The sequence below is a fragment of the Diadema antillarum genome, unplaced genomic scaffold, assembly GCF_040938485.1.
Source record: "Diadema antillarum isolate AM-2024a unplaced genomic scaffold, OU_Dant_1.0 seq00000635_RagTag, whole genome shotgun sequence".
Classification (NCBI taxonomy): domain Eukaryota; kingdom Metazoa; phylum Echinodermata; class Echinoidea; order Diadematoida; family Diadematidae; genus Diadema; species Diadema antillarum.
In genome coordinates this window covers 114,129-186,217 of record NW_027271552.1, presented here as the reverse complement: position 1 = coordinate 186,217, position 72,089 = coordinate 114,129, and the positions used below count along the sequence as shown (strand labels likewise).

The following is a 72,089-nucleotide window of genomic DNA, read 5'->3' as shown; positions in this document are numbered from 1 at the left end:
TTCTTAAGTGCATACTACTGCCTAAAACATCTACACAAACTGATAACCATTTGATATTCAGTTCAAGCATTTTGATTATCCCACAAATTGGTAGCCATTATCTTCACAGTTGTAATCAATCACGACATATAAAATGTATTATACTAAATTATAAATTCTAATAAAGTTGTTGTTTATGTACTTACTCTTTGCTTGGTTTCCTTGTTGTTCAGGTGTTCGCTTTTTGGATGCTTTTGGAAGAGTCCGGTGTTGATGGGAATCCAGATGTTTCATAAATTTCTCACGTTGGTAATATGTCCGTCCACATGTATGACACAAATAGCTATCTCTCTGGCGATGTGTTTTCACGTGTTCATCAAGATGCTTCTGTTCTATGAATTGTGCATCACACTGTGAGCAAGTTAGACGCCCGTCTTCACCATCCGTTTTCACGTTATTCGGATTTTGGTGGGTTTTCATGTGTCGTTTGAGACTATCGGGCCGACTGAAAGCTTTTCCACACAAATCACACACATGCAATACTCTCTGTTCTTGATGAAATACACGATGGTGGCGCAACAAATTCTTTTTCTCCGTGAAATTTGCGCTGCAAAACTCGCAGCTAAATTTCCGACAGACGTCTTCCATGGTGGCTTTAGTATTTTGTCTCTGTAAGAATACAGGCAAGTGTAATCAACAAAGATGGCACAAAATGGGTATATAAACACGTTTCTTTCTTGAACTCTTAGAGGTCCGTGCTCCACAAATGCCAAAGGCTGAATGAACCTGAACCCGAGTAAAGGAGGGTTTTAACTCCCGCCCCATATCAGGCGAAGCGGTCATTTCCTACGGTTACGTAATAATATTATCACGCTCGAATGATTCCTGGCAACTGCACACAGATCTGCCATAGCACATAGCATATAGTTTAACATGCAATTCCAGACACTCACCTCCATTACTGCACAAGCTTGTACATGGCCAAACAAGATACGGTGTAGACAGTATAAAAAGTACTGGTAGTCTTGCTCACGTATGATATTCATGTCCACTTTACTTGATAGCATCATGCACACTCAAGTATACCGTAAGATGTGAATGCACTAAACTTTTCCACAACATACGAGCTTCAACAGTCCTGCGTTTTAAGACTATCAAATTAATGTAAAGCTTAATGTACAAAAATTATTAAAGTGAAGCACTAATAAATGCTAAATTAAAAGCAGGTTCGAAAAAAAAATGTTGGTCGGTCAACAAAGAAGCCTTTTCTAAATCGTTAAGGCCTTATTTCTTATGTATACATGTAACAGAAGTGTAGTTAAGGTGATTTTTTTTGTTTATGTCATTGATCTGTAATTGTGTGAATCATGTTACTACAAATGCATTTGTTGTTTTATTTTGTGTATATACAGGGGCGCCATTGTAAAGCAGTTAGCAAACTGAATGTGTCTACCCTGTCTTATTCTTAAAAGAAAACATGAATAACAATAATAAAAAATGATAATAACAAGCTCAGACGTGCTGAGCAAAAAAACAAGAACAACGAAAAAAAAAAGTTTGCGAAATTCAAAAGAAAAAAAAAACAATTCAAGGATAAATGACCACAACACCACACATTTTATAACGATTTCAATAACTAAAAACAACAAAATACGAATGAATGCGAGAAATATAAATTAATTCTAATTCGACTCGTGAACAAGATTATACTCATCAATATTACGATGTCTATAGGATATCCGTTAGATCAAACTAAGAAAAAAAAAGCTATCGGATATCTTACTCTCTTTTTATTGTTGTTTGTTTATTGGTATTTATTTGTTCGTTACTTTAAATTGTCTCGAAACAGCATACTGCGCCAAAGATTCTACAAACATCGACCAACATCATCACTCAGCAACTATCGCAGCAACAAAAATGCGCCAATCCAATATGCTTTATAGGGAAACAGGATGAGACCGACCTATCCAGTGTCGTGATATATATTATTTAAACCTACTCCAAAGTAGAAAGTAGCGGTCATCTGTCATCTATTCACTACAAATTCAGCGTGCTACGATACAATGAACAATTTTTTCTTTAGCTGGGATTTCTTTCTTTTTGATATTCAAATTCATTGGAAAATTCAATTTCATCTTCGTGTTGAAATTGCTCACCTAGAATGTCTGAGGGTAATGCAGGCGATACGCTCCACAACCACAAAAGGCCGAACTCGAGTAAGGGGAGTTAAAATTCACCGCCCCACTTCAAGGAAAGCGGTCATTCTACGGTTACGTAATACCATAACGCGTAAATGATTTCTGGCCCCGGCTTCCTGTGAATATCTGCGGGTAATGCAAGCGAATATGCTCAAAAACAATGTAAAGGCCGAATGAACCTGAACTGGAGGGAAGGAAGGATAAATTTCCCTCACCACTCCATAGAGACCAGTCATTCCCTACTGGTTACATAATACCATCGACTTTTCTGGCCACTGTACCAAAGATACACTGTACCACTGCGTTTATTATGCACATGCACTTTCAAACCTTCGCCTCCATGGTTGCACAAGCTCGCACGATCAAAGGTTGATCAAAACACGCATCATTATCAAAAAATACTGGTAGTCTAGTTCACGTATGGTGGTCGCGTTCAATTTAGTTAATATGTGATTGTCACGCATAATCGAGTGAAATACTCAATAAAGCATGGATTCATATTCAACAGCATATTATATACGAACTATGGTTGAAATAGTGTACGATTCAAGTGATGCATTGACGTATTGTGAAGAAGAAAGAAACTCTGGGTCCATTTGTATAGATACTTGATTTGTAAGTTGAATAGCTATACATATTGCGTATACATAATAAATTAATTGATGCTGTTAATTTTGTTTTTCTTTCTTCCTTTTTTTTCTTTCTTTCTTCATGTGTATTATGTAGGTCGAATCTAACGCAATAGATTCGAGTCATTTAAAATTTCCTAGTATTTTGCTATTCATTGAGGCTATACATCATGATCCGTTACGCCCTCAAAATGTTGTTAGGTATGTAGTATATCCTATCCGTTGTGCCATATGAACGATCGATAATAAAGATCACTTTGCTTCATGATACTTCATACGAGGCTCCAGGCAAAAACTTCATGGATTGCAGGTTACATGTACTTTCACGAAAAAATAAAAACAAAAACAAAAACAAAAACAAAAAACAAAACAAGAAAAAAAAAAGAAAAAAAATAATAAAAAGATTGTCACTACAGCACATACATGTATATTCATGCACACAGCTCCACATACGCCCACCCTTTCTCAAAAACAACAGTAGCAACAACGACAAAATGTAAGGCTCCACATCTCATAGTCAAAGCGCTTGCAAAGGCCCCACCCTCATCTTCCTGAAAAGAAAAAAGACAACAGCAAATGTACTGCTCCACATATCTGGTAGCTTAATTGTAGAGGCTCCATCCACCCTCACCTTTCTACATTTAATACAGTAACAAACGTGGCGCTCCACATCTCCCATAGCTTGTAAAGGCTCTACCCTCACCTTCCTAATAAAAGACAATAACAACAAATATAGCGCTCCACATTTATCAGAGCTTGTAAAGACACTTACCCTCCTAAATTAAAAAAAAAAAAAATGACAACACTAATAACGATAATATAGTGCTCACATCTCATGTGATAGCCGCAGCGCTTGTTATGGCTCCACGCTCACCTTTCTAATATCAAAGGAAAGATAACAACAACAACAACAACAACCACAGATGTAACCCTCCACATCTTATGGTCGCATCGCTCGCCAAGGCTCCATGCCACAAGTATTCAGATTCGTGATACGCTAATTTGCATATTATTTACGAATACAGCATCGGCGATACTACGGTTTCATGCATATTCGTAAGGCTCCACAGCTATTAAGAACTCTCATCCTTCCTTTTAGAACAAAATAATCGTAACGCTCCACAGCGCATTGTGACAGCGCTAAAGGCTCCGCACATACCTTCCTAAAACAAGCAAAGAAACAAACAAACTAAAAGTAAGTGCAGCGCTGAGTCCACATCTGATAGTCACATCGCTTGTCAAGGATTGATGTTCATGGAAAGCTAATTTGCATATTCACTGATAAATCATCACTACGACCTAATGCATACACATCAGGCTCCACAGCTAGAACTCTCACCTTTCCTCTAAGAAACGAAAATAAATGTAGCGCTCCACATGTCATAGTCACAACACTCAAGGCTCTACGCCAAACTTTCTAAACAAGCAAATAAATAAACACACAAACAAAAAGTAAGTGTAGTGCTCCACATCGTCACCGCGCTTGTCAAGGCTCCACGAACGATAGATTTGCGTTCATGGAAAGCTAATTTGCATATTCACTGACAATCATCGGCGATATTACGGCCTCATGCATATGCATCAGGCTCCACAGCTAGAACTCTCACCCTCCCTCTAAGAAACGAAATAGATGTTACGCTCCACATGTCATATGTCACAACCCTGAAGGCTCCACACTCACTTTCCTTTAAAAAGTCAACAATAACAATAATAACAGCAAAGGTAGCGCTCCACATATCATGGTCGTATCGCTTGCCGAGACTCCACACAACCAACCTTCACGCTGATTTACATATTCGCAAATAAATCGAGACTTAACCTCAAGCACATTCTTTAGGCTCCTCACAACGCTCGCCTTTCCTCAAAAAAACAAACGAACAAAACATAGCTTGCCATACGCAAGGCTCCACGCTTACATTTACGTTCGTGGCAAGCTGATTTACATCGTCCAGAATTCATCGTCGCGACATCAGCAACCTCGTACATATTCACAGTCCTGACAGCTCCACAACACCGTCAAGCTTTCATAATCTTATCTAAAGGATGGGCTCATTTCCCCCTTATTAACGCTATCTAATCCTACCAGCAAATAATGACATCATACATATTCATGTATGATTGTATCTCATGCATATCTATCGTATGACGTCATCATCTCATGCATATTTATCATGTGGAGCCAAGGTGGAGCTCCACCGGCTCCACCGGCTCCACCGGCTCCACCGGCTCCACCGGCTCCACCGGCTCCACCGGCTCCACCGTGGTGCTGAGGGGAACATATATATACTACTCTCACCCATCCCCCACCCCCATTCCCCGATTTTTGATGTTGATTATATTATATTGTTTCTAATTTCTTAGTATGTAGGGTTTTTTTTTCCTAGTTAAATTGTATAGCTTATGCCATTCTGGCTTTTTAATGTAATTTCAGTTGTATATTATTGATTGATTTGTTGTTTGTACTGATGGCATGTTTTGTATTTTGGTTGGACCCCTGTGAAAACCAGCTTTTAGCTGACCAGGGCAATCCAACCCATGAGTGGAGAATGAATAAATAAATGAATAAATAAATAAAAATAAATAAATCACATGTTCACCTAAAATGTGTAAGTGTCCATGTCAGTTCATGTTGTTTTCAAAGACGAAGGGCTCTAGGAGCAAACCGTTTCCACAAAGTCCATCCCAGACTTTCAGCTTTCCACAAAAAAAAAGGAGAATTGAAAAGGATTTTTGCTGGTCTTATATGAAACTTTGTCCCAAGTCCAATTTGACCCATTTTCCAAAAAGAATGATTACTCAGCCATCCATGACCGTGTAAGAATAAAAAAGATATCACTGGAAAGAGGAGATATGTGGCTTTAAGATGTTGCTATTTATTTACTTTGGTGTAACGTCAACACAATCTTCACAAATTCGAAATTTATTCTTGTTGCGTTTTTGTTTTGATACGCACTGGATATACCATTGGTGGATCAAAAGTGGTTTTCGAAACAACTGACATACGCATAGACTTTCAAAGTGAAAAAGAAAGTAAGTACAGACTAATGACGGCGTTTAAAATAATTAGACGCAATGCCGAAGATCCGTACAGGCCTACGTAAAAAAAAAAGATCGCAGCAGTGTACCATTACACCAACACATTCCAAACGCTATACAGTACTCGATTGCATTAATTTAGGCTTATGTCAGCTTGTCAGATTTACCATTTACATATAAAAAAAAACTTCACGGCATAGTTGCTAGTGTTGCCAGAGAAATAAGTCTCAGTCATTGTTTAAATGATATTGAAACTAAATTATGGGATCATTGATGCATAATTTACACCCGGTCCATTGACACACCTCGTTGATTTTTTTTTTTTTTTTGTTCTAAACTCGCATAGAATTTCACGTATGTGTGTGTGTGTGTGTGTGTGTGTGCGTGTGTGTGTGTGTGTGTGTGTGTGTAAACGTGTGTGTGTACTTTTGTGTAATACTTGTGATTGTAGATGATCACCAGAATCCCAACATGCTATCGATCTTCTGTATGCCTGACTTACGATGAGGAAAAGCATCGACAAGTATTCTTCACGTCCGTTTACTGTAATCACTGTCAACCCAATTGATTTCGTTGTTAAACTACTTTGTATGATAAGGTCACTGTTAGCGCGTTCCTACTTGATGGTAAAGCAGCTAGTACCTCCTTGGTAAAACATAATCCTGTACCACACTGATTTGCACTGCAAAATCGGGCAAAACTGTCCAGTTGTCAAAAACATCCCTATTGTGTGTGTTGTTTTTTTCTTTTTAGATTTCAGCCCGACAGAACATCGAACATGGTGATGATAATTAATATCACTGTTTTACAAGATCATGTGGCGACATTCGAAACAATTACAGAACATGAACTACCACACTTTATCGCTTTCTTCCTTTTTTTTTTACAATAAACATCCGTATTAAGATGAAACGGACGGTTAAGACGGTTAAAATGAACTCTGCTTTGAGAAGATATTGTAAAGACATTTCTTTGCAACGATATTATGATGAAAATACACTGTATAACCTTTTTGTGACGATTACCGGAATGCCAAGCGCGCCAAGAGATGACCAAAAACCACGGTTGTACCCTTATCAGAGCTGTTTGTAATGCTGATGAGGGCCTTCATTTTATAGTGATTAGTGATTATTCGTTGAGTAATCCAGGGAATTGCGGCGGTGACATTATCTTTTGATATATATATATATGTATATTTTTGTTTCAAAACAATATTTTATTTCGATTTCATCATCCATCATTGATTACAATTCAGTATTTAGTTGTGTTGCTTGCTGCGTGACACTTCAGACATATATCAAAATATTACAAATTTCTGATTGTTCTACTATACAATACACAGTAACTACTTCACAAATATAATCATACCCGCAAAAATTATAAGATCAATTTTTGATAATGCCGAATGGGTCAGCACAACCAAAATGTATGTACAGTACACACTACAAAATATACCCATTGACTTCGTCCGTATACTCGTCACAGCAGTTATTATGAGATAATGAAATCAATATTGTTAAGGGGTCAAACAAAAAGTCTGCTTACCTATGTATCAGGGGTCAACAAAAAGCCTACATAGTCATTACCTATGTACACACATACATATACAAAAAACTTTACAAATCATGATCAATGTCTGTACATATTTAACCCTATAAACATTACCCCATCATTGCTCACCCGTATACCTCATCAACACGTCCCCCTCGAAATTATAGGCATACTCCAGGTATACCTCACTCCAGCACAGATATACACACATATTTGCGCGCGCCCACACACACACACACACACGCCCACAAACACCAAAACTGTTCACCAAACACTCTACAACAAAAGCACAAAAGGTAGCAAAAGATGTGGAGTCAGTATCACCGTGTCATTAATTGATGCCATTTCCTGCTGTGCAAGGCCAGCGTACCTCGTTTCATTGCTAATTTCCTTTCTTCTTCTCGACTTTCTAACATTCTTTCTCAAATTTCTCTTATCAAAGGGGGCCTGCTCTTTTCCTTCGAAAATACAAATATCATCCATTTTATCAATAATATCAAATGGTTTATAAGTTGTCCTTTTCCAATATCCTGAGTTTTAATACCAACATGAGCAGATTGCCAATCTAACTTTTGCATCTGGGGTAAAGCAAAAACTTCACTACACAATTTCCAAATCTGATTAACTTTCCTACAATTAAAAAAAAAATGTTCATAAGTCTCAACCTCAGAATAACAAAATGTACATTGGTTATCTCCTACAAAACCAAAAGAAAATAACTTAGCTTTTGTACATATTAAACCATACAACATTTTATATTGAAATTCACGCAGCTTACAATCAAGAGTAGACTTCCGAGGCCTTAGAAAAATCGATCTAATATCTATTTCCTCGAAATTATATAAACCAACTAAATTATTATATGCTGATGATGTTTCAATTCCATCCCTCATCAATGCTTTATAAACAAGTTTTGACGTTATATCCTGTATATGATATATTTTATTCTGCAAATATAATTCAATTTTCAGTTGAGTTCGTCCATATTCATTTCTCGTTTTAATGTACCCTTCCATGATGACGGTAAAGCTAAAAATATTTCAAACATTTTTCCAATCATTTCTTCACTAAATCCTAATCTTAAAAACTCCCTTCTCTCTTTAAAGTCCCCATTTACATCTACCAATTTATAATGATGAACTTTATATACATTCCTAAGAAATAACTCTTTATCAAATGTGACCGTGCACCTCAAAACGAACATAAAGTCGCACACACTGATTTTTCGTGAGGACTGAAAATAAGTGAAATGGGTCAACCTAGCCGAACTTGACTACTTCATATTTTCTGAAAGAGCGGGTCTTCTTTTACTTTAAGCTAAAATTTGGTATCATAAAACGGGCAGGAAAGTGTGTGTTTTTTAGCAGTTTATCTCGAACATTTTGGTAGAATAGTGTGATTAGGTGTGTCTTTAGAATCCCTTTTTCATTTCTGAAAAACCTTGTCCGCACTCTTCACTTTCAACTCTAATAACTCTTGAAAGGATAGTGCTACTGCTTTGAAAGTTGGCATTAATTATGGACAGAATATGTTAATGAGGCATATTTAATTTCAGTTTAATCTGATAATCTCTTCATTGTTGTTACTCTGGTGGTTTACTTCCTGTTTTTTGTCCCATTCATCGAACAGCCAGCACGGTTTGGTAAAGATTAAGCGCTCGAATAGACACTGTACTTCAGAGCCTCTTTTCTCTGTTCACAGTTTTCCTGAGTTTGTGCTTTCTTTCCAATATTTAGATAGGTTAGGAGAGTCCATTTGATTTGAGTTATACACCATTCTAAAGCTTAAAGTCTGCTCTTTCAGAATATGGTCTTAACTAAAAATTCATGTCTGGCGACATTTTGTTTGTTTTGAGGTGCAGGGTCACAAATATTGTATGTCCATCAATCAAAATAAATTTATTATCAACTAGATATATCGCTACGGCGACTGATATGCCTCCGCCATAATGCATGGTTCTCCTAATAGGTCTATAGTACAATGTCTTGACAACGTGTGATGACAGTTTCAAACAATTGGCAAAATATTAAAATGACAGGTTTGACACAAATGTGCTGAATGTTCACTTTCCTAGAACTAGGTTCAATTGGATGAATGATTAAAATGTCAGAGTGCAGGTATTTGGGGAACTGATGATTTTTACTTGACATTTGACCCTTTTATAAGTTTAAGCATTGAGTTATTTTTCAAGGTATTGAGAAAAAGTATGATTTCAGTATCAAATGGGAAAATAGCATTATCTAAACCTGGCCTTTGACCTTTGACCTCACAGTTCCAAAGAGAATCACTGTTAGGTTGAACATGTATAGATATGTAAGTTTCATGATGATACCATGAGTTACTTTTGATATATGGAGGAAAAAGTGCAATTCAGCACTTTCACTTGACCTTTGACCTTTTGACCTTTGACCTTTTGGCAAGAAACTTCCCACAGAATATATATTGGGTAATACATGTATACATCAAGTTAAAAAAAAAACCTTCATTCATTGCATAAATATAAGGAAAGTAGTGATATTTTGAGGAGTTGACCTTGACCTTTGACCCCCCTGACCTTTGACCCATGACCACCAATTTCCCTAGATAATCACTGCCCATCGGTACAAGCATATATACTAAGTTCCATGAAGATACCTTGAACCATTTGTGAGATATGGAGAAAAACATGAAATTTCAATTTTTTTCACAAAATATTCTGTGACCTTTGACCTTTGACCCTGTGACCCTAAAATCCACACAAAGTATTATCCCCCAAGGATATACCCTCATACCAAGTTTGATGTAAAACCACCGCACGGTTCTTGAGATATCGACAAAAACAAAACGGGACGGACGGACGTACGGACGGACGGACGGACGGACGGACGGACGGACGGACGGACGGACGGACGGACGGACGGACGGACGACGGACGACCCGAAAACATAATGCCTCCGGCCACTTCGTTGCGGAGGCATAAAAATTACCTCATTCCTTTTTTAATCCTCTTTCAGAATCAAACTTCTACTTCCCATCCAAACCTGCAACATAATAATTATTATCATTATAAGATTCTGGTAAAGTTAGCCTCAACAACCCTAAGATCGCCTTACTATAAAAAATCAAAATACCTCCCACCGATTTAGTGAAAAACTTACAGCATAACTCCCACTTCTTATTATGATCCCCAGAAATCAAACGCTTAATCCACATAATTCTTTTTGCTTTAACAAACACTCGAAAATTAATGAACTTTAATCATCCCCTATCATAATCCAAATACAAAATATTCCTTTTGATTTTATCTCTACCCCTCCAAATAAAATCAAACACCACCTTATCTAACTCCTCGAATACCCAATCAGGTGTTACCATGAGTGAAGAGATATAAATCAACTTTGGTAAAACAAAAATCTTTACTAATTGAACTTTCCCCATCAGCGTTAAATCTCTCTGTTTCCACCATGATAATAATCTCTTTATCTTACTCAAAATCTCCTTATAATAATAACTTCTTCAACATCAGGGTTCAAAGAAATATATATTCCTAACATTTTTACCACATGTTCTACTCTACCAAAAGGCAACACACAATCCTCCCTCGGAATACCTAATAACAACACATACGTTTTATCATTATTATTAACTTTTAAACCCGAAATTTGATAAAATACATCAAATAATATTTTAACCTCCTCAACAGAATATCGATCCTGAAGAAATAAAGTAACATCATCAGCATACAGAATTTGTTTAATTTCAACATTATCAACCATTAACGCATGAATATTAGAATTCTTCCTCATTGCCTGTGCCAAAATTTCAATACACATAATGAATAAATACGGAGATAAAGGATCTCCATGCCTTACCCCCTTCTGTATTGGGAAATAACCAGTAGACTCCTTACCATTTATAACACAACTACAGCTATTCAAATACAGTATTTCAACCCAATTACATAACATTGATCCAAAACCAAATATATTCAAAACTTTCTGCAAAAATGTATGACAAATCGAATCAAAAGCTTTCTCAAAATCAATAGCAAACATATAACCAGGTAAACCACAGCTGGATGTATAAAAGATCATATCATCAATCAATCGAATAGCCTCTCCAATATTTCTTCCTTCTATATATCCAACTTCATCAACATTAATTACAGTGTATTTCATGCAAAACATGCTTAATACGGTTTGACAAAACTTTCGCAAGTATCTTATAATCTACATTCAATAATGAAATAGGTCTGTAATTCTTTATATATAAAGGATCTTTTCCTTCCTTATGAATCAAAGTAATTACACCTTGTTTTTGAGAAGCAGACAATTCTCTTCTGTTATATGCCTCATTAAAACTGTCCAACACCATATCCCCTATCACTGACCAGAATGTAATATAAATTTCTACACTTAATCCATCATTTCCTGGAGATTTATTTAACTTCATCTGATTCAAAATAATTTCACATTCTCTTTTAGAAATATACCCCTCACAAGATTGAATAGAATCTCTCCTTAATGTTGGCAAATCTTGAAAAAAATATCTACTCTCACCAGATATAAAATCAAAATTCTCAGAATAAAGGTTACTATAAAACCTTTTTATTTCTCTAATTATTTCCTTAGAATCACAAACTACCTCATCATTAACCCATACACTTTTAACAATCATTTTCCTCTTGTTCAATTCCATTAACTGTTTAAAATAAGATGAGTCACCTTCTCCACCTTCATACCACGAAGCCCTTGAACGAAATTTTATCCCTTCATTCACGTAATCATAACATTTTTTCAACTCTTTCTTTTTATCTTCCAACAACGTAATTCTATCACTATCTAATCTCAAAAATACATCATTTTCTAATAACTCAATTTCTTCCTCAATTCTCTGAATTTTTTTCTTACGTTGTTTGGCCAAATTTATAGAATATTTGCTAGTAAAATTACGAATTTTCATTTTCAAAAAATCCCACAAAACGCTTTTATCTTCTATTTCATTCCGAAGTTCTCCCAATATCTTTATTATTTCATCTTTCATTTTACTGACATATTCACTATCTTTACACAAACTGTTATTAAATTTCCAAAATGACGCCTTAAAACACCTATCATTTTCCTTATCATCATTAGGTTTATTCAAAAGTTGCAAAAAAAAATTGCTGAATGATCTGGCGCGATAGAAGTTAATATCTTGCATTCCTTTACAATGTCATGCAACTCACTCGAAATAAACCAATAATCAAGTCTACTTTGCATAAACGGAAATATCTGTCGATAAGTATATTGTCCATCTAAATTATGGGTGACCCTCCATATGTCTATCATTCCTCTAGAAAATTATCAAAACACTGATCAAAATTTGTATGCTTCTTTACCATTGCTCTCCCTTTATAATCTAATTCAAAATTTCGTATCAAATTAAAATCTCCACCAATAATAATCAAATTTCCTTTATCAACAAAAGGATGCAAAATCTTTTCAACTTCAGACAGAAAGTCTCTCCTCTCTGTTTCTTTACCCCTCACTGGAAAATATACATTTACAATAACAATTTCCATACCTTGTAAAACACATTTCATCAAAATATATCTACCTTCTTGATCTGTATCCACATATAAAACATTCAATTTTAAATTTGCATTAACCAACAACCAAACACCTTTACTATGTGGTGTACCATGACTAAAATAGGACACTCCATCCCACTCCTCTCTCCACTTTTTTTCAACTTCAGGAGAGCTATACGTCTCTTGTAATAACACAACCTCTGCTTGTTTATACGTACACCAGTTAATAATGTTCTTTCTTTTCCTTGCATCCCTAATAACTTTCACATTCAACGAAAGGAAATTACAACGAATATCTAAATCATCCTAAGCCATAGTTACAGACGAGTACCGCCAGAACAAGCACAGTTAATTCACCTGACTCCGAGATACATCCACAGTTACCATCTGCACACATACAAACACACTGCTTATACACACACTCACTCACACCGATTACACTCACAATTACACTTACACTCGTGGAGTCCTGAAGGACGTCCATGTACACTTCCATAACCAACGAAACGAGTCCCCCCCCCCCCCCCACCTCCCACTGCATTGCACTAACAAAGAATGGACGCAGGCAATGATTCCCCTATACCTATACAACTGCATAACACTTGATCAGCATCTGAAGGAAGAAGAAAGAAGTAAGATGACGAAGAATAATCAAGAAGAAGAAAAAATAAAACTAACACCCGACCTATACGGCTTGACCTTGTATTGTTCCTCTCTTTGGTGCCCCTGGGATATGGCTAACGAAGTTGTAATACCTCCGAGACCAAATCGGACTGTGCATAGCTGTGACAAAGAAGACAGCTTGAGAGGGATACGCCCTGTTTAATATACAATCTACTAAAAAACACCACAGTTTTTAGGGGAAAAGAATTGTAATCTAGTATCTTCTGTTCTCTTAAACGAAGGAACATTTCTGTCGACCAGACAGGAGTCATTATCAGACTACCAAACAAATTAAACTAGGACATGACAAAAAGAAAAGAAGGAAGAGAGAAAAAAAATCGGGACATAACAAAAAGAAACAAAAGGTACGAAAAAGAACTGAGAAGCCATAAATTGACCACCTGTCATCCCATTTACTGCACTATGCAGAACGATCTATCTGTGTCTATACTCATTATCGGCGCTTGAGGGCGACAAACATGCTAAACTGATTACCAATAAGAGGGGTCACTGACTAACATATGATACAAAAGGGTTTTCAGCGGTATTACAAGAGAGTTGCAATACAAAAGAGCTTCGAACATGCACTCATGATTGACAAATAACTAAACACCTGGCTTCTTAAGCAAATCAGTACATCAGCTTTATATTGCTCTTGAAAGACCCATGGCCATAATTATAAAAACGATTCGCACCACTCCCGAAACCAGATCGGTCCACGGGCATGACAAAACAAAAACGAAACAAAACTAAGCAAAAGGAATCTTTAGAAGGACACGCCTTACGTAATTGTACTTTACCACAAATAGCAAGTACGTCCCCGCACCAAAGGAGGTTCTAGCTGTAATGGCAGTGAAAATTCCACTGCTGTAAGTTTTGTTTTCCATTCAAACTTTTAGTGGGCCAGACAGAAGACGTTAATACTGCCATCATAATAACGTGCCTTAGCCCAGTTTCCTATTTTCCATCACGGCCAGAAAAGAAAAGAAAGAGAGGGCAACGCCTTGGGAGGTCGTGATTATGAAAACCTACCCAAACAATCAACTTACAAAAATGAAACAGTGCAGCTATTTTTGAAGGACACACCCATAGAGACAGATACTTGCATTGCTTCCATCTGCATGCAATCTGCATGCAATCATTACACACCAAAATGGGTTATGTAACAATGTCTTCCTATAGAACAAACAAAAAACGACAAGCGCAGATTGTTCTAACTCGCTTTTATTAACAAGAATCTAGTTCTTTTCCATTTAGAACAGATTGTAGTCAAAATTAGGTATTCTACGGTGAACCTAATTAACGCATATGCTGTTACCTGATAACGAGGAATAATGATGTCTTTAAAGAAAAAAAAAATGATATCCCAACCTCTGTTGTCCAAAAACATTGGTTAGAGGAAGAAGGAAAGAAGAAAAAAATGAATGAGTTACTGCATCCAACAAAGTATTCCTATCTCGGTTACGAGGAATTGCTGCGATTGCTTGGATAGGTTTTGACGAGGAAATTGACAATTAGATCACAAGAGAGAGAGGGGAAAAAAAAAACCTATGTAACTCAGAAACCTCTTTCAAAATCATGTTCATATTACTGCTGTCAAAACAAATAAAGCAGCTCCATATTATCCAGTTATAATCACAAATATTTGATGTGCATATTATATATCGTGTCACTTATTACGCAGGCTCAACGCCATCATGATTACAAAACACACACAATGACAGTCCATATCTTCCGATCTCAAACTAACTCTGATCAACGGAGAAACGAGCATATAAATGACATCCTTGCAAGTTTCCCGCATTCAATCTTATATACCTGATTTGCTTTAACGGAAGAGAGAAATAAAGAATTGTATGAGTTGCTGCCATGAAGCAACCAACCCGAATGTTCCTATCTCGGTTACAAGGAATTGCTGTGATTGTTGACAATGAAAATGACAAATAGATCAAAAGAAAAAAAAAAGAAAAGAAAAAGAAAAGAAAACCTCTGTAACTCTGAAATCTATTACTTCTGTCAACACCCTCAAAACAACTCCATCTTATAGTCACAAACAGTTGATGTGCATATTATACATCGTGTCACATTCCCCCATACTTATTATAATAGGCTCAACGCCATCATGATTACAAAACACCCACAATGACAGTCTATATCGTCCGATCTCAAACTAAGTCTGATCAACGGAGAAACGAGCATATAAATGACATCATTGCACGTTTCCTGCATTCAATCTTATAATACATAATATCTGATTTGCTTTAACGGAAGAAAGAAAAAAAAATTGTATGAGTTGCTGCCATGAAGCAACCAACCAGAATGTTCCTATCTCGGTTCCGACGAATTGCTGTGATTGTTGACGAGGAAAATGACAAATAGATCAAAAGAAAACCTCTGTAAATCTGAAACCTATCTGTCAACACCAACAAAACGACTCCATCTTATAGTCACAAACAGTTGATGTGCATAAATTATTATACATCGTGTCACATTCCCCCTTACTTATTACTATAGGCTCAACGCCATCATGATTACAAAACACACACAATGACAGTCCATATCGTCCGATCTCAAGCTAACGCTGAACATCACAGTAGAAAACAAACAAACTGGATCAACGGAGAAATGAGTTTTCCTCATTCAATCTTATGATACATTAATATATGATTTGCTTTAGTGGAAGAAAAAAAAATGTGCATGAGTTGCTGCCATTAAGCAACCAATCAGAATATTCCTATCTCAGTTACGAGGAATTGCAGTGATAGTTAACGAGGAAAATGACAAATAGATCAAAGGAAAACCTCTGTAACTCTGAAACCTGTTGTTCATTTTCCATCTGTGAAGATGGCTGGATAGCCCAGGGAGGTGGAAGAGAGAATACCTCCCTGGATAGCCCATATTCAGCTACACTAAGCTGGTCTTCCATGGGGTCCAGTTGGTTGTAGGGTGGGACCACTTCACCGGGTTAGACACCCTGCTCTTTTCGATGAATGAATGAAGCGGGATCTTTTACGTGCATGAGCTGTGACTCTCTCATACACGGGACCTCCATTTTATGTCCTATCCGAGGGACAGAGTGCTTTGCCTCTTGCTAGAGGGGACGGTATGTTTACACACAACATTGCTCAGTCCAGACTCGGGTTCGAACCCGGGCCGCGTGATCGTGAGGATTACTTCTGTCAACACCAACAAAACAAACTCCATGTTATAATCACAGACAGTTGGTGTACACATTGTACATCGTGTCACATTTCTCCACACTTCTATTACAGGCTTAGTGCCATCATGATTACAAACACACATATGGCAGTCCATATCTTCCGATATCACACTAACTCTGAACATCACATTAGAAAACAAATGAACTGAATCAACGGAGGAATGAGTATATGACATCATTGCAGATTCATGCATTCAATCCTATGGTACATCTATATCTGATTTGCTTTAAACAAATTTGATTTCCTCGCCAATACCATAAGCCACCTTCAACCACTTTCAATGACAGCGTTAGTGTCTCCCAAAAGGCGTATATTCCAAAAACTATTTTAAACGAAATTTCATTTTTTTTACGTTTCTTTTTATGAGGTTCTTTCTTATATATTGTTTTCCAAACTCGTAAAACAAATCCTCACCATCAAATATGTATATATATATATTTCGCGCCGAACATCAAAAAAAATCTACCTAAATGTGTGAAATTATGTTTCAATAAACATGTTGTTAAACCAAGCAAAGTCCAAACATCCAAATAAAGTTTCTGTCCCTGTTGCGTTCATTATAATGATAATGACACTCAAATATGCGTTTCATATCCCCAGCACAAACATAATACTATTCGGATGTCACACCCCCCCCCCCCCGAAAAAACACACATTTTACTTATCGTTTAGAGTACCAACTTTCTGCTTTCCATATTCATTCCCAATTTGGCGATGAAATCTCTTCTCCCATCTAATATACCAGATAGTAAATGAACTAAATCCATAGTCTCAATACTGATATCATATTCATTTTCTTTATATTACCCCCCCCCCCAGTCTTTTCCTCCATGAGAAGGAATATGAGAGTATAAACCCTTTACTGACTAGACATCAAAAACCTCTCCACCTGGTGTCAATGAACACACAATATATCACATTATTTTCTGTGAATAAATATCTTTAAATCTACATCTCAGATTTCGCTTCTGACCATGTATGCAACAAACATAATAAATTCCATATGCCATAACTAGATCAGTGTTTAATACAGCTCTACTGCAACTCACGAGACCTCTTGTACCGTTGCTGTTGTCTCCATATCCATCATACGTGGGCTATTTGGGTTATTCCCTCCTCTTGTTGGGGTCCGCATCGCTGGCGAATGCAGTTCCCGGCTTTCTGGTGATGATTTTCTCTCATCGCGATCTCGATGCCGGGCCCGCGGCTCTCCTGTGATTTCCATGATGAAACTTTCCTGATGTTCTTTCCTTAGCAACACGCGATCTACATAGAGCTTGGTTGGTTCGCTACGTGAGAAATATGCCAATTTCCCCGCGCTTCTCGCCGCTTTCAGGGCTGGAATCTGGCTTTGTCGCTCCTCTCTTACATGTTTGAGTAGGTCATCTGTGATGAACATCTTGTCCCCGTTTCCTTTAAGATTCCGTGCATGCTTTTGAATTTGCACCTTGTCAGCAAATTTCACATATCTGGCTTTGATGGGGTTTGGTTGTTTCGCTGCGGGAACCCGATGAGCTCTCTGGTGTTAAATTCCCCTTGCTACGTCAGGAGGAATTTTCAGCTTCTGGACGTGAAAGTCATGAAAAACTTCATCCACATTCTCCACCTCCGATGTCCGTGGAATGCCAAGGAAAACTAAGTTTTCCCGTGCTACATATGTTGCTAGTCGGTCGATCTCCTCATGTATAATTCTGTCCTTCTCCTTTAACTCCTTCTGCATCCCCGCCACATTCTCCTTTAAAACTTCCGTTTCCTGACTTTGGTAGTTGAGCGAATCTCTGATTTCTTGCGGGCTCTCCGACATTTCTTTCCCGTGGTCTTCCAGCTTTTTCTCAAAGTCTTGTAACTTTCCGTCTATCTTCCGAATATGATTTTCAAGAAGGGCACGGATTGACGGCATAGACTCTTCCGGGCTATGGGGTGAACATGGTGAATTCGGTCTCGGCCTCTTCGTCACTGCCGTGGGTTTCGGCGCTGTGGTTTTGGGCACCACCGACCTTGCAGCAGACATCCGGGTACCTGTTGCCATGTCTACCGTAGCTTCCATCAAAGTCTGTGGGGAGGAGGAGAAGACTCGTTTGTACGTCCTTACTCATCGAATGTCATGTGTCGATCCTTATATATTGTAGCGAAATCGATCAATTCCGCTGTAGAGCTTGTATACAATAAGCTGGGTAGTGATTATTCACTATCGATTGTATTAGAGGTGTAATCGATCGTTGTTGGTAGAACGTTGCTATAAGCGAGGTCCAAAAGTTACGATTTTGGTAAGTTTTATGGTTGTTACGTAAGATATTGGCATAAGGGGGGTAAGTTGACTACAAATTTGGTTAGAAGTAAGAGATACCAGTAATTTGAGACCAATTATAATGTAGGATTTTGGTCAGAATTGCTCCCCTAATTGGTGTTTTAGTGGTGGAAATTAACTGGAATATAACCGGGTAGATAGCTGTATACAAGGAAAACGTTGATTTCCCTAGGAAAAGAACCAAGGTAAGCGCACATTCGTGGGCGTTTTCCTTTCTTCATATCAGACCACCACTAACCCATCATACGTAAAGAGCACGCTAATCCGTTCATTTAAAGTTCCCGCCATATGGCGCTCAAGCTGCCTCCGTTTTCTGCGCCGGAATTCAACCCTGATTCCGATGCGGATGCATCTTGAAATATGGAAGATGACAACTTCAAAACAGTAGACCACTTTAGACGTAGAGGTAAACGCCGCAGACAAGGCAGCGTAAACTTTAATGAAACCCCAACAGGTTATTATACCACCGCCAGTGACATGTCTTAAACTGAAAACCCACCCCCACGGACTCCACCAAACCTAACTATCCATTTCACCCCAATATAAAGGAACACTCTCCACACCTTGAAACACTCTTGTTGCAAAGGCCATCCAAAAACATAGAATACGTAAAGAGAACCAGAACTGGTGTTCTTATCAAATGTGCCAACCTCCATCAGCTACAGTCTCTTCACAAATGACCGAAATTGGCAGTGTAGCCATTAAAGTGCTCGAAGAACTTGCCCGAGTATAACTCGTCCTCAACACTCGAGCAAGCAAAGGTGTCATCAGTGGCATATCCACCGATCTCACTGAAACTGACTTATTAGATGCTTTGAGCAAACAGAAAGTCTCTAAAGAGGAGCGCATACTGAGAAGAGGGAAAACAGAAAGAACTCCCGCAAAATCACTCATATTAACATTCAAGACGCCCAACCTCCCAGCCGCCATATTTCTTGGTTACGAACAGTTCACGGTCAAACAATACATCCCTCCCATCGTTCGATGCTACAATTGCCAGTCACTTGGACATGTATCAACAAACTGTCGCTCGAAACAAAGCTGTGTCCGCTGTGGAGGGCCACATTCCTTTCAAGACTGTACACAGAAAGAAAACCCCAAGTTCATCAAAAACATTCCGCGGCACACAATGGGTGCATTAAATAAAAAAGGCCAAGCAAATCTAAATCATCCGGATTGAAAACAAAATAAGTTATGCACAGGCCACAAAAAGTCTTCAACGAAAGAAAAGACAACACTGCAGAGCCAACCAAGATCTCTGAAACCCAGCAAACCATGACCGCTCCCGCAGACAAAAGCGCAGACCCCCCAATAAATTTAGAACAGAATAGGAATAGAGAACAAACTCAAAACACTGAAAGAATGGCGACGACTCCAGAAACAACCCAAACTAGCAAAGTTGATCCGCCCAGGGAGTTGGGAAGAGATCCGCCAAATCCAGAAAGAAACTATCACGCCAGAAAGGCTAACCGCCCAAATTTTGTCCTGACTGCCACAACCGAGTCGTCGATATCTGAACTGATTGCCACAACAGCAGAAGCAGCAGAGCGAATACTAAACATCCCAAAAGTTGATATCATCCGTATCAATGCATATTATATTCGCACATAACATATACGTCCTTGATATGGCATTATTTTCTATACTTCAATGGAATGCACAACGCTTCCAGAACTGTGGAGATGAGTTAAAGAAATTTGTACAGTCGCGCGAAAAGAACCCTTTGCACATCATATGCATCCAAGAAACTTGGTTTTCGGAAGAAAACGTTATGCAAATACCAAACTATATATGTTTCCCACGAAATAGGAAGAGTGGCCCCTGAGGCGGGTGTGCCATCTACGTGCATAACACTATCCCTTTCAACTCGCCAACCTCTCATGTGGAACTTGAAATCCAAACAATAACTCTCCATATAAATTCTACCCCTTTGATTGTAATACATTTCTATAACCACTGTCAAAAGATTGATCAAAACACAATTGAGGCACTTTCACAGTCAATCAGAAGGCACCGAAATGATATTAAAAATTGTTATTATTGCTATAATTCTTGCTATAATTGCTTTAATTCTTGGTGACTTTAACAGTCACAACACCCTGTGGGGAAGAGAGCACACAAATCGCAATGGTCACCTCATTGAGGAATTTATCAACGACCAACACCTGGTCCTGCTAAATGACTGCGCAGGCACGAGGCATAGATCCATACTCCGGCAAACTGTCATGCCTTGACCTTACAATGGCAAGCCCAAACATAGCAAACAAAAGCAACTGGTCTGTCCTTACCGATCGTTTCAGTAGCGACCACTTTCCATTGGCAATAACAATTGTGACCCTGCACCTCAAAACAAACAAAAAGTCGCCAGACATGAATTTTAAGTTAAGACCATATTCAGAAAGAGCAGACTTTAAGCTTTAAAATGATGTATAACTCAAATCGAATGGACTCTCCTAACCTATCTAAATATTGGAAAGAAAGCACAAACTTAGGAAAAGTGTGAACTGAGAAAAGAGGCTCTGAAGTACAGTGTCTATTCAAGCGCTTAATTTTTACCAAATTGTGCTGGCTGTGCGATGAATGGGACAAAAAACAGGAAGTAAACCACCAGAGTAACAATAATGAAGGGATTATCAGATTAAACTGAAATTAAGCATGCCTCATTAACACATTCTGTTCATAATCAATGCCAACTTTCATAGCAGTAGCACTATCCTTTCAAAAGTTATTAGAGTTGAAAGTGGAGAGTGTGGACAAGGTTTTTCAGAAATGAAAAAGGGATTCTAAAGACACACCTAATCACACTACTAGTATTCTACCTAAAATGTTCGAGATAAACTGCTAAAAAACACACTTTCCTGCCCGTTTTATGATACCAAATTTTAGCATAATGTAAAAGAAGGCCCGCTCTTTCAGAAAATATGAAAAAGTCAAGTTGGGCTAGGTTGACCCATTTCACTTATTTTCAGTCCTCATGCAAAATCAGTGTGTGCGACTTTATGTTCGTTTTGAGGTGCACGGTCACAATTAAGAATTTCTCTTGCAGTGTTGAAGAAAATCAAGAAGATCGATTAAGTCGTTATCACTTTAAAAACGCAGATTGGAATACTTTAGCAGATTTATCTGAAACGTTGTTGTCCGCTGACATTCAGCAAGAGGACACGGAAACTTTTTATGAGAATTTTATTACAAATTTGACAAAAATTATCTCAAAATCGGTTCCTCAAAAGGAAAAAACCGTCCAGCTGTTCCCTGGTGGAACAAGCAATGCTCTGAAAAAGTGAGAGAAAGAAATAAAGAAAAAAAAAAACAGAGCAGCAAAATATATGTCACAGCAATACCTGAATGATTAAAAAATAAAGAAGGCACAAGCCCAAAAAGTTATTAGACAAGCCAAACGTCAGTACTGGGAAAACTACTGCACCAAACTGAACCGCTTTACCCCTGCCAGTGAAATATGGAAAACTATAAAAACAATAAATAATGTTTCCTTTAAGCTTACTAGGAATATACCTGCGTTATTTGTAAATAACTGAAGTAATAACAGATAAAGAGGAGGCTGAAGTTTTCGCGCAATTTTTTTTGCAAATAATAGAAAAAAGAAACCAAATACCGCCCTCTATGATACCGTTTTAGAGAGAAATCGACAAGACGATTAAGAAAGATATCCTTCAGCACTTAATGAAGAATTCTCCATGAACGAAATGTCGAAATCTTTGGATAATGGGGAAAAAAAATCCGCCCCAGGACTGGATCAAATCAATTATCTTGTCTATAGCAAATTGCCCCCTTCAGCACGAACAACCATGCTTTCACTCATAAACCAAATCTGGAATACCGGCCACGTCCCCAAAGCCTGCAAGCACTCTATACTCATCCCGATAACAAAACAAAACAAAGACCCCAAAATGTCTCCTCGTATCGACCAATTGCCTTAACTTCCTGCTTTATTAAAATCATGGAACGTATGATAAAATCTCGTCTCCAGTGGTACTCAGACAAACACAATCTAATTCCAGCGCTCCAAAGTGGCTTCAGGAAGGGACTTGCACAGAGACTCCAACTCTCTCGTTTTCGACGGGAGATCTCCCGCCGAAAGCCCATTTTTGCACAATCCCCCGTTCTCCCGTTTGAGATTTGATTTCTCCCGCCCTGGCTCTGTGTCTCCCGTGGAAAGAATTTCTTACTTTGCTTATTTCTATCGTATGTTGAAAAAATAAGCCTTAGATAGCACCAGAGAACATCTGGAATCCTAGGAACTTCGCGCTGGAACACACACATAAACGATGTTGTTGACCGGTGTAAACCCAAAATTAATATTTCAAAGAGTCTGGCGGAAACTACATGGGGTAACTTTTCTAAAACCCGTCTTATGGTGTACAGAGCACTGATCAGGTCTCTTTTCGACTATGGCTGTGAAGCTTACATGTATGAGTCCGCCTCAGAAAACTAAAAAAAAAAAAAACCCACTGGATTCCATCTAATATCAGGCTCTTCGAGTATGCGCTGATGCAGCACCCGCAACATCTCTAGAACCCCTTCAAGTGGAAATGGTAGAACTCCCCTTATACATCAGAAGACCCCCCCAATCCAAAAAGTGGGGGGGGCAAAACGCATTTTTGCCCCCCAAAAAGCCCCCCCCCCCCCCAAAAAAAAAAAAAAATAATAATAATAATAATAATAATAATAATAATAAATGAATAAACAAATAAAATAAAATAAATATGTATATAAAAATATGAATAAAAGGGAAAAAATATGGCTACAAACGGCAGCTTTTGGACTGTAAAATGTCTAAATTTTCAAGCTCGCTCGCTTCGCTCGCTCGCATCCAGCAGTTGAGCCCGGTGCGCCTCCCCCTTAATTTCTAAAGCGAAAAACATGGCTACGACGGCAGTTGTTGGACTCTAGAATGTCAAAATTTTCAAGCTCGCTCGCTTCGCTCGCTCGCATTGAATCGTTATGCCATTCTCCTAATGTTGCTGACAGTAATTGCCAGTAGTTGCGCCCGATGCCCCCCCCCCCTTAATTTCCAAAGCGAAAGATAAATATAGCTACAAACGGGAGTTTGGGGACTGTAAAATGTCAAAATTTTCAAGCTCGCTCGCATTGAATCGTTATGCCACTCTCCTAATGTTGCTGCCAGTAATTGCCAGCAGTTGCGCCCGATGCCCCCCCCCCCTTAATTTCCAAAGCGAAAGGTATAGTTACAAACGGGAGTTTTTGGACTGTAACATGTCAAAATTTTCAAGCTCGCTCGCATTGAATCGTTATGCCACTCTCCTAACGTTGCTGCCAGTAACTGCCAGCAGTTGCGCCCGATGCCCCCCTTAATACCCAAAGCGAAAGATATAGCTACTAAACGGGAGTTTTTGGACTGTAACATGTCAAAATTTTCAAGCTCGCTCGCATTGAATCGTTATGCCACTCTCCTAACGTTGCTGCCAGTAATTGCCAGCAGTTGCGCCCGATGCCCCCTTAATTTCCAAAGCGAAAGATATAACTACAAACGGGAGTTTTTGAACTGTAAAATGTTACAATTCTCAAGCTCGCTCGCTTTGCTCGCTCGCATTGAATCGTTATGCCATTCTCCTAATGTTGCTGCCAGTAATTGCCAGCAGTTGCGCCCGATGCGCCGCCCCATTAATTTCCAAAGTGAAAGATATAGCTACAAACCCCAGTTTTGGGACTGTAGAATGTCAAAATTTTCAAGCTTGCTCGCTTCGCTCGCTCGCATTGAATCGTTATGCCATTCTCCTAATGTTGCTGCCAATAATTGCCAGCAGTTGCGCCCGATGCGCCCCCATTTATTTCCAAAGCGAAATATATAGCTACAATTAAAACTCCAGTTTTGGAACTGTAGAATATCAAAATTTTCAAGCTCGCTCGCTTCGCTCGCTCGCATTTTATTGTTATGCCATTCACCATATGTTGCTGACAGTATATAATTTCTCGATCGTTTCACACCGTCATTCCATAATCCATGTAAGGAAAACTTACAATGTTCCTCAATGACTGTGTTGTTGAATGTATCACATTCCGTAATGTATTGTAGTCCCATTATTGCTCACGCACACACGCACTTGTAAGCATACAGACCGTCTAAAATTACTTTATGGTTCCCCCCATGTTTCGACCCACCGTACGCCACTTTACATATATATATATATATATATATATATATATATATATATATATATAAATATATATGTATATATATATATATATATATATATATATATATATATATATAATAGATGTGTGTGCGTGTGTGTGTGTGTGTGTGTGTGTGTGTGTGTGTATGTGTATATTGTGTAACGTATGCATGGTCTAATCTTGAGCCCCCTCCAATATTTGCCCCCCCCCCCCCCCCCCCCCAATCCAAAACTGCTTCCGGCGCGCCTGTCAGAAGAAATATGCTGACTACAAAATACAATGCGTCCTTGACGAGAATCGCAAACCACCCGGTATCCCAAAGCACAAATTACTGCTGGCAATACGAGTCACGTAAACCGTTCGGACTTACGTAGAATTCAAAACGCAAATATCAAAACAAAACTCGAACCTCTCACTCCCCTAGAAATCCCCTTCTGGCACTTAAGCGAAATCAAAATCTCGTTAGAGCTAACTGAGTGGCTCAATAAAGACGACAACCCCTTAATGAAAAAGCAACGAAGCCTAGAACTGATCAATTCCAAATCGAAACATCAACTTCACATATTTACTGATGGATCCAAATTGCCAAATAAAGGCAATTCAGCTGCCGCCTTCTACGTGCCATCACTTCGTTATCCCCAATGCAAAAGATTGCCTGATTACACATCATCATATCGAGCAGAACTAGGCCTATCTGCAATCATCCTCACCCTAACCTGGCTTGAGCAATTGGACCTCCACACAGGAGCTGTCATATTCAGCGATTCGCTGAGCTCACAAAGCCATCAAATCACAACCATACGACGACAACTTCATCACTGAAATCAGGACAATTTTCACTCGTCTAGAATATAAAGGCACGGACATCTCACTAGAATGGATTCCGTCACACTGTGGAATTCACGGCAATGAAGCCGCTGATTCCCGAGGTAAAGAAGCCTTGACGAAACCTATTGAAATCTACAACGACCTTAGTTTTTCAGAGATAAAGTCAGTTATCGTAACTAAGTATAAAACGGAATGGCAAAGTAAATGGAATAACTCAACTTCCTTTCTAAAAACCATCCAATCATATGTAAATTATCTGTCATTCACATGTCATCTTGCAGACAACATGAAATGATTATACACAGGTTGAGAATGGGCTGTCTCGGCCTTAACTCTGATTTCTGGGCACCTACACCACTCCAGATGCTCGATTTCAACATGTCCACATCGACATCGTTGGACCCCCCCCCCCCCCCCCCCCCATCGTGTGGATATCAATACCTCCTCACATGTTAGACCAGGAGCTGGCTGCTGGTCAATTTACCCCATCAAGCCCAAAAGGTTTGACCCCTCAAAGTTACTGGGGCCATCCCCCTCATTACAAAACTGGGCGTCAGCCTGATACCTGAGGGCGGGGTCGTCCCCCAGGGACCCCCCCCCCCCCCAAAAAAAAAAAAAAATGGCCCCCGGCGGGTGTAATTTACCCCATGGAGCCCATGGACCAAACCTGGTCTAAAAGAATGGCCTAGGGGTGTACATAATAAAAATATAAAAACTGACAAAATATCTGGTCGGGAAAGGGGTTGCCAGACCGTCCCCCCCCCCCCTGGGCCCCACCCCCCCCCCCCCACCACCACCACCGCCCATTACGCCCCTTCGTGGGTTTAATTTAGCCAACAGCACCCATGGATCAAATTTGGCTGGGGGAAAGTAGGCCCCACTATGGGTGTGCAAAAAATAAAGATAAAAGCTGACAAAATATCTCACTTACAAAGAGTAATCAAACATATCCCCTACCTTTGCTACCCCCCCCCCCCCATTTTTTAGTGTGAAGGGCCTACACGGTTTGGAGAGGTATGAATGAGCGTGTCATAAAAAGTAATAAATGGAACTTCTTGAATTAAGATGAAGTTATGACAACAGAAGCATTGTGTGTGTACATATATGCACATGCCCCATCCCACTCCCTCCCCAAAAGAATGGAGTTATCAATATCTACACTAGAAACATACTCAGACAGTGCAGACCTTTGCCAAGCAGCTCATTTCCACCCATCTACACATGCTAAAAACTGCCAAATTTCCCATATAAAAGCCTTTTGCTTTTAAATGCCATCAACTTCCAGCTGTGTGGTAGTGCATTATACCTTGAGCATATGCCTTTACCTTTAGTGCGCATGTATGCAAACCTCAAATTCATGCAGCTTGAACTCCCAATTCCATTGATCTCATCTGCCATAATATAAAACTCATCAAAATTTCATAAAGATTCCCGGATCACTACCAAAATTTATATTTATCATCTGTTTTTAAAATGTAATTCTGTTATTATTATCTTTTCATACAAGTTTCATCCAAATGTGTTCTCAACCTTTCAAGTTGTTTTGCATACAAACAATAATGCAGACAATACTATATACAAGTAACATAAAACCTCAAGTGGCAGAAATAATCACAACTGTATCCAACATCCTACAGTTCAACTGTGTTACCATGCATGTGGAGCAAGCTCATGTACAACAGTACAAGAAACTGTATACCTGTGATAAAGAATTGTACATGCAGTGGGTGCATAGGCCATACTGTGGTTAATTGCATGCATATATTTGTATGTTTATACGTTTTACTTGTTGCATGCAATTATACATTTCGAAGATCGGCAACACGTGTATCATCAGTCTGCAAACAATAAAAAGGCGGTGTTTTCCTGACCTTGGTAAGTGAACTGGGCTTTCCTATTGTAGGTACTATACTGGTAGGCCCCTATGACAGTAGTACATGTATTTCATCACTGGATGACAATTGGTGTCAGTAACAGAGCAAACGAAGAAAGGTCAAGAGTCTAGATCTTGGACTAGATCTAAGTCTCAAATATGCTATGATATGGCTAGATATCTAACGTTAGACCTATATTTCCTATACATGCTATAGCTTGCAGAGTACCTAGTACTATTTGGCGAAACCAAATGAACTGGAACAGGGGATGGATTATCAGCGAGATGTAGTGCATCGCGAGTCATAACTGAGAAACCAATAAATAGAACATCAATGTTCTCAGCCTATATAGGTTTAAGTGTCAAAGGTGTGCATTGCTTTAAATTTGCATGGAACACTTAAACCCTGAATTTGTTAAAGTCACTGCACTTCCTATCATTCAAAGCTAGAGTCAAAAAGGCAGAATTATACTACATTTCAATTTCTCTATCTAATAGACAACTTTGACTTTAGGATTAGAAATAGCCTTATTAATAGCTATATGTATCGTAAGTGTTGAAGATGCAGATGTTCCAGTGAATGAATACTTGCAGAATTGGGTATGAAGATTAGGCAAATAATCTGAAACTCTCTTTAAATATAGCAAAAGAAATAACAAACTGTCCCTGTGTTGTAGCCTCTCCCAGGAGAGGCTGCAGTGCCAGTGTGGTGCATGTAGTAGTCTTTGTGCAGACTCATTGACAACCAACAAAGGTTTGCCTGTAAACTATGAGAGCTGCACAAGGTATAGAAAACAAACAACTGAAGTGAAAACAAGCTTATGTGTACTTTCGCCTCATACATCAGTGTAAACAAACTCAGAGTTGAGCATAAATACTGTAGCAATGCACAATTATAGCTTTGGCTCTAACAGAGGTGTAAAGTGAATGACCTTTGGTACAGATTCCTATATTTTTGCAGGTATTTAAAATATTATCTTACTACCAATGGTTTTGATTTGCAATTTAGCAATTTAAGGCTTCATTTGGTCACAGCTCTTCAATCTTAAGGCTCTCTGTCTATGTTTCTGGCATGGTAGACATGCTGCATGTACTGTAGCTTGTTAAGACATCGATATCACAATATTTGCAACTTTAATCAGGCTGTTTGTTATTTCTTTTGCTATATTTAAAGAGAGTTTCAGATAATTTGCCTAATCTTCATACCCAATTCTGCAAGTATTCATTCACTGGAACATCTGCATCTTCAACACTTATAATACATAGAGCTATTAATAAGGCTATTTCTAATCCTAAAGTCAAAGTTGTCTATTAGACTATTTTTATTATTTTTTGCACACCAATAGTGGGGCCTACTTTCCCCCAGCCAAATTTGATCCATGGGTGCTGTTGGCTAAATTAGGCCCACGAAGGGGCGTAAAGGGCGGTGGTGGGGGGGGGGGGGGGCTGAGGGGATCTGGCAACCCCTTTCCCAACCAGATATCGTGTCAGTTTTTATATTTTCATTATGTACACCCATAGTACTTTCAGTGGAGCAAGTTTGGTGCATGGGCTGCGTGGGGTAAATTACACCCGCCAGGGGGGGGGGGGGGGCAGGGGGGGGGGGGGACGGTCTGGCAACCCCTTTCCCGACCAGATATTTTGTCAGTTTTTATATTTTTATTATGTACACCCCTAGGCCATTCTTTTAGACCAGGTTTGGTCCATGGGCTCCATGGGATAAATTACACCCGCCGGGGGCCATTTTTTTTTTTTTTTTTGGGGGGGGGGGGTCCCTGGGGGACGACCCCGCCCTCAGGTATCAGGCTGACGCCCAGTTTTGTAATGAGGGGGGTGGCCCCAGTAACTTTGAGGGGTCAAACCTTTTGGGCTTGATGGGGTAAATTGACCAGCAGCCAGCTCCTGGTCTATATGTTGTAGCTGAGACTTTGGGCTATCGTAATCGTGCCCTTTATTTTTTCATACGGAGTCGGCATCACGTCCAAAAACTTGGTTGAAATTAAAGCTTATCTTCGATGTATTGAAATATGTCTTTGTTTCTGCAACTTTATGTGCAATAACTCAAGAAAAACATACCCTATCACCACCATATTTTGCACATGTTTAATTCATGTCACGTTCATTATTTCACAAAATAACAACTACTTGATCAGACACCATCTTGGGTATGTAAATTAGGGTCAAATGTCATAAATGTTTTATCCTGTATCTTGGTGAATACATGTCCTATCTTTACCATATTTTGCACACGTAAAGACCATGTTACAAGGATCACTTCTCAAAATAACAACTTTTTGCTCAGATGCCATCTTGTCTGTGCAAAGTGGGGTCAAATGTCATATGTACTTCTTCCTGTATCTTCGTTATGACGTGTTATCTCTATGGGAGGGAATTTTTCTAGATGTGAAAATTGACATGATTATCTTTATCGACGACTAGCTCACTTACCCTTCGGTGAATTTCTTCCAGATTTTAGTATGTTGTAGCCAATTTAATACTCTTTAAGTTTTGTTCATCAAAGATTTAATCGGATGATGTCTTCACCTCGTGAAAATGGATATGATGTAACCTTGTCAAATTTAACCAGTTTACGTGTTATCTCTATGGGAGGGAATTTTTCTGGAAATGAAAATTGACATGACGGTCTTTTTCGAGCACTAGCTCACTTACTCTTCGGTGAATTTCTCCCAGATTGTAATATGTTGTAGCTGAGACTTTGGGCTATCGTCATTGTTCGCTCCATCTTTTCATACGACGCCGAGATCACGTCCAAAAACTTGGTTGAAATCAAACTTATCTTCGATGTATTGAGATATTTCTTTCTTTCTGCAACTTTCTTTGCAATAACTCAAGAAAAACAGCCCCTATCATCCCCATATTTTGCACATGTTTAGTTCATGTCACGTACATTATTTCATAAAGTAACAACCACTTGATCAGACACCATCTTGGGTATGTAAATTAGGGTCAAAGGTCATATATGTTTCAACCTGTATCTTGGTGAATACATGTCCTATCTTTCCCATATTTTGCACACGCAAAGACCATGTTACAAGAATCATTTCACAAAATAACCACTTTTTGCTCAGATGCCATCTTGGCTGTGCAAAGTTGGGTCTATGGTCAAATATACTTCATTTTGTATCTTCGTTATAGTGTATACTGAATTTGGTACCAAAGATGGCAGGTCTGACTCTCTTTTCTAAATGAGAATCCAAATATCACACGGCCAATGTCTCTAAACACAGATGAAACCTATTATGGTCATGCCTATTGCGATCAGGACTCGAATCACTGATTAAAAAAAAAATCGGATCACCTAATTTGTAAGTCTTGACAAATTCCGAGTCTAGTTACTTTTAGATACTTACGAAATATAAAGAGAACGAATAAAGTAATATTAATGAAAGAAATCCTACAAAATGAGAGGTATGAAAAACGACGTAAATAAAGCAGTGAACCGAAGTCCGCAGCACCGAACGCCACGCGAAAATGAATACAGTGAAACTCGGTATGACGCGATCCTTGTGACGAAGACAATTTGTTCTTTTTATTAGTAGGCAATAAACGGTACAATACAACGGAAATCAATTAATTGGGACCTGAGAAAATAGTTTGTTATGATTTATCAAGTATTTTGTTAAACAACGGTGTATCAGATCTCCTTAGGCCTAGATCTAGACCATCTATATTAAATTTCCACGATACACGGGATACAAAGTTCAAAAGCCTTTCACACGCAGTGCACATCGACACGTGAACATAAATCACGCAACAATAATAAAGACTTCCTTTATTTTTGCACCGACGCGTCTTCTTACTTATTTCATTGAATATTTTTCCGAATGTTCCACCAAAAATATGCACCAGATCGTTGATGAATTTCTACTTCATAGCGACGCATATTAGATTATGCAGCGTTGATAGTTGCAGATACCGCTTCGTTATAGTTGCACTATTTTTTTTTTACATGTAGGCCTACCTCTTCTTCCTTTTCTTCCCATGTTCTCCTAAATTGTGTGATCTTTGAAGTACACTATAATAAGGGAGAAAATAAACGAAAGGATGGAACGTGATTCAAACCTACACTTTATTACTGATAAGTACTAGCGATTATAAACGAAATGATAATTTTGAACTCTAATGCCACCTTTTTAGTGACATAAAGCGTTGATAGTGTGATGTCACTGACTCTGCGATCAGGGGGGCATTTCATGAAGCATTTTGTCAGATATTTCGTCTGACAAAATGTTAAAAGCTACTGAAATCCTTGCATCTGATTGGCTGAGAGCAAATTTGTCCGACAAGTTGTCGGACAAAAATGCTTCATGAAATGCCCCCCAGTTCGTTCCACTCATACTTTGTTGTTTTTAATCCTTTTCTTGCTCTTTCTTTTCTGTTAAATTTCGCGATTCTCGAATGATGGAATAAAATGAATTCTAAGTCACATTCTCAGCGACGCAAGGAAGCTAAAACTCAGCTTTCAAAGCGGGATGCCGGGCTTCTATTATGTTGTTGCACCGATATTTTCTTCTTTTTCCCTTTTCCTTCAAATCAGTGTAATCCTTGAAAGAGAGGTAGAGGGGGTAAGAGAGGTAGAGGGGGAGGGGTAGCCCTATATATATATATAACGAATTGCGAGTAAAAATAAGAACTGATATTGATATTGAAGGTTGTGAAAGCCTGTTTGTGGAAATCATTAATGATAAAATGAAAAATAAGATAATTGGTGTTATATACAGGCCACCAAATCATAAAACCGAAATGTTTTTAGAAAATTTTGATGAATGCCTCAACACGATTACACAAGAAAATAAGGAAATTTATATTATGGGCGACTATAATATTGACATGACGAAAATAGCTACTTTAGCGGTAAAATTAAAAACTATTCTTTTTTCATATGCTTTCCATTCCCATATTGATAACCCAACAAGAATATCCCAAACATCTAAAACCTTGCTGGATAATATTTTTTCTAATAACTTTTCTGTAAATAAATTCATTAATGGTATTTTATATTATGATATATCTGATCATTTACCGATATTCATTATTGTTCGTTATTCTGAAAACGTCAAAAGTATTTCAAAACCCAGGCCGATAATGTACAGAAAAGAATCAGACGAGAATATTGAATTACTTAATCTTGATTTAGTGAAGGAAGAATGGCAAGAAGTGTATCTTTAAAATAACGCCGATAAAGCTTATGATATTTTCCTAGATAAACTTTTATATTATTATCGAAAAAACATTCCTTTAGTTAAGAAAAAAACACGCAGAAAGAACAAACATCCCTGGATTACAAAGGGAATCATCAATTCAATAAAAACCCGTAATAAATTGTATAAACTGGCGATTACTACCCACAATACAAAACATTTTACAGATTACAAAAAGTATAGAAATATACTCAGTAATTTGATTCGTATATCTCGTAAAATGTATTATTCTGATAAGTTTGATAATCAAAAGGATAACGTAAATGGTTTATGGGAAACTATATATGAAATAACAGGTAAAAATAATAAGGAAACATCGTCCGTTTTTTATAATGACAACAAAGAACTCATAAACCCTGATGAAATATCTGATGCTTTTAACTCATACTTCGTAAATATTGGCCCCCAATTAGCTTCAAAAATAAAAAACAAACATGTTCATTCAAACTTTACTGAATTTCTTCCACCAAACTGCGACAAATCCCTTTTCTTTACCCCAACAGATGAGGAAGAAATACTGGAGATTGTTAACAGATTAAAGCCAAGTAGATCTAGTGGCCATGATGAAATAAGTGTTTATATACTGAAGAAAATCATCAAACAAATAACCACACCTTTATCTTACATTTTCAATCTTTCACTGTCTTCTGGAATATGCCCAAACTCATTAAAAATTGCGAAAGTAGTTCCAATTTCCAAAAGGAAAGACGACCCTTCTCTTTTAACAAATTATAGACCAATATCGTTATTACCTAGTATTTCTAAAATTCTGGAAAAAATTATTCATAAACGCCTGTACATTTTTCTTCATGTAAATGACCTACTTATACCTAATCAGTTTGGATTTAGAAAGGGCCATTCCACCGATTTAGCTATAATTCAATTGTTAGATAAGATTACTGAATCTTTTGCAAATAAAAAACATTTTATAGGAATTTTCATGGATTTATCAAAGGCTTTTGATACCATAGATCATGATATATTAATTTACAAATTAAAAAGATATGGTATTCGTGGTTTAGCACTTTCTTGGACTATTGATTATTTATCCAACAGAAAGCAATATGTACTATTTAAGTCATCTAAATCTCCGAATTCTAATATTGTATGTGGTGTTCCCCAGGGATCAATTCTTGGCCCCCTACTGTTCCTTGTATATATTAATGATATAATGAATACATCAAAACCTCTTAAATTTATACTTTTTGCGGATGATACTAATATTTTTTACTCCCATGAGAACCTTGAAACACTGTTTAATACTCTGAACACGGAAATAGACAAAGTCTCCCGATGGTTTATATGTAATAAATTATCCCTTAATGTCTCTAAAACAAATTTTATACGTTTCAAACCTACTGCTTCACAGAACATTAACAGCAGTTATAATATCAATATTGATGGATTATATTTAACTGAAGTAAGATTTACTAAATTCTTAGGAATCACAATTGACTCGAGTTTAACTTGGAACGATCACATTCATAATATCCACACGTCTGTCTCAAGAACTGTAGGAATTTTATATCGACTGAAAAACTTCATTTCTCAAAATTCCCTGACTATTCTATACAATGCATTGATCTTACCACATATCACATACTGCAATATCGCTTGGGGAAACTGTGGCTCAACTAAAATTAATCCAATTTTTACTCTCCAAAAACGTGCTGTACGTTTGATTACCAATTCCCGTTACTTATCCCCATCCAATCCCCTATTTCGTCAACTAAAAACATTGAAAATTGAGGATCTTCACACCTTTCAAACTGCTGTTTTTATGTATAAATATACATTTAATTGTCTTCCAAAAATTTTTGATGGCTTCTTCAATCCAAATTTCACCGTTCATTCATATCCAACACGTCAGTCGTCCGATTACCATCTCGAAAACCCCAAAATCATTTTAGCTCAAAAATCATTAAAGCATAATGGACCAGATATTTGGAATTCTTTACCCCCTAATTTAAAACAACGTACGTCGTTGAACATTTTCAAACGAGAACTAAAAAACACCCTCATAATCCAGTATACTTCTGACACATAAATATTCATACCACCTGGTCAACAAACACCCTAAACAATGAGTTCACGGCCATAACTGAAGTAACATTCACCTCATCACACTGATACACAAAATAACACTCAACGTACAAACCAAGATTCATCCCAACACAATGCACACCGCACTGCACCGCACGCCTTTCGCACAATTACTTCCCACTCAGTGAGTGGCAAGATTTTCTTTGTGTATCTCTTTACCTGGGGCCATCATCCTCGTCAAGCTTAGCTTATGATGATGGTCCCCTGCATTTCATTTTTATCATTTCCTATTGCTTCCTTTCATATATGATATTCGTTCTTGAAAAAAAAAAAGAAAATGTATGTAAGATCCAAACGTTACGAATATTAGCTGTGTAAATGACTGTGTAAGTATTTTGTTGATTTGTTGATTTGTATTGATTTTGAAATGCAGAAATAAAAACTGAACTGAACTGAACTGAACTGAAATACAAAAAAAAAGGAAACGCAAAAGAAAGGATATGAAAGCGATGCAAACCCTCACTTTTTAAGTCGAATATTAAGTGATAAGTATCCACAATATTGTCATAAAAGAATAGATAATTTCGGAGATATCTTTAAGTTCACATTTAGTGCGATGCCGCTGCCTCTGCGCTCAATTCGTTCCACTGATACTTTTTTCGTTTAATCTTTTTCTTGCTGTTATTTTGTCTTCTAAATCGCGCGACTCTTGATATTAAAAAAAACGCAAAAGAAATTATATAAATGCGATTGAAATATATGCTTTAGTTACGTGATAAATATCGACAATCATGTCATGAAAGAAAGATAATTTCGGACACTTACGTCACTTCACAGAGACGTTTAGTTGAACTAAATGCAGCGTTGATAGAGCATGGATTCTGCTTCGTTACGATAGTTGCACTATTTTTTTCTTCTTCTTCATCTTCGTTTTTCTTTTCACATTCATAGCGTGATTTTTGAGGAAGAGAAAAAAATGAAACGAAAGGAAATAGTGCAACGATGCAAACCTTCACTTTAGTTACATGATGAATAACAACAATTATGTCATTCCCCATGAAGAAAGAAAATATGATTTCGGACACTGGAAGTCACATTTTCAGCACCGCAACGTTAAGCTATAAACGCAGCTTTGATACCGCGATGCCGTTTTGTTATAGTTGCATCAATATTTTCTTCTTTTTCTTTTCTTTTTCTAGAACTTCTTCCATTGCTTATTTATTCTTCTTAATCGTGTGAGACTTGAAATAAAAAAAAGAAACGCACAAAAATAAAGGATGAAAGCGATGCAAACTTGCACTTTATTACGTGACTAGTATCAACAATATTACAGTATAGAAAAGATAATTACGAAGACTTTTAGTCACATTTTCAGCAACGCAAAGTTAACGTACACGCAGCTTCTATATGGCGGGTTGACGCTTCGCTATAGTTGCACCAATATTTTCCTCCTCTTTCTTTTCTATTTCTTCAAATCAGCGCAATCCTTGAAATAAAGAAAAGAAACGCAAAAGAAAGTGTAAAAAGTGATGCAAACCCATACTTTATCAAGTGATAGGTATCCAAAAGAAAAGATGATTTCGCAGACTATAATTTACATTTTCAGCGACGCAGAGCTAGGCTAAACGCAGCGTTGTATTTCATTTTTCATTTTCATTTTTTATTTCATTTCCGGTCAAACCATATAATATGACATTGCATATACACAAAGTCAGTACAAAGTAACTTTTACATGTCCAAATGAAATTTAAATACACGTCATTTGTTTACATGAAACAAAAAACATATTTTGGTAGAAGAAGTACAAGGACAAAATGTGACTGAATCATAACAAAGAAAAGGTCGGAAATGGAGGGGACTGCTAAAAAGCCAAGCTTGTAGAATGCAGTCCCCTCGGAGTCGCTTTATAATAGTAATACACGAGACATTTTAACATAATCCACGGGAACCAGAACACAAAACGAGTACGCACTCAAACGCACAAACATATAACACAGTAACAAAGCAGCTCTCTTACATACACGTGGAAAGGATAAAAAGGAGATAGAAAGGGACAGGAAGACAGAGGGAAGGGCAAAGGAGAAGAGTATTGGGGGTCGATGCAGGACACAGGAAGTTGTTTTCATATGAATGATATAACATGATGGTTATGAAATAAGGTAAACAAAATAAAGGCGTTAGCAGCAAGAGAAATCAGTTAGGAGCTTTCAGAATGCATACCGCTCCGTTAGTTCTACCTATATTTCCTTCCATTTTTCTTTGCTTATTTTTTTTTTCAAAATAATGTGACTCTTAAAATAAAAAGAAACACAAAAGAAAGTATAAGAAGCAATGCAGACTCACACTTTATTAAAAGTATCTACTATATTGTCATAAAAGAAAATATAATTTCGGAGATTTCAAGTCACGCTTTCATCGGCGCAAAGTTAAGTTAAACGCAGCGTTGTTTGGTTTTTTTTTGTACCTCAACATGCTGTTTTCTCTTCTAAATTGCTCGATTCTTGAAATTAGAACAGAAACGCAAGGATTAAATGGAACGGCAAACTTACACTTTCGTAACGTGATAAATATCGATAATTTTGTCGAAAAAAAAGAAAGATAATTCCTGACTCCCGAAGTCATTTCACAAATGCAGCGTTGATAGTGCAATGCCGCTTCGCGAGTTTCATTATTTTTCTTCTTTCTCTTCTTCATTTCCTCCCCTGTGTACGTCTTCAAAATGGCGTGATCTTGAAAAAAAACAACAGAGAAATAAACGAAAGGATAAAATGCGATGCAACCATTTACTTTAGTTACGTGATAAGTATCAAGAATACATATCTATTATAAACGGACGGATGATTTCGGACACTTTTAGTAACATTTTTTTAGATACGAAGTTGTAACGTTATAACGCAGCGTCGACAGCGCGATGTCGCACCAATGTTGTCCCTTTCCCTTGTTGTTTTTTTTTTTTGTGTGTGTGTGGCATGCTTCTCTCGCGCACGCGCATTTCGGTGTGTAAGCGCCGTTTCTTCCCTCGACGACCCGACCACGTGTTCAGTTTGAGCCACCACGCGTAAATATTTCAAACGACCTGACGGCACTTTTCCGCCACGGGTACTTCATTTTTTTGGCGAGGACGCTGTCAGGCCACGTATACGTGAACATACATTGTACAATATATTGCCAGCCGGGAATACGTCTTTCAAGTGACTGTGATGGCGCTATGCAACTTCAAATCAGCCGGGTTGGTTCAATCAATATACAGTTCAAAGATATATCGGGAATCGTTTAGTCCAGATTCCATTTTCAGTTTCAGTTTTAAGCTACAAAATTGTACACATGATGAGGATATTTGAAAAAATAAAATGCAGGATTTCTACACTCATTGTTTCAAGGTGTGATCAATAATAACAACGCGGAGGAAGTACGGAAGTGACAAATGATGGTGCGTGTCTGCGCTCCCGACATTGTAACAAAATCTCTAGCTCTGAACAAGTTCGACTGTGATGAAATCAACCTTGTGCAAGTTCTTCTGAACTGTATAGATTAAAGATTTTTGCAAAGGTGTGCATTAGTTATAAACCTATATTTCATTTTGTAACTTTTTGCCATGCATATGTGTACTTGTTATATCGCCACTGTCTGCCGCTTTTGAGACAAATTTTCTTGTGAGTAAGTGAATATGTGTGTGTGCATGTGTGTGTGTGTGTATTTACTGTAGATGGTATACTAGAATCCCGATATCCTCCCATGTCGATTCTTTGTATGCCTGCGTTTCAATGAGGAAAAGCAATGCCAAGTATTCTTCCCGTCTGTTATCTCTTTATCCACTGTTAAAACAATTGTATTATTTCACTGCAATTACATTCATTCACACTTTAAATCCGAGGTATTTTGCACGATTAGGTCACTGTTTGCGCGTTCCCGCTTGGTAAAGCTAATACCTCCTTGGTAAAGCATGAACTGAGTCACACTGATATGCGCTGTAAACTCTGGCAAAACTGCCTCCCGCCTTATCCAGTTGGCAAGGATCATTTGGTTTTCTTCGCAATTTCTAGTAGAACATGTAACTGTTTTACAAGGATCACGAGGCGCGCCTCCTGTCTTACCAAGGAGGTATTAGCTTTACCAAGCGGGAACGCGCAAACAGTGACCTTGTCGTGCAATATACCTCGGATATGGCATTCGTAACAACCCTAGTACACCAACCACCGCGCTTTCGCCCGTTCTTTTTTACCGTGAACATCTGTAAGATGAAACGAATGAATACATGAAACACAGTAAAGGTGAAGGCTGCTGTGAGAGGGTACTATAGAAACATTTCTTTACAACGCGATCATGATTAAAAAAAGAATATTTTAAACCTTTTTGTGACGATTGCCGGAATGCCAAGCGTGCCAAGAGTCGGGCAGACATAACGGTTGTACCCTTATCAGCTGTTCGTAAAGCTGATGAGGACCCTGATTTTAGTAATCATTCGTTGAGCAATCCAGGGAAGTGCAACTGGGACTTTATTTCTTTATGTATTCATGAATAAACGTAAAAATGTATATGTATGTTTATATATATATATATATATATATATATATATATATATATATATATATATATATAATAAATAAATAATAAATAATAAATCATTTATTAAGCGCAGAAACTATGTCTATATATTCTACTGCGCTTCAAGAGCTCTTATATTCCTATGTTGCACAATGCTGCATGGGAAGTACAAGAAGAAATAGGTCCATGCTAAAACAAGAAAATGTTCACTTTGGATTTAAAACTATCTAAAGTCTGACATTTCCGAATGTCTAATGGTAATCTATTCCATAACCTAGGGGCTGCACAAGAAAATGATCGGTCACCTAAGGTAACTTTTGTTTTGATTTGGGGTATCTGCAATATCAATCTATCATTTGTACTGTGGAGATTATGGCTATGAGTCTGAGATTTAAAGTCCAATAATTCACTGATAGGCTATAACTAGGGGCCTGACCATTCAGAGCTTTTTAAACCAGCATCAATATCTTAAAATCAATTCTTTGGCGAATGGGCAGCCAGTGCAATTCCTTTAAAAGTGGTGTAACATGAGCAAATCTTGGGAGATTACAAATCAATCTTACACATGTGTTTTGATCCCGCTGCAACTTAACTATCTGTGAATCCGGTAATCCGTACAACAGACTGTTACAATAATCTAATTTGCTAATAACACATACGTGGACAATAGTCTTCATGCTTTCCTGATCGAAATATTTACGGATGCGTCTCAAATGATATATCATATGATATGCTGATTTACATACACCAGTAACCTGAGATTCCATATTCAAATGGGTATCAAAACACACCCCAAAGTTTCTCACATTATTGGATGGTTTTATAATAGTATTGTTGGGACCGCCGAGTTGGTACCCAAGACAGTTAGAGTTAAACTCTAAAGGACGTACACAAGAAGAAACCAGGCAACCCCGCAGTCATTTCGATGGTTCATGTCTCAAAAGTAGTGTTTTATTCCAGCTCGCAAGATCACATAACTATCACACGCCAGTGCTCATTCCAAGACTGCTATTTACTCCAGTCAGCGTCCCAAGATATACTCCTCAACACTCACTCTTAATTTCTTACATTATCAAAGCATCACTCATCACCTTCTTGTATACAATGACTTTCTTCTACAGTGACCGTTACCAATGACCATTTGTGGTCTGGTCTGGGGAAAGGGAGTCTACTTGGGGGTGATAAACTCTAGGGGGCTCGTCCGTGGTAAGGGGAAAGGAAGAACCACAGATACAAACAATGTTCTCAGTTAATGTGTCCGCCCATAAGACTTGCCCTACCAACTTTCAAGTGGAGTCCCAATTTGCCTAACTCTGGGACCGTAACAGTATCAGCGAGTGATATACCATTTGATTCAAATTTAGAGACTTGCCGTGGAGTGCCAATGACTAACAATTCCGTTTTCTTATCATTTAACATCATTTTGTTTTGTAATGTCCAGGTTCTAATGTACTCGATACATGATTCTAACACAGTTATGCAGTAGTCTTCGTTTGGTGTGTTAGGGCAGAATGACAAATATATTTGTGTGTCATCTGCATAACAGTGACAGGTGATAGCAGGAAACTCCTTTTCAATATTTGTGAGGAGTCTACTTGTGTACAATGTAAACAGTAGGGGACCTAAACGTGACCCCTGTGGGACACCAAAAGGTACCGTGAACACATCAGAGACAATGTCTTCCATTTCAACTGTCTGTTTTCTACCAAGACAAATAAGAGTTAATCCATTCCAGAACTTTACCGTCAATCCAAAAATGAATTTTCAGAGTTTTCAATAGGCAGGAATGATCGATAGTGTCAATAGATATATATATATATATATATATATATATATATATATATATATATATATTATTATTATTATTATTATTATTATTATTATTATTATTATTATTATTATTATTATTATTATTACGGAATGAGGGAAATTCGTGACACGGAATCAAATCATCATCACACGAAAACTTAAAGTCATGAAAACTTTGTTCCTCCCTCTATATTCCTCGGACGGCATGGTCCCAGCCTCGCTCGAAATTGAGCCATCTTCCTTTCACATCGGCCCAACAGGCCACACCTCCTTTGTATAAATGCATATTCATGACATATCTCCCCCACAGAAGAAAGTTTGCCTATCTTTGATGGTCAACACTTTCTAACAAAAATAGAAATGCATATGCGCTACTGTATTTGATTTACTTACTTATAACACAACGTACAACGTATGCATGTGTACACTGGTACTTTCCAGTCGGATTATCAAACGAATAAAATCGTTAGCTAAACTACTAAGCTGTGCAGGCTTCATACGACCGATTAAACACATAGAATCGATCGTTTCTAAAAATCGATAAATTTCATTGATCGATCTATACTTAACATCGATTTTACATCAGCTGGCGCCTGCACCGGTTTATTGCCGCTTGGTCTATTCCCACTTGGTCTAATTACCAGCTGGGCTAACACCATTCGGGCTAAACCCAATTGGTCCACTTCTCACTTGGTCTACTTGCCACATGGTCTAATAACCAGTTGGTCTAATGACCACTAGGACTAATCGTCACTTTGTCTATTAAATTCCCATTTTAGTCTAATTGCCGGTTGGTCTAATTTATTATTTTGCCACTAGGTCTAATTGCTCTTGGTCTAATATCAGTTCGTCTAATGTTCAGTTGGTCTAACACCAGTTGGTCTATTGCCAGTTGGTCTTTTCCACTTGGTCTAATAACCAGTTGGTCTAATAACCACTTGGGCTAATTCTCACTTGGCCTAATTTACAATTAGTCTATTTTTATTTAGTCTAATAGCCACTTGGTATGATTGCCAGTTCGTCTAATCATCATTTGGTCTAATTCCCACTTTGGCTTATGACGAGTTGGTCTAATGACCTGTTGGGCTACCACAGACTCTAGGCTACTGAGTCTACGTGTCGATTAATATGGTAATTAAGTTGGCTCAAAAACAGATTTATGTTGTAACACCTTTATTTTGTAGTAATGTTCTTCGATGGCGTAATCGGTGTTACATTGGTATCAAACGTTTTCTCGACGCTCCAAAGAAAGAACCAAGAGACCAGTTCATGTACATGTGCAATCCAGGCTGTTTATTTATTCGAAGAAATGTCCACTTTGGAATATGACAGCAATTATGATAACGGTATTAATATCCCAGGCGACGATGGAATATGCCAGATTTAACAGATACAGTATTTGATGTAATAGGTGTAATAGGTGCTCCCTATCCGACGGCCATATATTGCCGCGTGTTTTATCGACTTGAAACAGTCCCACATGAATAAGGTCGCTCAACATGTCCACCATGCCTGTCCACGCACATCTGTACTCTACCCCTCATGGCTCCTACTAGGAAAACTCTTTGCTGTGTTGTTAGCTGCATGGGCAGACACGCAACTGAAAGCATGTACTTAAAACCGTATTCATTCTCATTGAGAAATTTGGTGAAAGAATTTCTAATGAGCCCTTCCTTTGTTAACAAACGTAGCAGCATCCTTTCAAATCTTGATGACCGTTTATACTGTGCAACTCAAATTTTAAACTCTCCTTGCTCGTCAATGCATACACTTTAAATGTCATAATAAAAGAGGAAGATATAAACTTTATGATGATATATATATATGACACGAATTGTTCTATTTTACTGGGAAAATAACAGACAATTCCAGTTTCCTTTTTATTGGGACGCACTGTATATTCACGCCTGTGGTTCCGTCGAAAACAATTAAAAAAGCGCAATTATATACCATTTTGGATGCTCTGAAATACAAGTCTTATAGACAATTTTTTTGAAAAAGTCCCTGGTGTGGGAGGGGTGTTGGAGTGGGTGTGGGAGGGGGATACCCCCCCCCCTCAACTCTGCAATGATCAGTTGTGTATTAGGTTGCTGTAAGATGGCTGTAAGATAAAAACACACGCATGTGTGTGTATCATAGGGTTGTATAATATATAACAGTCGTTAACACTTCCTCTTTTAAATCCATGGTTATGTTTCTTATCTAGACCAAATGGCATTAGACTAAGTGAGAATTAGACGAAATGGGAATTAGACCAAGTGACGATTAGCCCAAGTGGTAATTATACTAAGTGGTAGTTAGACCAAATGACAATTAGACGAAATGGAAGTTGGACTAGGTGATATGTAGACCAAGTGATAGTAGCCGAAATGGGTGTAGCCCAAATGAATATTAGACCAAGTGGCATGTAAACAAAGTGAATATTAGACCATGTGGAAATTAGACGGAGTGGAAATTAGACGTAGTGGCAATTAGCCGAAGTGGAAATTAGACCAAGTGGTGTTAGACTAACTGAGAATTAGACTAAGTGGTATTAGCCGAACTGGTCATTAGACGAACGGACATTACACCAAGTGAAAATTAGACGAAATGGTAAATAGACGAAGTGGATGTAGCCCAATTGGGTTTAGCCCGAATGGTGTTAGCCCACCTGGTGATTAGACCAAGTGGTAATAGCCCAACCGATAATTTACCGGTGCGTAGTGGCTGACCACCGACTACGGAGTGTGCAACTTAAAGGCACAATGCACTTAAAGGGTAATGCTAAATCATACATACATAATCATACCGTATACCACATAACGTACAGCTATTTAGTCACATATGCAATCTGTACAAGAACCTATGTGGCGGATCCTAGTACGACAATCCGACTGCGGTCTCCAGCATTTGTACTAAAATGAATATAATTCTTAATATATAATCTAATAAAGTCATAACATAATGCACTGGAGATTGATGGTCAAGTCTCCCCCAGTCGTTTTTCCCAACGGAAAAATATATTTCTTACATATTTTTCGGAGATTTTTTGAGTACAGTTAAACTCGCCTATCAAGTCGACGTCGCATATGTGGAATAATCGCGCAAGTCGATGATTTTAAAAAGTCCCGATTTTTCCCAATTGACTTACGTGTATTACTTCACGCACAAGTCGAATTTTGTAAGTCGAATACTCGCCTAAGTCGATGAAATTCCAAGAACACTTTCACGGAAAAACCATTGAATTCACTGTACCTAAGTCGAATAAGATTTTATTGTGTAATAAATCACTGTCAAAATCACGAGACGACAGATTTTGTTTACATACAGTGATATACCAAAAGAAACTTTGCGTTAATAAACATTAACGTTTCATTAACGCAAGCGGTTTCACCTGAATCGTTAGTAACGCAAACTAACGATCGGGAAAATTAACGTTTGTAGTAACGATGAGTAACGATCCCTAGCGCAAATCAACGATGTTTCGTTAACATTAACGATAGGTAACGCAAGAACTTACGCGAGATTTTGGGTTTGAAACGAGACCTGGTGAAAGGACGACGTAGCCCCTGCCGAGTGTAGCGATTTATGCCTTATATTTAGCGGAGTCTTTTCGCGAATCGAATCACGATTTCGCGAATGGTTAATTTGCGACCGGGGTCGCCAAAAACGCACGCCGGGCCACCAAAAAAGCCAAATATTTACCTTCAGTTTCGGAAATGAACAGCGGTAACAATCGGCTCCATAAGATGCTAGAATAAATGTCAGATGTTTGCTCTTAATTTTGGAAATGAATAACGGTAATATTCGACTCCGTATAATGCTAAAATAAATGTCGGATGTTTGCTTATACTTTTGGAAATGAATAATGGTAAGATTCAGTTCCGTACGGTGCTAAAATTAATGTCAGATATTTGATTTTGCGTTCGGAAATGAATAAGGATAAAACACGGCTCCGGAAGATGCTGAAATAAATGTCGAATGTTTGCTTTGACATTCGGATATGAATAATTATGATATTCAACTCCATACGATGATAAAATAAATGCCGGATGTGTATTTTTACGTTCGAAAGTAAAAAACAATAACATTCAGCTCCGGAAGATGCTAAAGAAAGTGTCGAATTATCCCTTTGACGTTCGGAAATGAATAACAATAATCAACTTCGTACGATGATAAAATAAATGCCGGATGTGTACTTTTACGTTCGAAAGTAAATAACAATAACGTTCAGCTCCGGAAGATGCTAAAGTAAATTTCGAATTATCCCTTTGACGTTCGGAAATGAATAACAATAATAATCAACTTCGTACGACGATGAGATGAATGTCGGATGTTTGCTTTTACTTTCGAGAGTAAATAGCAATAACATTCGGCTCCAGAAGATGCTAAAATAAATGTCAGATGATTGTTTTTACATTCGGAAGTGAATAGCAGTAATATTCTTCTCCATACGATGTTAGATAATTTCGAAATGAATAACAGTAACATTTAGCTGCGTTTGATGGTAATGTTAATGTTTGATAGTTGCTTTGACGTTCGGAAATGAATAACAATAGTACTCAACTCCGTCCGATGATAAAATAAATGTCTGATGTTTGCTTTTATGTTCGAAAGTAAATAGCAATAACATTCAGCTCCGGAAGATGCTAAAATAAATGTTGAATGTTTGCTTTGGCGTTCGGAAATGAATAACAATAGTATGCAACTCAGTACGATGATGAAGTAAATGCCGGATGTTAGCTTTTACGTTCGAAAGTAAATAGCAATAACATTCAGCTCCGGAAGATGCTAAAATATATGTCGAATGATCCCTTTGACGTTCGGAAATGAATAACAATAATATTCAACTCCGTACGATGATGAAATAAATGCCGAATGTTCGCTTTTACGTTCGAAGGTAAATAGCATGTAGAAGATGCCAAAGTAAATGTCAGATTATTGCTTTTACGTTCGGAAGTGAATAGCAGTAACATTCTGCTTCATAATTAAGATGTTAAAATAAATATCAGAAATTTGTTATTTAACATTTCGAAATGAACAACAATAATATTCAGCTGCGTTTTATGGTAAAGTAAATGTCGGATGTCTGCCTTGACGTTCGAATATGAAAAACAGTATAACATTCGGCTCATTACGATGCTGAAATAATTGTCAGATGATTCATTTCACTTTCGGAAGTGGACAGCAGTAACATTCGGCTCCTTACGATCACGAAATAAATGTCGGGTGTTTGCTTTTGAATATGGAGATCGAATAACGGTAACATTCTACTCCGTATAGATCCTAAAATAAGTAACAGATTGATTCTTTTACCTTTGGAAATGATTAACGGTATCAATCGGCTCAATTAGATGATAAAATAAAAAGCGGATATGTGCTTTCACGTTCGGAAATGAATAAGGATGATATTCAGCTCCGTAAGATCCTAGAATGAATGTCGGTTGCTTGTTTTTAAATTTGAAAATGATTAACGGTAACATTTGGCTCCAGAAGGTGTTAAAATACTTGTAAATGGTGGATGATTGCTTTCACAATCAGAAATAAATAACGGTAACTTTCGGACCGAACGTAAGATTTAGTTTTGCTTGTTTTTTGTTTTTTTCTTTCCCACCCAAAAAAAAAAATGAAATCAGTCATTTTGGTGGCCCAATCGGGCCACCAAAATAAAAATTAATGTGGAGCCCTGGCCTGCATCAATGTGGATAAAGTGTCTTGCTGAAGGGCAAATATCGGGCACACAGCTCCAGCTCTCGGCTCCAGAGTAGAAAGCACACATGTACATTATACATAAAATTATGTACGTGTGGTGTAACTGTAAGTCGATTTTTTTTTCGACTTACGCACAAGTCGAAAATCGCCTAAGTCGATGTGTTTTGCTCAGTCCCGAGAAGATATGCGAGTTTAACTGTATTTTCTTTAAAATTGCATATTTTTGTGATATTTTTAGGAAAAATACTCTAAAAATAGCATATTTTATTCATACTTTTTAATACTCTGAAAATTGCATATTTGGGGGATATTTTTTCGAGTCTTCAGCTGAGATGAATATATTTTCTATGTTTTTTTATTTTCCCTATAAACGTTCTTGACAGTTTGTAAAAATACTCTAAAAGTAGGACATTTTGGGGGTATTTTTGTTAAATTTGAAATGCTATTCATATTTGTTTCTGTATTTTTAAGTTTAATTAAAACAAATTAATAAACAAACCATTAAAATATGCTTTAAAATAAAAAATGTGGTAAAACTGTGGTAAAGGTGAATTCAGTTGGTACAAATTGAAGTCAGATGACATTTTAAGTAGCAAACTATTATGTAGACCAGGTATGTATAATACTCTTGTGTGAGTATATACATATATATATATATATACATATATATATATATATGTATATATATATATATACGGATACTTACTTAGAGACCCAATCCTGCTGAGTTGTGCTAATCCCAGGTTATCTCTCCGGGTACCGTTTTTTCGTAAAAACCAGAGGACTCATAGTATGTAGCCTTCATTAAAGACGTATAGAATACATGGTTGGGTCTGAAGAGTATGCGTGTCACCATACCAAGATCATTAATAGATAGGACTAGTGCAGGTTCACTGTGCGGCATAAATGTACACACTATGGTTGATGCCAATGGATATTGTGACGCAATGTCAGTGCTATCAAGCACCACCATACCCCCAAACGCACCAATATCTCCGAAAGACACCTTGTCGAGCAGATAAAGTCATGAAGACAGCTTGCCTTCTCTTTTCATGAAATTGTACTTTCTAAATTTATTGCATATCCTGCTTTGGAGAAAGATAAAAAAAGATGTTAATTTCAAATCAGAAAGCTATAGTTAGAGTGTTTATTGGTTTGAATGAAAACTGGGTAACTTACGATCAAAAATAGTGTTATCATTGCCATGTAAGATCCCATTGCATAATCTGTAATCAAGTACCTATTGACTTTTGCTTGGGAAATGAAAAATAAATCTCAGTCATCATTAAGAAAAAATGGAGGACAGAGAAGGCTAAAAGGGCATCATTCATGCTTGTAAAGAATATTACTCGACTTAAAGGTCTCACAAAAGGCACTAGAAAAGAGAATCTTAAGTCAGTCCTGTGAAACACAATGCAATGGATAGTGAATTATGAAAGAAAATACGGCACAAAACCACCTCTACCTGAAAAAAAAAAAATGTTTTCCAAGACTTATGGGTTAAACGTACATATTGTAGTTTTATCTTTGCATGTTACATTACATTTACTCCATAGAAAAACACCAGCAGGAAACACGTTTATAGCCAGTTTCATTCATTTATTTGGTACACGACGGGTCGTATACAAGTACGTGTATTTTGTCTCTGGGTTAAAGTTAAATTAAATTATGTTGAATAGATCAGCATATATGTCAAAGTAATTTGAATCATTCTCTCCAATACGCAAACGCTGTGTGATTTGACTTCTCATTACTTTACATGTTCAACATGCATGACACACATACTAGGTAAATCAACTAAGGTCTTTTCTTTTGATCAGCACACTGAAATGGACATCTTTGTGGAAAAAAAATTACCGTTTAAAGAATATTTTGAAGGATCAAGACTTCTTTAGAAATATTTGAAATCTTCTATCTCTCTAAATAAAATCGAGTGAAAATATTCACTCTTAAAAGAGTGAATACAAAATTCAGTGAATTTAGAGTGACATTGGAGTAAATTTGGAGTGAAAATGTTCAGTTTTCACTCTTTTTCGAGTGACCTCAGGGATCTCTCGAAGATTTCGGAATGATCCCTGAGGTCACTCTAAAACGAGTGAAAATGAACATTTTCACTAAAAATTCACTCCAATTTCACTCTAAATTCACTCTATTTTGTATTCAGTCTTTTAAGAGTGAATATTTCACTCGATTTTTTTAGAGAGGGATATGGTATCAGGAGGAAAGTTACAATTAATATTCCTGACAAGAAGAATAACGAAAAGTCGCGATTTGCCTGGGAAAGAACTACATAATTTGATATGAATTACATTCATTGTTGACATTAGGAAATCTAGAGAAATATGAACTGTATTTGTAATCTCAAATCAACAACTGGGTTTTGTTTGGGTACTTTTAAGAATCATATTATCGCCATCCCGTGTACCGACGCATTTCTGTTCTCGTGTACGCGTAGTTTAACTTCAAAAACTATTCTCAAAATTGTGATCCTTCTGGTGTTCTATTTCAAAAAAATTATAAGCACAAAAATAATGTTTCATTACCACCTGAGAGATGAGACATCTCTCTTGTGATTTGGTAAGGCTTAGAGGTTAAACGCTTTTATCGAAATGTTACTTCTTCTGAGCCTTTTGAGCAGATTTAGTGACTTTTCCACCAGAGCCGTCGTCCTTTTCCACAGACTTGATCACGCCAACGGCTACAGTCTGCTTCATGTCGCGGACGGCGAAACGTCCCAGCGGCGGAAACTCAGAGAAGGTCTCCACGCACATCGGCTTCGAGGGCACGAGTTTGACTATGGAGGCATCACCACTCTTGACCATCTTTGGGTTGTCCTCTAATTTCTTTCCCGACCGACGGTCAATCTTTTCCAGTAGAGTATCAAACTTGCAGGCGATGTGGGCGGTGTGGCAGTCGAGTACCGGAGAGTAGCCGGCGTGGATCTCACCAGGATGATTCATGATAATGACCTGTGTGCATAAGTGCAAAAGATAAATTGGTGGCGATGTCAGTGATGGCAGTGGTTTTTAAGTGAACTCAAGTTCTGAAATTGAACACTGAAGAGGCAGCGAAATGTTGATTTCGTTGTTTTAAAACCTTTCTATGTTGTTGTTTCCATGAAGAAAGTAGACAATACAGTAGTTCGAGGTAGCCCTAAATATAGGAATCCGGCATTCACATAGTTTATAACTTTATAGATGATCATAACAAAGGGAACTTATGGACCCATGCGTCATGAGAAGCTTTGTTATAAACCATATAGTTAAGGCAGAGAATCCTCAGACTGAAATCAACGTTTCGGGTGAGAGAACTGTCTTTTAAAAAAATCATTACATAATGGGCAGATCGCATGATTGAGGGTCAAATCGTACAAGTGCAAAGACAAATCATGATACCACTATTAAAACTTGTCAAACATTTTTACTATCTAATGAGAATGTTTGACGAACACTATGACGAACACTATAACAGGGCTCGGCATCAGCCGTGAGGGGAAGGGTTACCAAAGTTTCAAATTTAGATATTTAAGGTGCCAGAATGGGCTACCAACGAAAAAGTAATGTTGTAATCATACCTTGTTGAAATGATATATAAACATGGGCGTAAATCCCGGGGGGGGGGGGGGGGGTGGGGGATATATCCCCCCCCCCCCCAGAAATGGAGGAGGGGGGATGGCCTGTACAATCATCCCCCCCCCCCCTGAAATTTGAGAAAAAATGGAGGAAGCAGAAATGTGATTGTATCAATTTTTGCATATTGCATGACGTTCGTACGCCCGCCTTCAGACAGGTAACAGAGCTGAACAGTATTCTATATCTTGTAGGATCGTAAATAATTTTCTCAAGCGCTCGCTTCGCTCGCTCGCGAAGAAAGTAATATCGACATAAGGTATGGTCCAGACGTTGACAACGTCAGATAGCATAGGCCTACGTGTAAACATGCTATGACGAGAGCAACTCGGGACCATCTCCAAATTATGTCTGAAAACAAACTAACAACAACAAAAACTATTCCGCCATTTTCCTGAATCATTCCTGAAACAATGATGACTCTGATACATCTATGGGCATACCCAAGGATGATCAGGGGCGTCGAATCTATCTCGGGGGGCAAAAGGGCATTTGCCCCGCCCCTACGGAAATGTTGGGGGCAGACAAATCATGGAAAATTGTCCAACTATACCGCTAGACCTATGCACCGGATCGTTGAATTGCAATGAGAAATATGCAAAAGCTCTGCTACCGGGTTCCTTTCGATAGACTTTGCACACTTTTGAGATTGACGTATTTCATTAAATTTTATCAAAGAGTGTGCAGCAGATCTTTTACTTAAAGCTCCCTCATATGCAGAGGCGTCGATGGAGGAGGAGGGGGATGGTTCCCCCATAAAAGTATTGGGGACAATTCTGGAAATAGGGGCACGTGCCCCCCCCCCCCCCCCATCCGCTGGTTTAAAAAAAAAAAAAAACTTACCAAAATGGTAATTCAAGGGTTAGTAAACGTCTTTTGAAATCGACATGAAAGGGTGATCATGAAAATAAAAATAAACTTTCTTTTTCTAAAATCTCTTTTAACCATAATAAATCCCGGGGGATGGGGGAATGAATCCCCTCCCCCCCCCCCCCCCCCGAAATGGAGGAGGGGAGATGGCCTGTACAATCATCCCCCTGAAATTTGAGGGGAAAATGGAGGAAGCAGAAATGTGATTGTATCAATTTTGGCATATTGCATGACGTTCGTACGCCAGACTTCAGACAGGTAACAGAGCTGAACGGTATTCTATCTTGTATATAAGATAATGTATACTTTCTCAAGCGCTCGCTCGCTTCGCTCGCGAAGAAAGTAATATCTACATAAGGTATGGTCTAGACGCTGACAACGTTGAATTGTGTAGGCCTACATGTAAACGTGCTATGACGTGAGCAACTCGGGACCATCTATTATGTACGAAAACAAACAAACGATAACAAAAACCATATCGCCATAATTGATACCCCCTCCATTTCCTGAATCATTCCTGAAACGATGACTCTGATGACTCAGTCAGGATACATCTATGGACATACCCAGGGATGGAATCTATCGGGGGGGGGGGGGAGCAAAGGGGCATTTGCCCCGCCCCTACGGTAGTGTTGGGGCCGACAAATCATTAATATTGTCTTACAACCAATTCCCGAGATGAGGACAAATGTCGAACTGTCTTTATGGAAAATTGTCCAAATACCGCCAGAACTATGCACCAAATCGTTGAATTGCAATCATAAACATGCAAAAGCTCCGCTACTGGCGCTACTGGATCCTTGTGTACACTTTTGAGATTGACGACTTCCCTAACCCAGTGGCGTAACTACGGGGGGGGGGGGGGGGGGGCACGTGCCCCCATCCTCCCACACCCCCCTCCCCCATCCACCGGTAAAAAAAAATACCTAAATGGTAATTCAAGAGTTAGTAAACTGTTTTTGAAATCGACATGAAGGGGTGATCAAGAAATAAGATATTTTTCTAAGATTTCTTTTAACCATAATCAAAGAGGTATATAGTGTGAAACATTGTTCAAAAAGCCCGGAGCCGACAAAAGATTATGATTCAGCCTGATTCCTGGTTGGCATTCGGAATCAGGATGTGCGCAGTGTCAAAAGAGTCGCTGCAATGTTGCGCAAAGTCTCGATGTAGAATGTACACCTTTGTACTTTACGTTTCATTGTAATATTGTTATCAAAGCTAGATCATCGATTTTGCGGTGTTGCTTCACATACTGCTCTATATCAAAATGCCTTGCATTGCCAATGATAAGACTTGACTTGGGCTATTTCCTAACTTTTTGATGTATATAAAACACGTACACACAAACAAACACAAACAATTAGGGGATGTTCTAAAGTGCAGATTCCCCCGCAGCTTCGCCGCTTGGTCACTTTGCGACACCCCCTCGCTGGTCATATACCTCGCCCAATTATGAAAATAAACCGACACCCTTGACTACCAGTGGCGGATCCAGGGGGCGCACCGGGCGCCCCCCCCCCCCCCCCTTAATTTCCAAAGCAAAAAAAAAAAAAAAAATAGCTACAAACGGCAGTTTTTTTTTTAATGTAAAATGTCAAAATTTTCAAGTTCGCTCGCTCTGCTCGCTCGCATTTAATCGTTATGCCATTCTCCTAATGTTGCTGCCAGTAATTGCCAGCAGTTGCGCCCGGTGCGCCCCCCTTAATTTCCAAAGCGAAAAAGTATAGCTACAAACGGCAGTTTTTTTACTGTAAAATGTCAAAATTTTCAAGCTCGCTCGCTCCGCTCGCTCGCATTTAATCGCTATGCCATTCTCCTGATGTTCCCGCCAGTATAATTGCCAGCAGTCACGCCCGGTGCGCCCCCCCCCCCCCCCTCCCCCTTAATTCCAAAGCGAAAATTATAGCTACAAACGACAGTTTTTTGGACTGTAAAATGTCAAAATTTTCACGCTCGCTCGCATTTAATCGTTATGCCATTCTCCTGATGTTGCTGCCAGTAATTGCCAGCAGTTGCGCCCAGTGCGCCCCCCCCCCCCTCTTAATTTCTAAAGCGAAAACATAATTATAGCTATATACAAACGGCAGTGTTGGTCCTGTAAAATGTCAAATTTTCAAGCTCGCTCGCATTTGATTTTAATCGTTATACCATTCTCCTGATGTTGCTGCCAGTAATTGTCAGCAGTTAGGCCCGGTGCGTCCCCCCCCCCCCCTTAATTTCCAAAGCAAAAAATATATAGTTACAAACGGCAGTTTTGGGACTGTAAAATGTCAAAATTTTCAAGCTCGCTCGCTTTGCTCGATCGCATCTCATCGTTATGCAATTCTCCTGATGTTGCTGCCAGTAATTGTCGGCAGTTGCGCCCGGTGCGCCCCCCCCCCCCCCCCTTAATTTCCAAAGCGAAAAAATATAGCTACAAACGGCAGTTTTGGGACTGTAAAATGTCAAAGTTTTCAAGCTCGCTTGCTTCGCTCGCTCGCATCTAATCGTTATGCAATTCTCCTGATGTTGCTGTCAGTAATTGCCAGCAGTTGCGCCTGGTGCGCCTCTCCCCTCCTTAAATTTCAAAACGAAAAGATGTAGCTACAAACCGCAGTTTTTGGACTGTAAAATGTCAAAATTTTCAAGCTCGCTCTCTCCACTCGCTCTCATTTAATCGTTATGCCATATTCTCCTGATGTTGCTGCCAATAATTGCCAGCAGTTGCACCCCCTGCGCCACCATTTACAACATCAAAATGCAAAAAGTTCTCACCGTTATAGGAGGGGGATACCCTCGCCCTACCCTCCCCCCCTCCCCCTCGCTTGGGTTAGGTCGCGTTCATGATATTCAGTGTAAGAATTAATACAAGAAGTTTATTTATATGATGCCATTTTATAGCCAAATTGTTAAATAATAATCGACATCAAAATATATTGCTTTAGCTTAAACAAGTGGGACTGTTTCAAGTCGGCAAAACGCGCAAAAACATGCACCGCTCCCTCGCACGGGTATTTCAAAAAACAAAAGAAAAAGTCTTCGTTCTTTAAGGTCTGATTTTCCGCCGAAAGTCGGCTGACAAAAAAAAAGTGTGTGTTTGGGGGGGGGGGGGGGGGAGGCACCAAGCTTCACCAAGCCCCCCCCCCCCCCCCCCCCACACACACACACACACCACCAAGGCTGCGCCGGTCCGCTTATGGGCTTGTAATCGTGGTGATGGTGACTATCCGATCATCCCCCCACTCCTCAGTACGGATTTACGCCGTTATATATAATTGTAATGAATTATTTTATGAAAATAAAGAAGTACAGCTGTATGAAGCCCAGCATAGTAATTATGCTTGCGTTTTATAACTTACAATAGTGATGACACTGGCATTTAATAGTTGCTGCTACTTTTTTCTCATTCTAACTAATCACTTTGAACAAGTGTGAAATGACGTGGTTACTGGTCACTATGAAGGCGATGATCGTTCATTCCAAAAGATAATAATAATTATTTTGAATTGATCAGTTTTCATTCAAAGGACAAGTTTTAATTGTGTCCAAAAACTTATAACAAGTGCATAGCTTTAGACACCAGTCACTATAACACAAAGGACTGGTAGGCCTAGGTGGAACAGAATTTCGTAATTGCATTTTTAAAATTATTATCGTGATAACTATAGATTTGCATTTGCATGAGTACAAAGAATAAAAGTATTTCATATGGGCTATTTGACTTAGATGAAGAGAAGGCCCTCTCGCTGTATGGCGAAGAGAGCCCAGCTCGCCTTGTCGCGCTCGGCTGGGTTCGCTTCGCTCGCCCGTTACAGCGAGAGCGTCTTGACAAAGGCCTATAAACTTGCCTGTGCGTTGAAGGACTTGGCGCATTTGGGAGGGTTGTTCTTCGAATCGCCAGCTACGTAGCCACGTTTCAATTCTTTGATAGACACATTCTTGACGTTAAACCCAACATTGTCACCAGGGAAAGCTTCGGCGAGAGTTTCGTGGTGCATTTCAACAGATTTCACCTCGGTGGTTATATAACTCGGGGCAAATGTGACAACGACGCCCGGCTTTAGTTTGCCAGTCTCAACTCGACCTACAGGAACCGTGCCAATACCTGTCATATTTAAGGAAAGGTACATTTCGTAGCCTTTAAATTCACTAATTTCATCATTCATCTATTTCCTTATTCTTTCATCACTGATAAAAAACATACGAAAATGAAATTTCGCAGAAATAGATTCAAAAACATGTTCTTTTTTTAAATACTGGCAAAACGTTTAAATTTTTTGAAAATACTGGCAAAAAGTTTAAATACTAAACAGACAGTGTGTGAAGGTGCATACCCTAAACATATCATTATGCAAATTACATACGAATTGATATGTCACAGCATAAAACACGGAAGAGGCAATTCTGTAAAGATGACTTTGTCATCGTTGTTATCATTATCATCATTATTATTATTGATACGATTATTGTTGTTTATAAAATTATTGCTTATTGAAACAGTTCACTCTTAAAACGTTTTTGCAGTATATGTTTTATTTTGTTCAATTTTCAAGCATTCTTTTGCACTTTTTTGTGATTCATCCTTGTAATGTTATGTTTTCCGAAGCTGTTTTATTCATACTCGGGGACACTTTGTAGAACAGTTGGGAAGCTGGAAGTGCTACCTAATTGCATTGGGAGACTATCGAATAGATAATGTAGCTTGAATGAATAATTGAATGACTGCCTGACTGAATAAATAAATAAGCAAATAAAGAAATAAATACATACATAAATGAATAAATACAGTTGTAAACAACATAATATAAAACCTTCATGAACATAAAAACACGCACACACAAATACGCATAATACATACTGCCTTATGTCATTATTATGACAGAAGAAACTATACACAGGATATTATGCCGGAGAAGTTTCCGACAGCTCATCGACGTACCGGCGATCTTGTAGACATCCTGGAGAGGAAGGCGGAGTGGTTTTTTCACGGGCCGTTCTGGTGGTATGATGGCATCTAGACACTCATACAGAGTTTTTCCGGAAGCAGTGACCCCACCACGATCAGTGTTCCATCCCTTGTACCATGGCATCTGTATAGATGTACACGGACATGAATGTCTGTGAAGTAGACTGGTTGCCTTAACATGTTACGTCGAAATACAGGTAGGCAATCAATCTGATGTTAACATTTGTATTCTGGGTATTTCAACCTGACGTAACGGAAAATAAGCAAACAGTCCAAAGAATGAAAAAAAAAACGTATATGGTGAAATAACATGCCTTATGGCACATAAAAAAAAATAGAGGTGGCATAAGCCTCTTTGCTAGATATAGCAAAACTGCGTGGGCCTGTGCGATATATCTATACCTTTCGAAAGCGTTTCAGAAGAAAAATACTCCTGCAGTCGGCTTTTTTTTTTCAGCGATTTATCCCGAATAAAATGTTGTAGGACCGGTTGTTTTTGCTTTTGTTTGTTTGTTTACTACAACCTTGCCTTTGTGACGTAAAAATCTCTTCCACGCCACTCTTCTGTGGCATTTACCTCCTTACCATCTCGATTCCAAGCTTAGTTGGTGAGATTTCTCCTTTGTTACCGACATACATTATTGTCGGCCCATGAAGGAACCCTTTTCTCAGGTTCACTTTTATCATCAAACATAACATACATGTCTAGATTTGTGGAATTTATTGTGGTTTTTTGAGCAGAGAAACCATTACTCTAAAAAATCTTTGACAAATTACACTAAACAACGTTGATGGCATTGAAGCCTCACATATTTCAGAAATGTAGCAATGTAATTCCATTATAATACCGCTTGCCATTTAATACAGTTCACCTTTGTGATATTTATGCACGCCTTCTGCTCCCTTGAGCCCCAACTCACACAATCTCGAGAGGCTGCCATGTCATAATTCTTGTTCATTGTAATTTGTTACAAAATTTGAAAACATTCTTATTCCTCATCCCAATTACTATAAATTCTGAAACTCTGAACTCATTGTAACTAAGTTGTAATTGTTTCAATCATTCGGAGGTCTTCTTTAAAATGTCATCCAAACTGCAATGAACAAGGATAATGACATGGTAGCCTGACCATAACAATGCGTGAGTTGGGGCCCAAGGAAGTATAGAACAAACGAAGAAGGCGTGCAAATATTCTACACAGGTGAACTTGTTAAGCAAGCGGTATTGTAATGATTTGATTTGATTTGATTTGATGAATGGAATGACACTGCTTCATTTCTGAAGTACGTGAGGCTCCTGTGTCATAAAAATTGTTCAGTGTATCGTTTGTGAAGATTTTTTTCAGAGTAGTGGTTTCGCTGCTCAGGAATCACACTAAATTCCGCATGTCTAATGGAGATACATGATGGAGCCGTCGATTTATATGTACAATCTGTACTACATGATGTGAAATTTTTAAACTTGGAATGCTCCTTTAAGTGATGTCACTTCTCGAGGTGACCTATGGCATTCTGCTAGCTGCATTTCCAAGCCCTACTTCGAGACAAAACCAAAGCATAGCAAATTTAATACATTATAGGCATTCCTCAGCTGCACCTAAACAAGCTACCACTGACTATACAAACTCCTAACTGCACTCCTACTCCCAGAGGACTTCGGGGGTTTATGATCTCACCACAGTGACATTTAATTATCTACCAATGACTCTCCTACATCATTCTGTAAATTTCATAGCAATCTCATTAAAGAGACAAAAACTCATTCCAAACATGAAGGCATGAAATTTTGGATGACTCTCAGACACTAACATTACTATTATTTCATAAAAATCATTTCGCAGATTACATTTTCGGATGGGTCGAGAATGTTGTCCCCTTTCCAGCCGGATACCGGAACGAAGCCGATGCCCTTTACACTGAAGCCGACCTTCTTTGTGTAAGCTGACACCTCCTTGACGATTTCTTGGAAGCGCTTTTCGCTGTATTCTGCCGAGTCCATCTTGTTGACGCAGACGATGAGCTGCTTCACGCCAAGAGTGTAGCACAAGAGGGCGTGCTCCCTGGTTTGACCCTCCTTAGAGATACCAGTTTCGAACTCTCCCTTAGCCGCGGAAATCATCAAGACTGCGCAATCAGCCTGAAACCACGAGGCAATAAATAGTTAATACTTTAATATCGATATAAACAATAACACTCTGCAATCAAGTGGGTTTTTGCTTTTGATTTTGCGTTTTTATAAAGGATAAAGGGCCGGTTCTTGGTGCGGTTTGTCATAACAACAATCACAGCTCACAGGAATTTTACCTGGGCCTTCCTGTGTGGCATGATTTTTTCTTTTCTTTTTGCTCCTATCACCTATACCCATCTAGCTATATTGTATTATGTACTTGCATACCAAACGAAAGAATGTACAAATGCCCGTAAGTCTTTCAAAGACGGGTGCGTGGCACACTACTTGGTTGGATGACAAGGAGAGATCGTTATTTCAATACGTTTGGAAAGGTTTACACCGCATAGAGTCAAGTATGGCTGCTCCCACAGGCATGCATAAGTGGCTCTTTTCATGCACAAGGGTATTATGTGGTAACTTATTTGATATTCATTGCACATTACAAGAACCAGCACCGTTTCATATTGCTATGTTTGTTCAATACCGTTGAACATTCCTGACAGAGCAGTACGATTTTGTTAGATCAAATTAACGAAATGATACGTCAACCTTCAAAATTTTTGAGCGCGTTTAACAAAAATATCAATACGCTGATTACCGAATCGTTTATGTTAACACCGAGAAATTGTGAGCATGGTTAATACGGTGCCCCATAGATGTTACCACGTGAGGGTTTTTTTTTTCAATTTGTTTATTTTCCACCCTGAGAATTTCTTTTTGTAACCTTCGCTTTATATCAACTCGTATCCGAACATCTACTTGATCTAGCGAAGCGCAGATTTTTCTAGAAAAGTGCACTTAACCTTTTTGGGAACCAATGATGGACTAAAGCCTGGATGTGAAATTGGCGGGGCTATTATTTATGTGGCGGAATATTCCCAAGGCACAGTCGGTAGAATACAGTACACAATCATGTCCACTTTCTGATACACCCTTTCTCTTAAGCCATTGGAGTATTTCGTCACATGTAGCGTATTTTGTCTGGTTGTTCAAAGAGACATGCATTTATCCCATTGCAGTTATGTAACTTGCTAAAGTGGCTCACGTCGCGAGAGGAAACCAGTGTGGTCTTAGATAACATTGTGACCCTGCATTACAAAACCAACAAAAAGTTGCTGGATATGGATTTTAGTTAAGGTCAGATTCTGAAAGAGCAGACTCTAAGCTTTGAAATGATGTATAACTACATGTACGTTCAAATTGACTCTCCTAGCCTATTGGGAAGAAAGCGCGCACTGAAGCGTGAACTGAGAAAAGAGGCTGTAAAGTATGGGATCTACTACGGGCCTATTCTTTACCAAACCGTGCTAGCTGTGGAATGAATGGGACAAAAAACAAGATGTAAAACAACGAAGCAACAACAATGAAGGAATTATCAGATTAGGCTGAAATTGAGCATGCTCTAAACATTCTGTCCCTTATCATTGCCAACTTTCAAAGGAGTAACATCATGTATTCAAAAGTTATTAGAGTTGAAAGTGGGGATTGTGCAAAGGATATTCAAGAAATGAGGAGGGGCCTCCAAGACATACCTGATCTTACTGCTCTACAATAAAAAAAAAGAGAGTTGTAGAAAAATTGCTGAGAACTCACTTTCCCATCAATATTATGATCCCACAGACTCAGGAATAATGTAGAAGAAGAATAGCTATTTCAGAAAATATGAAAAACTTAAGATTGACTTGATTGACCTAATTCACCCTTTTTGAGTCCTCACGTAAAATCAATGGGTGCGACTTTCTGTTCGTTTTGTCACATGTTTGTGATGCACGGTCACATAATCTATTACAGTAAAGTGTTGTTGCTTTTTTAAGGTTCTCCAGGTCATTTTCGCCATGATTTCATTAAATCTGTTAAACATTGAATTTTGTTCTCACGGACACAGACTGTGCATGGAATGTGCGGCCGCTCATTTCAATTTCGTTTTTAGCCGATTGACTTCAAAACATTGCAATTCGATTTTGTTCTTAGTCTGAATTTTTCGTCAATGACAACCATTTGAATTCGTCTGTTGCACAGTAATGGAGCACGAGACAGCCTAATCAATTTCGTTTATGTGAAATTTCCCCGCTCATAATTTTGTGCGCGATTTTATGCTGAAAAGTCCTCTGTTTTCTCCTCACATTTGCGTCGCTTTATGGTTAATGAAAATATACATAACACAGGGTTTTTCATAGAACGTTATATCATATTATACTGACATCTCTCATTGAAATGACACATAGAAGTTATCAAATATCTAGTTTACCCTTCCTATAAAGGTCCACAATAACACTTGACGAATTTGAATCATTAAGGGTATCGCTTTTCCGTAGAAACGATGTGAAATTACAATTTTAGATAATTTCCTGAATTAATAACTTATTCTCAACCAGGCAAGACAATTAAGAAGAGGAATAATGATTCTAAACATTTCCAAAACGCCTTTCTCATTTTGGAGCAGATGCAACCTACATGTTGATGTTTATAGGAATACCATTTCATATTTTTTCCAGTTTATGACACTATATCAATGTGAAATTCTCAGAGGCGGTGATTATTCTATGATTAGATCATTATTTCTACATCAGAATTCCTCCTTTATTACCAAACTAAACAATTATCTTACTGATATAAACCTTCATGTCCCTTCAAGAAATTATCGATATAGGATACCAGAAACACTATGATTATTTAGCTTTATTGATTGCCTCGAAATCTTTGTGAAAGCTTGGACAAAGACCTGTGAGGTTCCCGTGATCATGTTCTTGATGAAGTCACGATGGCCAGGGGCGTCGATCACGGTGACGACGTATTTTTCGGTGTCGAACTTCCAGAGGGCGATGTCAATGGTGATTCCACGTTCCCGCTCCGCCTTTAATTTGTCCAACACCCAGGCGTACTTGAAGGATCCCTTGCCCATCTAGGAAACAAGTATGCACAGAATCCTAACTAATCGTCAACTCCTAGCCTTGTGGTCCTCAGTAAATAGGCATGCTTTTAAGTGGACATCTCATTGCTTTTGTTGCTTTGTTTTTTCACTAAAATATAACTTTGTACTTGGTCGGTATGCATGTATAAGCTTTATTTCTAAACTATTATTTGTCTTTTTGTACAGTGAAATGAATACCTAAAATCATCTGTGATTACTTTGTTTCGTTGCGGAAAATGGATGAAAATAAAACTAATTCAATTATGCGGACATACAAGAAAAACAATGGTGACAAAGCTACGCACCGTTTTCTCCTTTCCTTCTCATATGTCATGATATATATACATATATATATGTGTGTGTGTGTGTGTGTGTGTGTGTGTGTGTGACCCTGCACCTCAAAACAAACAAAAAGTCGCCAGACATGAATTTTCAGTAAAGACCATATTCTGAAAGAGCAAACTTTAAGCTTTAAAATGATGTATAACTCAAATCAAATGGACTCTCCTAACCTATCTGAATATTGGAAAGAAAGCACAAACTCAGGAAAAGTGTGAACTGACAAAAGAGGCTCTCAAGTACAGTGTCTATTCAAGCGCTTAATCTTTACCAAACCGTGCTGGCTGTGCGATGAATGGGACAAAAAACAGGAAGTAAACCACCAGAGTAACAACAATGAAGGAATTATCAGATTAAACTGAAATTAAGCATGCCTTATTAACACATTCTGTCCATAATTAATGCAAACTTTCAAAGCACTAGCACTATCTTTTCAAAAGTTATTAGACTTGAAAGTGAAGAGTGTGGACAAGGTTTTTCAGAAATGAAAAAAGGGATTCTAAAGACACACCTAATCACACTATTCTACCAAAAATGTTCGAGATAAACTGCTAAAAAAACACACTTTCCTGCCCGTTTTATGATACCAAATTTTAGTATAATGTAAAAGAAAACCCGCTCTTTCAGAAAATATGAAAAAGTCAAGTTCGGCTAGGTTGACCCATTTCACTTATTTTCAGTCCTCACGCAAAATCATTTTGTGCGACTTTATGTTCGTTTTGAGGTGCATGGTCACATATAGATATAATATATATATATATATATATATATATATATATATATATATATACAATGTATATATATATGTATATATATATATATATATATATATTTTATATGTATATATATATATATATATATATATATATATATATATATATATATATATAATAGTAGAACCCTAATACATATAAGACACACATTTACGCACACTGAATGCCACCATGACAAACAAAGACAAAAATTGATACTGCTTCCCCAAATTTGTCTACTGGTGAGGTTATCATAGTAATACGATCCTTGACTGACTAACAGGTAAGAAATGCCAAAGCAAAGATTGAAACAAGATTAATAAACGATAGCGTATTAACCAGCAGAAAGCGGTAGCAAAGGACCCGTCATGTATTGTGTTTATGTATAGGTTTTCCCGGCCAATTTCGCACTTTTTTTCAGTCCAATTCCTAATTGCTGCATTCAATTTAGCACGATTTAGCCTGGCATGATCGGTATTTCAATTTTATAATCTTTTCGTTCAAATTCATTTTGGAGCATTCAAATTGCCTTTAACATCATTCGAATCAGCACTTTTTCAGTTCAAATTCGTAAGACAAGCACCATTTCGCAAATCGTTCATTCAATTTAACATGATATAGTCACGTGATCACGTACACGCTGCGCTCGTTCATTCGAATTCATTCTTGGGCATCCAATTTCGCACTTACTGCAGTCAATTTAGCAGACACGTTTATGCTTCTATTCCTTCTTTTTTTTCATTTTCATTTATCATAGGTATTGTTCGCAAGCATCATAACATTTCATATTTTCGTATTCATTCTTTATTCTGATATCACCTTTGCAACAGTACTTTTAAAATATGTGTTTGTGTTTATGATGTTCGATAGCATTATTTCATTCACAGATACATTAATTCTAAGTTTGTTTTGACATTAGTTGGTAGAAGGAGGTTTCAATTTACATCGTGTTTATTTCTTTCACCTGTATGTTTCATTATTTTCATTTGGTGTGTGCTATATTGCGTTAATCATCGTTAGGAATAAAGTTCTTGGATCAGCTCTAGCCATCAATTTGTCAAGATTATTACCCTCAAATGCTTCTATGATTCTTTCCCTGTCTTCTTGAGATATACGCCTGTATCTAACTCGTGCTTCCATGACTGGACATAAGAAAGTGAAGTGATCTATGGTACTGGTGCATGTATAGTTCTGATAACATGTATGAAAGAAGAGGGGCGTTACAGAACGACAAACTTGAGTTACTTATGGTCAAATATACCTTTACTATAATACTTAACAGTGTGTGGATGAAACAAAAATGCACATTTAAATACGCATGAATCACGGTTCTCACCTTTTCAAAATAGAAATAACATACGCCAATTTGAATGAACATGTTTGGAATTTGACTGCCCATACGCGAAATTAAATGACTGAAATACCATTTTCCGCCAGTGCTGACGAATTTGAATGACTAAAGAGCACGTGCCAATTTGAATGCCCGTTTAACGAATTCGAAAGGCAAATGTGCGAATTTCATTGATCGAAGTGCTAGATTGAACGAACAAGTTGCAATTTTGAATGACAGAATGTGCAGTGACGAGAATTTTCGCTAAATTGAATGAACCTTTTATCAAATGGACTGACAAAAGTGCGAATTGGCCGGGAAAACCTATAATAGCCTTGATAAGAGCAGGCCAACCATGTCATGACAGAGAATTCCTCGCGTATGGATTACTGTGGAATAACATCATGTCAAGATATGCATGGCAGAGAGATCGGGGAGTAGCCAGACTTACATCGTTGGACTCTTTCTCGAATTTCTCAATGGTACGCTTATCAATGCCTCCGCACTTGTAGATCAAGTGACCAGTCGTGGTAGACTTTCCGGAGTCGACATGGCCAACCACCACGATGTTGATATGTACTTTTTCCTTCCCCATTTTTACTGCTCGGCGATTTGTTGATCAGAACAGTCCAGTGATGCTGCAAATGCCGCTTTGCTGCGATTAAAAACGAATGTTATCCTTTGTTAGGACAAGATATCTCCTTATTAAAACACACACACACACACACACACACACACACCAAATAATCGGGAAAAAATATATATGATGAGCTAAAATTCATATATTTCCCTTTGGTGTCCAGTCCAATGTATTCATCATTCATTAAATGCCAAAGCGGAAAATTGCCATATAGTGACCAAATGGATTGAATAACCAAATAGACATCATATCTCTTAAAATCTGGTGTGATGTCGGTAGAGTTTATTAAATATAAAAAAGTAGATATTTGGGGTTTTCACGGTCATATTATATATATTTTTAAAAATCAATGTTCGGAGAGATCTTGGGGTAGTAGACAAGTGCACAGCAGAATTGTGTTTGCTGTTATGACAACCTTCCAAGGGATATTACTCTTGTGATTCTGTCGTGTTTGAAAGTTGGCACTTTATAGCCATTCCCGATATCTTACTACCGAGAGGTATACGATTAAATACGATGAGTCTACATAAATACTAATTATTGATTCTTCATAAGAATTGCAATCATGGGATTAATTCCGCGAGGCTAGAAATCCGTATATTGCCTACACCGATTTCACGACAGGTGATATGGTTCAATAATGTGACTGCCGATCGACGGGACTCGAGTGAACTGAGTATATCTAAACTTATATAGATCATAAAATATATATGAAAAAAAAATCGCCGTTTGTCGTTGTGATATTGCACTTTACAATCAATCTAAAATTATGTAGTCCCCCGATTTAATATACATTGAGCGCTTAGTACTTTAGGAAAAGTATAACTCCCGTTGTGATCTCAAGCGTAATAGAGGCGATCTTTAATGTGCAAAAATACGTTAATTGTATAATTATGTCAGTATTTGTATATGCTGAAATTAAACTGTATTATAGTTTTAGTGAACGTTATATTCTATCTCATTTGATCCAAATATATTACAGAATCGCATCAATTGAAGGTTGCCAATGATTGTAAGAAAAGTAAAACAGAGGTATAAAGTTTTCTTCCAGACGGAATTGGCCTATGCACACTCCATAGATCATTTTTTTTTTTTTACTATTTTCTTATAACCATCACTGTCTAATATGTATATGCCCCCTTGCTAGTGAAAATTGTCAAGACTATACTAGTATAAAAGGGAGGTCCAGATGATTTTCATAATTTCACATCTCGAGGTACATATATCGACAACTCTATGTAAACAGTTGTGGAATTTATTGTGGTCCTCGAGAAGAGAAACTAAAAATAAACGAATAAATAAACGAACAAACAAGTAACAGTGAAAATGCTGATGACATAGTGGCTCACATGCTTTTCAGAAAATGTAGCAATATAATCCATTACAATACCGCTTGCTTAGCAATTTCACCTGAGTGGGAATTATGCATACTTTTTCTTTTTGGTCTGCTTCCTTGAGCCCAAGTCATCATCCTAGCTCACGGTGATTTGCTTACTATAGATATTGAAAACATTCTTATTCCTGACACTTTTCTAATTTCTGAAACTCTGTACCCGTTACGACCAATGTAACAACTGCTTACAATTGACAAGAACTTAACAGCATATATTGATTCAAAGTGTGATAAAAAAAGATACTCTGAATGAATCAAAGAGTGAAATCAGTGCAAGATAATTGCTTTTGTTGACCATCAAACCTGTTCACCCTATGCTACATAATAATGAAGAAAGAAAAAAAAAAAGCATACGTATTTCATAAGGTGTATTCCCGTATCAGCAGAAAACAAACAAATGAAGTAACTTAAGTACCATCAATATAACTTTTTTTTTTATTTCTCAGGGAGTAATGCCTCAAATTCAATTACGATAAATGTTCATTTCCAGTTCTCCCTTTTCTTTTTAAATAAAGAGAAATGCCTTCATAAACAACTGCATATTTTTTGGTCAGGAACATTTTATAAGGACAGCTCAGTTTTGATTGATATATAATTTAAAAAAATGAAATTCGTGATACAATACAATACTTGTTTTCCAACGTTATTGCTGATGGCAATAAAACTTTCATTACTATGGTAAATAATGATTACAACTACAATGTATTAACATAACGTCGGGTGAGAATGATAAGGGCGTTAAGGCGCCTCGCACATTATGGATTTAGTGGCAACTTAATGCCCTTTACTTGCCGTAAAGATCCAGTCCTTACAGTAACGATGATACCCAGATTTCCCTCCCCTCCAGTAGGACGGTAAGAAACACATTTTTATTCTGTTCCCCCTTCCAATTTTTATAACTTCTACAAATTTCTGTTAAGGTGGACATAATAGTGAGCAAAGATAAAAAGGAATGCTAAACTTTGCATCGATACAAATTGTATGACAAATCTACTTTCAATTTTTCTTTTGAATGGCCAGTTGCTACATTACTGTAAAGGCATGGCTTTTGCACATAAAACCGTGACACAATCTTAGAATGTATTAGGCGCAAATCTAGTTTGGAACACCGCTTGATAGTCAATCATCACATAGAATACAAGCCGTGTGTGAGAGGAACAAAAGCGCGAGAAACGCGCTTTCATTGTACGGCGGGGTTAGCGATTTATCGATCGGTTTTGGCGCCTTTGTTTGTTGAGCAGAATATGCGAAGTTGGCACGCCGTCGACTGAGTCGGACGTGCGAACGTGGCACATAAAGAGTTAAGAGTGAATATTTTCACTCGATTTTTTTAGAGAGTACTCCATCTTACTCCTCCCGGGGATGTCTGGCCATATTTACTTGATTTTCACTTTATCCTCCTTTACGACTCTCTCTATGCCCTTTTCTCCGATCTCAACGACTACAATTTAAACTTCCAGCTCTTTGCTGCCCCTCAATTGTCACTATGGGCCTTCCTAACATTCTCCCTATAATAGTATGTCGCTTCTCCCCTCGGTTCTCCTCTTTCTAGGCTCTCCTTTTGTCAAGCCAAGACCCTTCAAGGACTATACAGCGAACACGTCTCCTGTAACAGTCCCTCCCCCCCCCCCCCCCCCCCCAACTCAACTTCAGGCAAAATACAATGGTTTTGCATTCCTGAGAGACCGTGTGTTGTCCTCGCACTTTTTATTTTCAGATTAACGAACGACCCCCTCCCCCCTCTATTTTCGGACCATGAATCCTTTTCACGTTCGGATTGAAGAATATACATTTTGGGGCAGTGTTTGTTGGCTTGGTTGGTTGTTTGGTTGATTTTTGTTGTTGTTTTCTTTTAAGAATGACGGGCAGCACTTTGGTATAGCGGAAGCTGCTCATTGAGAGAAGGCCGCTTCTTGATAGACCGTTCCAGGTCATGAAATACGATCACTTTAACAGCATGGTAATGTTTGCCTGAATAGGCCTACCTTCACAATAACATCAAAAGTACAAAACCATTGGAGATGTCGTTTTTACTGGGCTTGACGACAAACACCTTATTATAATACGTAAGAATCCCGCTGGTATAGTCTACAATGAATATTGGAATGGCACAATTAAATCGATTTCAATTCACATTTTATTTTCCACTTATTGGGTGGAACAGACTCGTCAGCCTGAGGCTGGTTTTTAGAGGGGTCCTACACAGGTAAAAATAAAACTATTATACAGTATTACTAATATATAACATATGCAAAATAAATATATATATGTGTGTGTGGGTGGATGTGTGTATGTGTGTGTGTATGTATTAACACCGAGGTAAGCTTGGTTTTATACACAAAAGAAGTGCATTATTGCTTCACGTTCAAATTCAGGATTAAGTCTCAGGCTGTACTGCATGTCTGTATGCGTACGATTTAAAACATTTATCATGTTAAGTGATCACTCACGACAGAGTACGAGGTTGCAGCAGATGGGGCCACATAAAGTATATGAAAGTGTTGTTTCATAAGTCATAATGTTACGATTCTTCCAAAGCACAAGTTGACTTTTTTTATTCCTATACCGATGTAGTGTTTCTAATTAATCCATAATGAATATGAATACCGTTTGTCACAGATGACATCTTATTCTATCAGCACAGCTTTACAGCTCTACTGATTCACTAGTTATTATCACTAGTTTATTGTCACATCTTTTCTGATTCCTCAGCAGTAGTTTGTAAGCTTCATACTATGTTGTTTTGATGTTGTATTTTTGTTTTTATGTTTGTTGCTTCCTGTCCTGTCTGTCTTGTAATGTCTGGCGTGTCCAAAAATACTTCGTAATTTTCTTTGGTAAGTTCATGAGTCAATTAGAGGTGGCCACAGTATACCAACTGTTTTTAGTGGACTTATCTTTCCCCCTCAGAGCATGGATAGTGTAAAACATTACAGAATTCGTTGGCACCTATGTTTACATTATTTTAATTTTTATACCTCTTATTTACATTATACAGTCATATACTGTGTATTCAAGTTAATTTGTAATCAACGTACAAACATTATGCTCTGCTGACGAAGACAATGAAATATACAAATCTTATTTAGTTCAAACACAGATTAGAATTTAACAAAGAGTTTCTACACGGTAAGATCTGATCAAAATCTGATTTAATGTAAGGAAGTTATGAAATTCAAAGATTAGCTAATTTTGGCACACTTGAACGATTGATATGAATGTGCAAATGAGCAAGCTGATGTCATATCCTTACAATTCTCCACTATCATTATTATGTAAACGAAAAAAAGAATGGGTCAAATATATATATATATATATTTTTTTATATATATATATATATATATGTGTGTGACCCTGCACCTCAAAACAAACAAAAAGTCGCCAGACATGAATTTTTAGTTAATACCATATTCTGAAAGAGCAGACTTTAAGCTTTAAAATGATGTATAACTCAAATCAAATGGACTCTCCTAACCTATCTAAATATTGGAAAGAAAACACAAACTCAGGAAAAGTGTGAACTGAGAAAAGAGGCTCTGAAGTACAGTGTCTATTCAAGTGCTTAAATCTGTACCAAACCGTGCTGGCTGTGCAATGAATGGGACAAAAAACAGGAAGTAAACCACCAGAGTAACAACAATGAAGGGATTATCAGATTAAACTGAAATTAAGCATGCCTCATTAACACATTCTGTCCATAATGAATACCAACTTTCAAAGCAGTAGCACTATCTTTTCAAAAGTTATTTCTTTTTGCTCTAAGCTAATGTCTATAAGACACAATGCTATCTTGGGCTGAATAACTTCAAAACAATAACCAGTCAGATATATCAGGATCTAAGACTGATGGGTATTTTTTTTTTTTTGATCAAAAGAAAAATAAGTTGAAGTTTCATGATTAACATATGCATACAGTATGGAGATTTCTGCAATGAGGGCTGACATCACCAATTACTATATGTTCAATGTTTACGTTCAAGAAGTATTTCGTGAAATTTTGCATAATTACTTTTTTATAGCATCCTTAACTTTAATCTTATCTTAATAAAACTTTCAAAGTTATATGCTCGTGAGATTAAAATATTTCTCCGTAGCCTTTAATTTTCAAAGGCAGCAAAAAAAAAAAAGGATTTCCCCCTTCAAGGGAGGGTCAGTCTGTAACGCATTACCTGTCGCCTAACCCTAACCCTAACCCTATCCCTAACCCTATCCCCAACCCTAACCCTAACCCTAACCCTAACCCTAACCCTAGCCCTGTTAAACCCACACCACACTTCACGGCGCGGGGCACGCGCGGCTCAATCACGCTTCAAAAATCGTGTTTGAACCACCTAATTAGTATCTTATTTTAACTGAGTGCACTTCAGTCAAGTTGCTTTTCTGAATACCTTTGTAAAGATATCGGTAATTATGTACAAAGCCTCAAGCCTTTTGGGGTAGGCCTATAATAATATAAAAATATAAAACGCTATTCTTCTATGTAGGCCCTACAGTACCCTTTCATCACACGTGGAAACAAAAACATTTAGACATTAGAGTTAGACCTAACACGATATGCTTACCATGACTACATTGAGGTTTGTCTGTCTGTTTGTTTGTTTGTTTGTTTGGTTGGTTGGTTGTTTGGTTGGTTGGTTGTTTGGTTGGTTGGTTGGTTGGTTGGTTGTTTCATTTCCATCTGAGAAGACGGCTGCATTGGTCATTATTATTCAGCTGCACAATAGCTTGTCTTCCATAGGGGTCCAGGTGGATGTAAGGTGGGACCATGCACTTCACGGTGATAAACACCCTACTCTTTGCGATGAATCAAAGAAGTGGGATGATGATGATGATGACGATTATGATGATGATGATTATTATTATTGTTATTATTATTATTATTATTATTAGGCCTATTATTATTGTTATCATTTGCGTGCATGAGTTGTGACTGTCTCTCACATGGTACCTCCATTTTATGTCTTATTCGAGGGACAGACTGTTCTGCCTCTTACTATAGAGAGGACGGTATGATTACACACATTTCTCTGTATGACCCGGGAATCGAACCTATGTCCTTTGGATTGTGAGACAGACGCGCGGCTACCGACTGAGCTAACTCACCGCCCTTACTTGCGGATCAGAGGTGGCATAACTTTATATACTTATTTTACGATAAGTTTGGTCATATCTCTAATAAAAGCGTTTGCTGTTGCCTTTGTTGATGATATGAATTAGTTTGTACTTCGCATTTTCAATTCATTTTTACACAATTTACGTTTTTCGTTTGTCCGTATAAAAAAAAAAAAAAATCCTGTCTGTCCCTGATAGCTCAGGCCGTGTTTGCATAGATACCATTCGCTAATGTCTTCCGAAATCCTGTCCGGAGAATAATTCGCAATTTATGTAGAAATAAGAATGAATTCATAGTCTAAACTCGGTGACGATTTCAATTCATCGACCCTTTTACCGTGTACCATCAACGGTTTTTTTTTTTCTGATTATATGTTACGCCAAGAAACGTCAAACATTGTGTTTCTATTTTTCTTTCTTAAAAGAGTGAATATTTAGTGACAAAGTTCATTTTCACTCATTTTTGAGTGACCTCATACAGTGATCACTCCAAAATCTTCGAGTGATCCCTGAGGTCACTCCAAAATGAGTGAAAATTAACAGTGTTGCTCAAAATTCACTCCAGTTTCATTGTAAATTCACACTTTTTTCTTATTCACTCCGTCAAGAGTAAACATTTTCCCTTAATTTGTTATAGAGAGAGAACTAACAGAAAAAAGGAGAAAAGTGATTACCCGATTAAGACAAACGAT

General features: G+C 37.9%; 2 protein-coding genes across 2 annotated transcripts in view; both read right to left on the bottom strand.

Moving 5' to 3' along the window:
- The window catches only part of LOC139736263 (uncharacterized), a 3,940-nt gene extending 3,211 nt beyond the window's left edge, over positions 1-729 (bottom strand). The window contains exon 1 of the mRNA XM_071646994.1: positions 186-729. Within this exon, the coding sequence (XP_071503095.1) occupies positions 186-627 (442 nt within the window). The 5' untranslated portion in view covers positions 628-729. The remainder of the gene's footprint in view (positions 1-185) is intronic.
- A 49,186-nt stretch (positions 730-49,915) lies between these two features.
- Positions 49,916-64,847, bottom strand: LOC139736290 (elongation factor 1-alpha 1-like). Its single transcript, XM_071647020.1, has 6 exons — positions 64,704-64,847; positions 61,643-61,822; positions 58,597-58,887; positions 56,724-56,874; positions 55,633-55,889; positions 49,916-50,272 (listed from the first exon to the last, which is right to left on the bottom strand). Exons 1-6 carry the CDS (start codon positions 64,845-64,847, stop codon positions 49,916-49,918), a joined length of 1,380 nt encoding a protein of 459 aa, XP_071503121.1.
- Positions 64,848-72,089: the final 7,242 nt, after the last annotated feature.

Coding starts and splice junctions, on each gene's coding strand:
- LOC139736290 (XM_071647020.1), bottom strand. CDS start 64,847: ATGGGGAAGGAAAAAGTACATATCAACATCGTGGTGGTTGGCCATGTC. Junction 58,888..61,642: donor TGATCACGGGAACCTCACAG/GTCTTTGTCCAA, acceptor TCGTGGTTTCAG/GCTGATTGCGCAGTCTTGAT. Junction 56,875..58,596: donor TTCTCGACCCATCCGAAAAT/GTAATCTGCGAA, acceptor ACATCTATACAG/ATGCCATGGTACAAGGGATG.